The 72,089-nt window shown below is 48.9% G+C and overlaps 2 protein-coding genes and 1 long non-coding RNA gene across 3 annotated transcripts; 2 read left to right on the top strand and 1 right to left on the bottom strand.

Moving 5' to 3' along the window:
- Positions 1-19,408: 19,408 nt before the first annotated feature.
- Positions 19,409-36,876, top strand: LOC135829533 (serine-rich adhesin for platelets-like). Its single transcript, XM_065341930.1, has 4 exons — positions 19,409-19,736; positions 24,040-24,063; positions 26,039-26,062; positions 31,782-36,876. Exons 1-4 carry the CDS (start codon positions 19,719-19,721, stop codon positions 36,294-36,296), a joined length of 4,581 nt encoding a protein of 1,526 aa, XP_065198002.1. The 5' UTR covers positions 19,409-19,718; the 3' UTR covers positions 36,297-36,876.
- Positions 36,877-57,707: 20,831 nt separating this feature from the next.
- On the bottom strand, positions 57,708-61,075 carry LOC135829536 (4-galactosyl-N-acetylglucosaminide 3-alpha-L-fucosyltransferase FUT6-like). The gene has a single exon (XM_065341933.1). The coding sequence runs from the start codon at positions 60,711-60,713 to the stop codon at positions 59,271-59,273; it is 1,443 nt and encodes a 480-aa protein (XP_065198005.1). The 5' UTR covers positions 60,714-61,075; the 3' UTR covers positions 57,708-59,270.
- Positions 61,076-61,182: 107 nt separating this feature from the next.
- LOC135829674 (uncharacterized) lies at positions 61,183-64,085 on the top strand. Its single transcript, XR_010555891.1, has 2 exons — positions 61,183-61,514; positions 63,382-64,085. It is a non-coding gene; the product is annotated as an uncharacterized LOC135829674 (long non-coding RNA).
- Positions 64,086-72,089: the final 8,004 nt, after the last annotated feature.

Genomic DNA, 72,089 nt, shown 5'->3' with positions numbered 1-72,089 from the left:
ACGGCCTGCCGCGCCTTGCCCACCTTGGGGATCTTGGCCAGGTTGTGGGTGCTGCCCGTGCGGCGACGCGTGCAGATACCTAGATCTTCGTCGCCGCCACCTTTCCTGTTGTCCTTGGAGCTCTCGGGCATTGAGCGCGACGTGTGACGGCTACGCGACAGCTGCGACGCCGCCGTGGCTGCCCGCTGCCTGGCGTTGCCGCCGTAGCTGCTGTTGCTGCGGCTTGGCTTGCTGTTGCTCGCGGTGCTGCTCGTGCTGCTGCTGGTGCTCTTGCGCAGCTGCATCGTCTCCATCTTCTCGATGGGCATCTCGCCGGCCAGGCGCAGGCCCTTGTTGTTGATGACGGTCTTGGACGTCGCGTGCACGCGCTGCTGGCCGTAGTGCAAGTCCGGCGAGTCCGCCTCCAGGCACTGGCTGCGGCGCAGCCGGTCGGGACGCGTCGTCGCCTTCTCCTCGGCAATCGGTGACGCCGCGGGGCTCAGCGTGGTGGGGCTTTTGCTGTGCGTGGCCTGATCCACGCTGGCTGAACTCGCCTGCTGCCTGTGCTGCTGCTGCTGGCGATGCTTCCTTGCCGCCGACATGAAGCTCTCCACAACAGAAAAGGTTCCGGAGCGCAAGAAACTCGAAGAGCGAGCTCGTGGTTCACCATCTTTGTCTTTCTTAGTACTACTACTACTAGTGGGACTGCTGGTATCTGCCTCTGCCCGTAATTTACTTTTGTCCACAGTGGATTCCTGCCGTCGGGATAATGACTTGCTCAGGGAACGCGCTCTTGCCATCGCCACGTCCATCTCCGCAGGGGAATAATTCACCACTCCGAGGGGCCAAGAACTAGAAGATAATTCTCCACTCAGAGTTTTCGACAATTTTCATTACTTTCTCGTCTGACAACTTTCAACTTTCCCATCTAGCTTTCGGCATGAGCTGTAGTCATTCCTAATCGACTATATCTCAGGACATTGGGAGTGGGCAGCCTCCTCAAAACACATTTCGGACCTGCTTCGAAAAGAACGATTCTGTTTCGACACATTTGTCACCGCGACTTTCAGTGGTCGTCTGAAACTCCCGATCCCGTCAGATGTTGAAGATAAAAAGTGTAGTGACTTCTTTTCAAGATATCACCATCTGGGCCTCGTACTACTGACATCGATCTGTGCTGCACTATATGTACTGCACTGGTCACCACTGACACCAGATATAGATGCAGATCACGCACGTCACAGATTGCTGGACGCATGCCGCAGACTGCAATGACGTGGCCATCGCCTGGGTACGTACGTACATGTATCCGGGCGCGCAGCTGGGCAGCGGAGTGTGCACAGTCATGTACGTGACTCGTACACATTCACCAGTTCACTCAGTGAGTGCGTTCGATTACACGCGCGAATCGATTCACGAATCGATTCATGAATCGATTCGCGCTATTCACATCACCCCATGTGAATAGAGGGAATGGATTCCGAATCGATTCCAGGGCTCATGACATGAAATCGAACGACTTGAATGCATGCGAATGGATTCATGAATCGATTCAAGTGTGTAATCGAACGCACTCACTGAGTTCGGAACTCGTCATTCGCGCCATTTTATCATTAGGCTGTGTTTACATGAGAAATTTCAACCCGGGTCGAGTTCAGCCCGGGTTGAAAGTCTGTACGATAGACAAAAGAGGTGAGCTTTTACATGAAGTCAGTTGACCCGGGTCAAATACTGATATGCCGCCAAAAGTCCACTCCTACAGTCCTGTATGGTCACGTGAATCCGTTCGCGCGAAATTTGCATCTGCAGTGCCGTTCAAACCTGGCGCGAGATACGCACAGAAGTACGTTTGTACGATTTTCTTGACCCGGGTTGATTTCAACCCTCCCCTTGGGGGGAGGGTTGAAATCAACCCGGGGCGAAATTTCAACCCGGGTCAAGCGCAATGCGTCATGTAAACGCGCAATTCATTTTATGCACATGGCGGGTTGAAATCTGACCCGGGTCGAACTCAACCCGGGTTGAAACGCCTCATGTAAACACCGCCTTAGACACCCTTAGCAAACAACGTTATGTTGTAACGGTAATAGAGAGGTTCTGCTATACGTGAAACGTAGAGTAATCACGTAGAGAGCAGGTGTCTGGGTTAGAGTCTACGGCTTCGCGTGTTTTGGCTCCAGATTAGAGAGGTTCTGCTATACGTGAAACGTAGAGAAATCACGTAGAGAGCAGGTGTCTGGGTTAGAGTCTACGGCTTCGCGTGTTTTGGCTCCAGATTTCTACGCGGAGATCGGGTTCTCTACGTTGTGGCACACGCAGAGAAAATGCGTACGGATTTGCTGGGTATCGATCAACTGCATGCAGAAGACGGCCAAATATGGAAGGGGAAATTCCCAGTACACATTCCACGTGACTTCTCTAGGTGAAACGTAGAGCAGAACAGCATTTCTTTACGTTACGGGAACGCGAAGAAAGTTCGCGTGATTCTTTGCGTCGCGTTCCCAACACGTAGAGCACAGAGCAGAACCTCCCTATTTCTACGCGGAGATCGGGTTCTCTACGTTGGGCACACGCAGAGAAAATGCGTACGGATTTGCTGGGTATCGATCAACTGCATGCAGAAAACGGCCAAATATGGAAGGGGAAATTCCCAGTACACATTCCACGTGACTTCTCTAGGTGAAACGTAGAGCAGAACAGCATTTCTTTACGTTACGGGAACGCGAAGAAAGTTCGCGTGATTCTTTGCGTCGCGTTCCCAACACGTACACGTAGAGCAGAACCTCCCTAGTACCGTTAAGGGTGAAACCGTGATTTGGGCTCGACCTTTAGCAAGATGCACGCTATTTTTAGTACGCTGTTGCCACGAGAATTGCAAGAATAGCTGGGAGTCGTCAAATAAGTATTTGACGACTCCCTGGCTTTTAGTTTGCGCGGTACAACCGGTAACCATTTATGTCACCATATACGCGATACAAGGTGAACTGCGTACTGACTATGCAATATTTGGCCAAAAAAACGTACCGTTGGTCACAACGATAAATCAGCCCCCATAACGTTTTTACGCTGCAGCTTCAACGCTATTTGGGTGATCAAGGTACGAGTACCGTAAACAATAGCGTTACCGTTGTTTGCTAAGGGTGACTAGAGAGGTTCTGCTATACGTGAAACGTAGAGAAATCACGTAGAGAGCAGGTGTCTGGGTTAGAGTCTACGGCTTCGCGTGTTTTGGCTCCAGATTTCTACGCGGAGATGAGGTTCTCTACGTTGTGGCACACGCAGAGAAAATTCGTACGGATTTGCTGGGTATCGATCAACTGCATGCAGAAAACTGCCAAATATGGAAGGGGAAATTCCCAGTACACATTCCACGTGACTTCTCTAGGTGAAACGTAGAGCAGAACAGCATTTCTTTACGTTACGGGAACGCGAAGAAAGTTCGCGTGATTCTTTGCGTCGCGTTCCCAACACGTAGAGCAGAACCTCCCTAGTCTAATGTCCCCGATACCACCCACATTGACTTGGGAATCTTCTGTCCATGTATTCAAGAAAGAGCTGCGCAAAACATTCCTGCTACTCGCTGGCATGTCGCTACCCTGTTCATCGTAGTCCCCCTCTCCCCCTTCCCCAATCTGTACTCTCCATCATCCTTCAAAGCGACTGACCCATCGATAGGCGGTCAGCCTCTCAGTCTGGGTCATCCTAATAAAGTGATTATTATTATATCTGAAGAAGAGGTTGGTGCGACCTACTGCTGTGGTTGGCTTTCACCCTTGTCTCAGTTTTATTGGCCGTCATCATGATGTGCCATGAGATAATGATATAAATACAAATACAAATACTTCAGCGGTAATTGGGGAATTGTGTGTTGCTCCCTACGTGGGAGCTTGCGCTATTCCTGCCGACGTGAATTCTCACTTGACTGACTCCCGACTGCCATCCAGAGCACACGAGAAGTCCATCGAACCTTCCACTCGGCAAACCTGCAAGAAAGCACCACTCTCTGCTCAATACACAGTGTTTCGGGGAATTCACCCCATCATCAGTTGAGCTTGAGTTGGCTGAGGAAGATTTTGCCTAAAGAGCACCACTTGTATAGTGCTCTCCAGGCACAAACATCATCAGGGATACAAACTTACAGAGACGCTCCGTTTCCAACGCGACAAACACCTCGTGAACATCAGATAGCAGCGTGAGTCAGTGTCACTCATGGAGGTGTTGAACAACCCTGAAGACCGTTGGCCATTCACAACGTTGTTGCCTCCCCACCGTCTAATTCACAGGCCCGCGCCGGGGACAACAATGTGAAGAAGAGGTTGGTGCGAGTTCGGCGATAATTGGGGAATTGTGTGTTGCTCCCTACGTGGGAGCTTGCGCTATTCCTGCCGACTTGAATTCTCACTTCACTAACTCACGACTGCCATCCCAGAGCACACGAGATGTCCATCGAACCTTCCACTCGGCAAACCTGCAAGAAAGCACCACTCTCTGCTCAATACACAGTGTTTCGGGGAATTCAGCCCTCAGCAGTTGAGCTTAAGTAGGCTGAGGAAGATTTGGCCTAAAGAATAGGCCTCGACCAAAATGCTTGCGCATATTTCCGCATATTTTTGTGAGACAGTTCATATAAGGCATATTGAGCGACAAAGAGAATATTGGAATGTAGCCAGCATATAATTCAAATATTCTGAAGAAAATGAGGACAAAACAATCATATGAAGTTGAAGACACCACTGCAGCTGTACTTATGGTTGATAAATATGGTGGTAAAGACACACCCGGCAATATGGCGGTAAACACACGCCTGCACACACACGCTCTCTAGGCTGCAAAGTTCTAGCACAGAGCTCTCCTTCTCACCACCGCCACCATCAGTTCGCGCCTGGCCGATGCATGGTTGGCGGTATCCGGCATAGCAGGCTGGTACATCAAATAGCGCATGGCACATAGGAGATGACACAGCAACGACATAGCTCGATTGCGACGTAGACCTACGTTTCGTCCCCGCTGGACTCATCAGGTAATCTTCTTCTTGGATGTCTTCATACGGAGCTTGACTCGGGAGAATGAAGTTGAAGACACCACTGCAGCTGTACTTATGGTTGATAAATATGGTGGTAAAGACACACCCGGCAATATGGCGGTAAACACACGCCTGCCCACACACGCTCTCTAGGCTGCAAAGTTCTAGCACAGAGCTCTCCATATTGCCGGGTGTGTCTTTACCACCATATTTATCAACCATAAGTACAGCTGCAGTGGTGTCTTCAACTTCATTCTCCCGAGTCAAGCTCCGTATGAAAACATCCAAGAAGAAGATTGCCTGATGAGTCCAGCGGGGACGAAACGTAGTCTACGTCGCAATCGAGCTATGTCGTTGCTGTGTTATCTTCTATGTGCCATGCGCTACTTGATGTACCAGCCTGCTATGCCGGATACCGCCAACCATGCATCGACCAGGCGCGAACTGATGGTGGCGGTGGTGAGAAGGAGAGCTCTGTGCTAGAACTTTGCAGCCTAGAGAGCGTGTGTGAGCAGGCGTGTGTTTACCGCCACATTGCCGGGTGTGTCTTTACCACCATATTTATCAACCATAAAAACAATCATATTATGGACAAAATGCGTCCAGAAATGCCTTTTATGGATGAATTTGGAATGGTTGAGGCGTTTGCTACATTTCCCCATGGATGAACACTATCGCTACGGTTGCTGGGGACACACCCCAGCCATACTATTCCGCATGTGTTTTGATTTGCACCATAAGCATGATAGCCGTGAAGCCAATCAATATTCCAAGGTTGTAATTTTACTGAAATGATCTACATGTACATGTACACGTTCTGCTTATGTCGATCATATTTTGGCATATCTTTTTGCATATCTTGCTACGCCTTTGGCATAATATTATGGACGTCTTCCCTGATATGCGACGAGCATAATAATAAATTATGCTCTTTTTTTAGCATATTTGGTGGAGGCCTACTAAAGAGCACAGTGGGTTGGTCAAAGACCATGATTGAGATACGAGAGGTACCTGGTAACAGGTTCAAGTCCTGCCTGGGAGCGGTTTTTCCAGCCGTGCTGCTACCCACAGTCAACTGGGAACTTGTGGCCAGGCGCAAGGGGTACATGGATGCAGCTAAGGCCATGGTAAAAAATAAAGTTGATTCTCAGGTCATGAGCCTGTGAAAATCGGTGCGAGCGAGCGATTTTTTATTTTAATTCCCACAATTTTTTATTTCCAAAGATAGGGTCACACATGTGTACGTCACAGGTTCATAATTAATTTATAATTATTTTATTATTCAGGCCAGGGAGTAGAATAAATACCGGTATTTTACTACTCCCGGATTCATGCCGTTCGCATTGACCGTTTTCATGCACGCATATGCATGCATAGAAATAAAAAAATCGATGCGCGCGTACTTGAGAATCAAAGATATTTTTTACCATGGCCTACAGTCCATTCAGAAAAAGATGGACTTCTAGCTTTTGGCCATAAATGGGTCAAATGTTGAGTTTTTTTAGAATTTTTTTCTGCAATCCCCTATGAAATCCTCTTCCAATTATGTTTCTGAAATCTATTTCTCAAAAAAGCAAGCCATAACAAGAATAGGATTTCGGCCAGGTTTTGCCCCAAGAGCACTGAATTGGGAAAAACCATCAAAATCCAGGCCGTTTGACCCTGCCTGCAACAGTGCATTGTACGGTTCGAACCCCAGTTCAGGTACCCTTTTGGACCCTTTTTCAAATTTCAAATTTCACAGCACTGCACTGTGTACGATAAAATTTGGAAAAATCGCCAAATACGGGAGCTCGCCAGAGCCAGAGCCCATCTTTTTGTGAATGGACTGTAATGGGGTCGTTTTCGGCACTTGTGCCAGTGGTTGTGAGACTTATCCACTCACCCCCACCGTTAGGCGCTGCATCTGCCGCTAGGGTTTACCGGGTGTTACCGGCCGTCGTGAGTTCCCTTCGGGAACGGATACGATAATTTACTTTTTTTACTTTACCAAAGAGCATCACTTACATGTACATGTGTAATAGTGCTCTCCAGGCACAAGCATCACCAGGGATACAAACTTACAGAGACGCTCCGTTTCCAGCGCGACAAACACCTCGTGAACACCAGATAGCAGCGTGAGTCAGTGTCGCTCGTGGAGGTGTTGAACATATTATCATCAAAATAGTGGTTGCGACTTCAGGTGTGGGGAGCAAACATTTTCTTATTATTATTTTCATTAATAATTTTCGTGTTCCGATTTGGTTGGCTATCACTCGGTCACCAATACAGGCATGAACATTTTACTTGCTTCGTGCAAATTGACCACCTTTCACATGCATGGTGCAAAACAGGGAGTAGGTATTTTGCTACTCCATGGCAGAGAAATCGGCAGAATTTGGTACTTTTCTGGTACATGACTGTATGTTTTATGCACGCTTGGTAATGTCAAGAGAACATGTACTGGCAGTACAGTCAACTTCGCTTATAACGACACTCGGCGGGGCATCAGAAAGGTGTCCTTATTCGCGAAGTGTCGTTGTACCCGAAGTCTCATTATACATGTATGTATTACAGTGGGATGGGACTTTGCTCCGGGCATGGAAATTCTGTCGTTATTCGCGAATTGTCGTTATATCCGCAGTCGTTATATCCGCAGTCGTTATTAGCGAAGTTGACTGTACATGTACATACATGTAAGTGGGTATACCCAGGTTTCAACAGTGCTCAACACCACAAGGGCGGAGCGTAACCACAAAGGTCAAAAAGAATGGTTCCACCAATTATAATTATAATTATACATACGTTGTAACGTTTTTTTTTGCGCTGCGTTTCATGCACGTACATGTAGCTAAATGCTAATGTAATCATCAGACAATTAATGCTTTTGTCGCGGGATAGCTTGTTCTTGTGGGGGGGTACGCGTGGGCATGTAGAGGAGGTGTGAGTTATCAATGCAGGGCATGCATGGGAAGAGTGATAAGAATTACATCACTGGATGGGCATGCGCAGTAGGCGCGAACTATGCATGGAGCGTGCAGAGGCGGAGAAACCACCAGGCAGGACAAGGGTAAGCCATGGGGGCACTGGGCAGGGGGTGTGATGTGTGGCGGTGGAAGCACACTGACACTGTGGTGTCCACATTCATCAGCCGCGGCGGTGGCTATGTCACGGCAGAGTAGGTGGAGAGGTAGAACTTGTTTTGGTGTCTGCACTTTTATACCAACTCCGACCTCTTGTTGAGCAGAGTGTGAGGCGTCTTGAAGGTGATGATGCGCAACTTTTCTGCTAAACGCAAGCAGCACCTTTTGGATATGTTGTTGTAGGACTTGGCCCGATCTATGACTGCCCATTTAATACTGTATCCTTCACCGTCCTTGGTCAGCCAGCGCCCATGTGTGCTTGGATAGCTCGGTCTTGGTACGGTACTTTTCATGCCTAGTTCACATTCGACGGGGCGCGACGGGACGCGACGTTAAGCTGTGTTCACAACTGGCGCGTGTACGCGTGAAACCACGCGTTTGTGCGTATTTTTGCTGGCTTTTGGGGCGCCATGCGTACGGAAACGCGCCGAAATGGAACTTCCAACATGTTGGAATTTTCAGCGCGTATTAGGCGCGACTCCGCTCTTCTTCCTCGCTCACCGGAGGAAATGTAGTCTCCTCGCGCAACTGGGGAGCAGTTTTCATTGGCCATTAGTGACGGGACGATGCGACGGGAATCAATGATACGAGTTGATGAACGAACGCTTTACGGAGGAAAAGAAAAATTTGCTGTCGGAATTTTCAATGTGCGGGGCCTCATGTCGGCCGTCAAGAGGAACTGGCTTGTGTCGGTACCTCTCTTTCTACGGCATAGACGTCTGTACCCTTCAAGAAATCAAGTTACCTACAGGGCTTGACGAGCAGCGAAACGGCTAAAGAGGGAGTACGAGTGGAGCGGAGTGTTAGAGCACGTGGACGGCCAGTGTCATTGTGGAGTCGCGACTTGCAGCTGTTCGGCTTGTTGGTCACCCGGAGCTCCGTCAACGCGGGCATGGAGCTAATGCGAGCGCGTGGCCGAGGTTGCACTGACTAGTTGGCGGCGGCTAGCCGAGCTCGACAACTTGTATACGGCCTCAGTAACGGAGCTGCCACCCAACACCTGAAACGCAACGGCTGCAGAATCTTGGAATGTTCGAGTCTGCCTTGTTCGTTCTGCCAATGTGTCATGCAAGTAATGTCTTCTCCCTGAATGTTCGGAACGTTTTTGCAAATTGTCTGTACATGTGAAAATGGGTTGGCCATCTTTTGTAGCTTTCCACTACGTGGTTCGCGGCTGTAGTTTTTATGGTGGGAGATCTGCGCCAAGCCAATGCTGGATTGTTCAATAGTAGACGCTCTGCAGAGCCTGGGAGCCATTGCCCATGACAGACCAGCATGGCGAGATCTATGCATGAGGGTCTGTGCATTGTGATATTCCGACAGATCCTGAAACAGTCAAACTCAGGAAATAGCACTATCATTATCACTCAGGCTGCAATATTCATATTATGGACATATTCATAAATGACATATCTTCAATACCCATGAGCTACATTGAATATAATATATATGATATAAGTATCATAATTATTATTATCATCGTTCTAGCTCATTTTTTCCCCTGTCATAGTCCTGTTTATCATGTTCAGCATAAGCGAAGTTGTGGATCATGCTTACATGGTTGACTCCAACGCGTACATGCAAGTAATAATAATAATTAGGCACGTATCAGCGTACTTGCCAGTCACTTTGACTGGCGGGGTCAACAAATTAGTACTCGAAGGTGTCGCCCGTGCTAAATACGACTCGGATTGCTGTTTTTTGTGAAAGGCTGAGCGCGCGTTTGGGGGCGCATGAACCGCAAGCGTACCGCGTCCAAGCGCCAGTTGTGAACACAGCTTAAGGATCGACGGGAAGCGACGGGACGGTCTGACGGCGTCCAATGTGAACACCAGGAACGGGAACGCAACCGTACTACCGTACAGATCGGGAAGCGACGGGAAGAGTTGGATCCATCCAACTTTTCATACCGTAGACGGCCGTAGACGGGGACGCAAGCGTACAAAACGGCTGTTGTTGTTGTTGTTGTTGTTGTTGTTGTTGTTACTTTATTTTACTTCACCAGAATTACAGGCAGTAGAATGCCTTCTCACTAGACCAGGTCTAGTTCTCACAAATGATGAAGAATGTGAATGAACATGCTAAAGCTAATGAAAAACAAGAAATAGAAAAAGATGAGAAAAACTTGCGTTTTATATTTTATGACGGTATTTGTATGTGAGTGACATGACGACAGTGATTAAATGACAAGGGAAAGAAAAGAAAAAGATAAAAAGAAAAGAGTAAGAAATAAACGAAGCAGATGCTGCAATTCGAGTGTGAACAGGAGACGGCGTCGTGCGCCGACTACTCCCGATTCGTACTTGGATATTTTTAGCATTTCGAACACTGCGCTTCCCATTATAACTCACAGAATGGCTAGCACGACTTCAGTGAATTTTAGCAACATAAGATCTCATGTCACTGATTGTATTTAGGGATAGTTTAGAAGCGTGACAGACGAACTATTCTATCATTCCCTGGGGCTATTATTTGAATGCCACAGGCCGATGTATTGCCTCAGCGTTACAACGTATGTATATACAATTGGTGGAACCATTCTTTTTTACCTTTGTACATGTACATGTATGTTTTTTTTTGTTTTTTTTACAAAATACACAACTCACCGGCAGGCACATGGGGCTAGCATGAGGTGAGATGGTGCTGGTGGGGCTTGCCATGCTCAACCGACCAGAGGTCTCGGCATCTTCACATGGCAGACGCACCAAATTCGGGAGGGAGGCATAAGCCATGAGGGGAAAAAAGCACGGGAGAAGTGCACGGGGGGAAAATGTTCTCTTGGTAATGTGGATAAAGAAAATCGATGGAGCAGAATTCCAGCAAGTGCATGCCATCAGGTCGGTATGGTTCTGCCAATTTATTTGCTTTTCGAGCAGAGTCTGCCAATTGTTCCAGTATTATCCGCCAAGGCCTAAGGGCTACCTGTACCTACATCTACATGTACAGTCAAACAGAGGACAGAAAGGCTATTTTTTATTTTTTTTATTTTAAATACGTGAAAAAGCACATAACCACCAGGAAAGCTGACAAAGAAAAAAGAGTCAGAAAAGACAGATAAAAAGAGAGCTGAGAGAGAGAGAGAGAGTTGGGGTACGGTTAAGGGAGGACGAGACATTGAATGGTGGTCGCCGCAGTCACAGATAGTAGCAGTGCTGCGGTGAGGCTACAGGCTATAAATTATAGTCTATTGATTAAAAGGACCAAAGAACTACCAGTAAGTTACGCTATAACGTCCGCTATAAGGTCCTTGGTCCTTTTTCTTTCAAGTTCTATATCCTTGGCTCTCCATTCGAGTCCATACTGATTTCAAGTTTGTAACTCGGAGTTTCATACATAACTGTGCAGTCATTAGAGATCACAATACTGGTGGAATCCTGATAATTCGAATATGGCTTAATTCGAACCTCGAACTGGATACATGTATGTCCGGTTAATTAGAAGTCCCACAGATTCCACTTGCATAGAAAATGTGTAGGATTTGTGCTGATAATTCGAAGTTAGCAAAGTGCAATTCGAAGTTCACTGTACATTGTACTGGTCAGTTCAGTTTGCACGAGCAGGCTGTGCTGGTCAGTTTAGCATCCTTGAAATCTGTGTCTAAGGCCCATAACGCAACTCTGTTTGACCATGAGAGCATTTTGACATACATATTGTGCTGTGGGTTCATGTTTGGATAATTAGAATGTCCGGATAATTAGACGTTTTTTCCTGGCATTTTGAGGTTCGAATTATCAGGATTCCACCTGTAATATGAACATACATGTACATGTAGTTCTACATGACTTGTAATCTTGCAGATCGCTCACCATGGCCTACAAGACTGACCTGGTTCTCGAAAATGAAAATAGCGAGCATCCGATGATTCAAGTTCATATGCTACGGCTGCGAAGACCAAGTCATGGATGCTATTGGATAGGTTGTCGAAGGAGCCTTGGCACTTTGGCAGCACTAAAAAGGATAATAAATAACAACATGAAGATTATACAATGTACATGTACATGGCTTGTGTGTTTAAAGTACTGGTTTCTATTCAAATGTTCGCTTAGGCATAAAATATACTTCGAAGACTTCAGTAGCCATTTTTGTATACAAATTTGCGTATAGTTCATCATACTTCATAGATTGAAATAGGGCCTTGTACATGTACAAAAATGTAGCTTGCATGTGGGATATTCATTGTGCGGTATGTACATGTACTGGACAGCTGTCATCAGCAGTTGGTAATGATAACTCATCGCAACGTAAACCAAACAAGAACAGGATAAACACACACTGGTATTGCGCTATATCCTGGTCTAGGCTAGAGAAGGTTTCGATGAAATCCGGTATCCTGCACCGCAACAACCAATGACACTGGCGCTAGTGTGTAGTGACGGCGTTGATAGTTCAAGACTTCTTCTTGACGGTCAAGTTAGCTGTCGGATTTCATAAAGGACGACGTACAATGTGTCAACACGGTTTGCACTCACACCGTTTCGGCTCAGCTATTAGAACCCTCTGCACGGTTTCGTCTTGCCCGGGACACTGCAGTTCGATGGTGTGCTGCTCGATTTCAGCAGCCTTGCAGCACCTACACGCTAGAGTGCCAAACTCGCGCACTGACGGAATATAGTGCCTGGCTCGGTGGGCTCCCAGGCGAAAGTGCGACGCACAACCGCCCGCACACGAGACGGCCGTCACCCGGCGCGGCCGGCAGCCGTCGCGCTGGATCGTGACCTGGCGGCGGCGAGTGCTACAGGCACCGCGGTGGCGCCTGCGCCGGGGACGTGCAGCAGCGTGACTGGGTGTGAGCTGTTTCGTCTGGTGGTTGTGGCTAGGGCCGCCCGTATTGTCCGGTCGCCTCGGCCTTTCCTGCTGGGATGCTTGGCTAGCCAGCGGGGGCAGCACTACCTCAACACTAGCGTCTGGACGGACAGTTTGATAGGTGTTGCCTTGATCATCCGGGATAGTGTTACCAACAACAGGAGCTATACGTCCACCGTTTTCCGAAGTAGACGTTCCATTGTTACTGGCATTGCGGTTGCGCGCCACTATCGCTAGGTTAGCTCCCTGCAGTAGATGGCCATCAGTGGAATCACGCCCAACTGCCTGCTGGTCGTGACTGGAGTCCAGGTCGACCGGTCCCGTGCTCTGCTGACTCTGCAGTTCCCTGGAGCTCGGGGAAAGTCCCGCCGGGTCGACGGAGTTCAGGACAGACCACTGCGGTCTTCTGAACACGTCGAGCACCGACGACAGGGAATCCAGCGGCACCGGTCGGTTGTTGGCCGGATGACGTAATGGTGACGACACCCCAGTCTGAACAGGTTGGAGCGAAGACGTAATTTCATGAGAAGGCGAGTCCGAGCCATGATCCGGGAAGGGATGAAGAAAAAGAAGGCTGTTGTCTTGGTGAGTGGGCGTGCCCTGGTTGGACGACGCTAGAGCGAGATGTCCGGCCATCTTGTTCAGGCGTGCCGACGGCGGTAGACCATTGCGAACCAACGTGGTGCTACGTCCACGTGCGCGCCCAGAGCTAATCAGACACGTGACCAGCAGGATTGCAAACCTCAGCATGGCTTCCCTGCTGGAGTGTGAGCTAGAAGATGTTGCTCTCGACATAGTTATGTACTTGAAACTCTCGCTAACTTGGATACCTCACGTTCCCACTATGAACAAGGACACCCACTTATAGTTATACGAAGTTAGAGGCTGATAATCAAAGGCAAGGTCTCTCTACGCAATGCAATGTCCCTCAAGTCACCGAAATCAGTGCTCAATGGAAGACCAATTTTCCAATACTATCACGCAGCGTTGTTATTGTTACGGTTGAAGGAAAGGAGTTGATGATCGTCTAAACCTTTAAAACTCTTTCACGCTCAACTCTCTAGATATGACCGCGAAGACAAGTCGATTTTGTCCCTAGTCACAAGTAGAGACTGATTTGTGGCCAGACCAAGACGACGTTCTTTTTATACGAGTATCTTCGTATGTGTTCAGGTGAGAATAAACGCCACGAACAGCGACCAAAGGCAAAGAACACCACGAACGCCACGAGCAATGACCAGAGAACGTTACGGAGCACTGAATCGACTTTTTTCTCAAAGAATACTTTGGGCAAACAATCCGTTTCTGTCCTCTCTAGTATGAATTGACGAACCGAGTGAAGATGGCAACAACGAATTCTGGCCTCTCTGTTGCTCTCCGTGAGATGGGTTCGGGGTTATTTTCCGTCCGAACCAGCAGCTTGTTTGGGGTCGGGTCCTTGGGACAGAGCGCGGTTGACGCGATACCAGGGCAAGGTCAGCGGCTTGACTGAGTCAGGCTGACCAACCGGGTGACAAGCTGTACGTATGCGTGCTGTGCAGGACAGGACAGAACAGTGCGTGTGAAACGCTACATGTACGGCGTCGCCTCGGCATGCATGCACTTACTGAGCGACTGTTCTTGGTCCCAAGCTCTACTTTACCACTACATGTAGTACTATTATGCACGCACGTACACACGTGTGCGCGTGTATGTGTGTGATCCAGGCCCCGGCCGTATGTAGCACGCCACGCGTTTGTTCCCATGCACACGCAGAGGGTGCATACGGGTAGGCGCGTGTTTACAGTGAGTTCGCATAGGCGTGACTTACTTGTATAATGCAAGACTATAAGAGTGACGTATAAAACTGGAACCCGCGGAAGGAGAGACCCTAGAGTTCAGTTGGGAGTCTCAGCTGCTGGCCGCCAGGACCGGGGCGTCACCTTGAACTGTCCACACGTGTGCTGGAAGAACACTCACAGTGACTGAGCGAGCCAGTATTGACCATTGTCACGAGACGCACGCACATACATGTACATGCACATACACATAGCAACGACAGAAAACACATGTCTGCCTGGACTTGGGGAGTGCTAGTCTCCCTGAGCTTGGAGGGTATGCAAGGCCAGAGCCGCGGCAGTAGAAGACTACGAGAAACGCTTTTTGTTAAACGTTTGTTTGCAGCTGTAGATTGACGCGAGCATCAGCAACTGCGGCAGACACAGCGGTCAGAGGAGTGCACGGGGGCGCTGCTGCCATTGCAGCCGTGACGTCAGAGGGCATTCAGGGGATCTGCTTGGCCGGACTGGTCGAGTAGAGTAGAAAGTACCGCTGGATAGAAGCAACAGCGTGCTGCAGCAGGGTTTGTGTGGCGGTATGAGGTCGTTTCGACACGCCATTGGAGTTCAGCTGCTTGGGATGTGAATACAAGTGCTAGTACTCTATCATAACCACTTGAGGCAATACAATCATAACATGTACATGTACTACAGAACCTGTCCTGAATGATTGTTGTGAGTCCTACATGTGCTGTTCGACACTCATCTCTTAGCAGCCTCTTCCCTCAAGTTCTCTTCACAATCCTCTATTTACGATTAGACTAGAGTCGGTGTATTGTGTGCATGAAACATCGTTACCCTTGAAAGTGTTGACGTCGAGAGCAGACTACATAATCATTGTATGCACTAGTAGGAGGAATCGGCGGATTCTGCCGGCAGAAAAATTGGCAGAATTCGGTAATTTTTCTGGTAAGTTTCATGCATGTTTGGCATGTGGATAAAGAAATGGAGCAGGATTCGAGGTATTGCCCGCCATAAGGTTTGTATGGTTCTGCCAATTTCACTGCTTTTCGAGCAGAATCTGCCGGTCCCTATGCACTAGTGCTGGGAAAGGTTGCCCTGCATGTGTACAAATGGCTCAAAGTAACATTAGCTGTACATATACTTCGAAGTACATGACTTGTACATGTAGCTGAGACTAGTGAAACATGTACAGTCATGTACATCATGGGCTCACAGTCTCCACACTGAACGATCTGACTTAAAGTCTTTATGAAATTGAAGACGAACTGCTTTAGCCTAGGGCAGCTTTCTAAAAGGGTTCTTGTGGTTTACCGTCCTGGGCTCTTTCAATCTCAGGGAACAGTGAAATACTCAATGCTGCTTTAGTATCACACTTCTCTTGTGCCAACTTACACGATATGAAATAACCTGAGAGTGTAATGATTATACAAACCTCTCCGCTACATGTACCCTGCACTAGGAGTTCTGTGCTCTTGATGGTCTAGGTACTCATCGATCATGACGGTATGCTTCAAACAGCGAGAGTTCTGTTCATGTATTCAAGAAAAGTCAAGTTCCCACGTCCCCATTACCACCGGCTATACAATTGTGTAGAGAAACATCACCAGCTTAGGAAGTTTCGCTTGTGCCAGGCCACCATCATGCTTTCATGCATTGCTAATCCTAATTCAATGATGGATTGATTGATTTTTTTTTAATTTTGAGGCTTGACCAAGGCTGCAAGAGTCAATGGAGTCTATCGAGGGGGTTTCCCTCACGTGGAGGGAAACTATGTCATGCACAGTAGCTGTAGTAGTAAGCGCCTGATCATCATGTCAGTGCCGATCGTAAGTACGTGCTGCTGAAAACCCTGGCGGCAGATGTCGAAACGTGCCTGGCACGCGCGTGCCGTGCGAACCAGCCGCTGGCGTGAAGTGGATGATTTCACTTCGTATGAAAGCAAGAGGTGATCCGGAGAAGCAAGACGGACAACAAAGCAGTTGCCTCTCGAGAAAGGAGGGGAGCAAGAAGGCACGGTTCAATCCACCCATACCCAGTCGACTTCCCAGTCCACCTGCCCAATGCCTCAGCAACGCAGAGAGAGAATGCAACCGACAAGTGCACGTTGTCATGACGTTCTCTCAGAACGCCAACTTTCGTGCGCCTTATTTGGTCTGGACCACATCACAATGACATCACAGCACTGCCTGAGATCGAGAGGGGACCCTGGCCTGATCGACCCGAGTCAGCTGGTCATAATAATGTACAGTACTGGGATCCTTCAAAGCAATCAGTGACCAACAGCCACTATACTGTATAGTAGTAAGTTACTTCTCCCTTTCTACACCTGAACTGTACTTTGAAGCACGTGTTGAGTATCCTTCTTCAGTCTCGGAGAGATCACCGCCACAGCCACACTGCATGCGGTGCACCTGCTGTGCACCATTCTGCTGAGAAACGGGTGTCCCCTAGCCCTGTACTGAGTCTGTAGAGTAAAGTGGTTTGGTTTCATATGCATTTGACTTGGAACCAAAAATGGCCGACCTCGCATGTGACATGGTCCATAGCCATAGGTGCACTGGTGCAGCCTCCTAGGAGTTGAGTGGAGTTGGAACCAACATGGCTGTCCTGTATGATCACGTGACAGATGTGTCCTGACTCCTGGGTCCTGGGTGCGCGAATGTCACTCGAATTCACACCTGGCTAGACGATGAAGAGTTTGGCGCACCCGTTGATGTGGATCAAGCTCCAGGGTAGTAGTAGTAGTAGTAGTAGTAGTAGAATTTATTATTTTGATAGGGAAGGCCCTACAGACGTTGCCGTCTTAAAGGGTCGAGGCGAGTAGGGGTTCTCGGACCCAACTGCAGTGCCAGGAGTAGAATCCGACGAGCATGCAGATCCGGGAAGCGTCATACTCGCGTGGCCAAGGCAGGATCTCAGGCCCGTGAATCGTCTATTTTTAACCACGCTGACCTCTTTGTTGCTCGGTTTGACATGCACATCAACATGCAATCGAACTGAATTTGCCAAAGAACAACCTGACCCGGCCAGCACCCACAGCCGAACCAAAACAAAACAAAAACAAAAGCCATGGTAATGAAATTATGAGTGGTCGATGCGCAGCGCCATATACGTACTAGGTCAACTCTGAGAACACTGCACTGGGGAGTCTTGATTGACTCGGGTGATTCATGCATGGCAGGAGCCCCAGTACGCGAGTGGAGACTATACCGGAAGAATTTGAGATTGTCCTCCAAATAGAAGCAGTAGTATTCTATGATAGTATGAGTGATCTTCCAGTGCATCATGACTGTGTGTGTGTGTGTGACTATGTACGCGTAGCTGAATTGTGAAGGTGAAACGCTCGACGCTGGGCACTTAGCCAGCACTTCTGCACCGATTACTAGCTATCTAACATTGAGATTACTTGAACTAGCTCTGCCTTTCGAGCACTCTATTGGCCAGCCTGGAACCTCTCTGTTTTATCAAGATTACGCAGTAGAACAGTGGAGCAAGGCTGGTTCCGACGTCGCAACTCTGAGTTTCATGCACACCGCAATCATCAATCACCAGTCAACTGTACATGTATAGCACTATAGGGATGCTGTTGGCCACGCCAGCAACATGTGCATGGGGGAAAAAAGGAGAAAAGGACATCAAGAAAACGTCAAGAGTAACTAACTTATCAAGGTGCATGTATACAATCTCCGGACAACGAATTGTTTCCAGTCTCATGAAGACCTCAGTGTGACTGGCGCAACGGATCGCAACGCAGTGCAGTGAGCAACACAGCATTTGAGCAAGAAAAGTGGAATGGCCTTCCCTATCAAAAGAATAAATGCTACTACTTCGACTATTCTACATGTACATGTAATATGAAATGGTGGATTGGAGAATCATGATCTCTCGTAAAAAAAAGAGAAAAAAGAGAAGAAGAAAAGAGATCACTGGTTAAGCGAGCTGGCGGGTGGATCATGGGTGGACTCTTGACGTGGAGAACCACTAGAAATAATTATGGCCATTCATATCCTCTACGGGTCGGATGAAGAGCGCTGAGGTGGCCTGCACACCACTCGCATGCATCTCCATTAGCCGCTATATACATATACATGTATCAAGGCAACAACGGGTAGCCCTTGGCGGATTATGCCGGCATAATATTTGGCATAATCTTGGGATTTCGTCAAGAAAGGAAAAAGAAAGCAGAGAAATTCAAATTACTTTATAGTACAGTATGCATGGTACGTACGGAGTACTGTGTAGCTAGCTATTGCATAATTATAATTGTAGTATAGCTTTTTTATTTCTTTTCTTTTTGAATAGTTGTATAGTATAGCTGCATCCGCGCACTGCGGCAATGCAATCAGGGATCCGGAGTCGTACCAAGACTGCATACACAAGAGTATGCAACTGTGGTTATGGGTCAGTGCGCGGCGCGCTGCCTTCATTACGTAACTTGCCTTCATCACGCTCTGAAAGCATGCACTCAAACTCACAATTTCTCGTACGAGCCCATCCGTTTTTGCTCGATTCGTTCGTTCCAGTACCGGGTATACCGTTCCAGTACCTACTGATGGAAAAGGGTCGGCTACCGTATACCACCCGATTTCGACGTTTTAGGAGCATAGGTACGCTAGTTTACCAAAACTGCTCTCAGATCAGAGGCAGAGTTTACCTTGCTTTTTCTTGTGGCTTTCCTCTGCGTAGACAAAAGTATGGTATGCTGTCTGCATGAGCATCATCTCGTGGTTGGACGAAACATTTTTACTGTAGACCAGGTAGACTGTAGTGAAGCAAACAGATTTGCTTGTGGACGACGTTCATTTCGACAATGAAAGCAAGTTCACACGATACAGATCTGAGTGAAGCTGAGAAGACCGTAGAGCGAAGTCATTACTTGTGCTGCTGCTGCCCGGCTTATGAAGATTTAGAACGGCGAACAACGACACTATAATGTGGTCCGGCGGATCTCCTGCTTGAGTTGTCATTGGGGACGAGTTGCCAGTTTCGCCATCCGGTCTCTAGATTACCATGAGTGCCAGCAGCGAGGTGAGCAGCCATTGTGTTTGTAATACGCATAGTAAGCCACGGCCAATGGTGCATGTGTGTCCGGCAAGGCGTACAGTGTTCAGCAAATAAAAATACGTGACCATGTTTGAGCATGTTTAGCAATTATTTCGTAGTGTTTTCGACGTGTTTCCCTTGGCCGTTGGTCGGCATACACAGCACACAGTGATTGGTTGATGGGTGGTCAGCAGTAGCTGTGGCCACGACCAGAGCGAGACTATGAAATCTTGAAATGCTGATCGAGAACGTCGTCGTCGTCGTTCATCCGAAGGATCATCGTGCTCTGTGGGTTATGCAGTGTTGCCCCGTAGGCAGTAGCGTACTAGGTGCAGAGAGCGAGGAGGTAGAGAAGGTCATCAGTCTGGGATTGCTTCGGTCAACATTTCACATCCATGGGCTGTCGAATACGTGTGGGTTGGTTGTCGAATACGTGTGGGTTGGCACACACACGCACGAAGATGGTGAAGTCGTGACCTCAGCATTGGACTGACAAGTCAGAAAACAGCTCTCTACGTACTGAAAAGCACACACTGACACCAGTTGCAAAGCAACTCACAGAGCTCTCTCTCTCAAATCACAGAGTTGCTTTGGCCAGGTTTCCTTGGCCAGGTGACTTGCAGCCAGACCCATGTACTGCCGCGGACATTGAAATCCTTTAGGAAGTCAAGCCACCACGGGGCTCTGGCCTTGCAGCCGCGAGCACTGCTGGTCCATTTTTACAGTGTGCACGTGAGGTACAGTGCATGTGCGCGCTAGACTTGTGAAAGCAATAAGGCCGCCGGCCTGGCCCCGGTCATCCCATCGGATTTCAATGCCCACGACAGTACATGTACCTTGCTATAAGGCCTTTGCAGCACAGTCCCAAGGTGCATTGTTTTCTTGGTAGCCGTTGTAGTGTGTTGTAATTGTAGCAAGTGAAGTGCTGTCGCTTTCAGCTGACGCGAAACTACAAAATCCGTGTCGTGTAGTTTATCGGACGTTGTGCGTGTGTGTGTGTGCTTGTGTGCTTGTGTGTTTGTGTGTGTGTGTGTGTGTGTGTGTGTGTGTGTGTGTGTGTGTGTGTGTGTGTGATGGCTGTGTCTGTGTATGGATGTGTCATTGCTTGTGTGCGGTTGTGTGTGGGTGTGGGTGTGGGTGGATGCGTGTGTGGGTGGATGCGTGTGTGTGTGGGTGTGGGTGTGGGTGGATGTGTGTGTGTGTGGGTGTGGGTGCGTACATATGTGTGCATGTGCGTGTGCGGTTGTGTGTGCGTATGTGTACGTGTACAGGTGTGTGCGTGTGTTGACCAGTGTACCAAGTAGCTAGCATAACTTCTTAACATGTAGTAGTGCGCAAATGATGTTCAAAGAATCCAGTGAAAAGTCTCTGTCAATTGAACAGACCTGTTGTTCAGTTGCTCCCACCAGCACCACCACCACAACTGCCGCCACCAGCACCAAGCACCAGCACCACCACCACAACTGCCGCCACCAGCACCACCACTACCAGCACCAGCACCACCACTACAAGCACCACCAGCACCACCACCACAACTGCCGCCACCAGCACCACCGCCACAACCACCACCACTACCCCCACAACAACTGCCAACAACAACACCACAACCACCACCACCATCACCATCACAACCACCACCACAACCACCATCACCATCACAACCACCACCGCCGTCACCACCGTTGCTGCTGCTACTGCTAAGTGTTCTACCACAAAAGCAAGAACAACAACGGCACTGTCACCACTACGCCAGAACTTCGCTGTCAGCAATGGATGTATCACCACATTCCACCTACCTGCACCACCACTTGCACTATCACCTGCACAACCTCCGTCACTTGCTGCAAACATGCCATGCTGCTGCATGCATATTGTTGATGTTGCAACTTGCTTCCCCCCCCCCCCCCCCTCTCCCACCAGCACCACCATCATCACAACCACCACCACTGTTGTGATCTCGAACTCGTCAGTCACTGAACTGATTTTATTGTAAAGAAGACACGAACTTATAGAGTATAAAGAAGAGTATAGCAAGTTAGAGAGCGGGGGCAGGAGAGCCGCTGGACAGCTGGATAGTGTACCAATAAGCTCACGAGGGGAAGGCTAGACAGTATGTCTCTAGACAACAATAGGTATTGTACGAAAAGCCAGTCAATAGCACTAAGGAGTGAAGTCAACCACAACACAGACAATAGCTTCAGACAGTCATGACAGGCATGATACGGATGATATAACAACCACCACCATCACCACCATCACCAGCACCACCAGCACCACCACTAGCACTACCACTAGCAGCACCACTACCACCACCACCAGCAAAACCATGACCACTACCACCAGCAAAACCACCATCACAGGGGACACGATAAGATTTCGAAATTGCTCTGACACAATGTCCTGCCACTTCTGGAACCGGTCGGACATGGCCGGACACTGTGATTTTTTTTACAAGTCTGGTACTCAGCACTCATAATAAAAAATAATTATTATTATTGGCTACACGACACCACTGCTTATATAATGCACACATGCATGTACCGGTGTACCGGTACATGCTACATCACCCTGTGGTATACCGTATTGCTGGTCACATCAAGGATGATCATCACACTGATCTCCAGTATTGTAACTCTGATTCAAATCGCTGTGCGTTTTTCAGCAAGCATAGTAACTGTGATATGAGTGTGCAGTGTTTCTGCACATTTCGGATTTGACCTGGTTTTTCAGCGGCAGATCAAAGACATTCATTTTTACGCAGTCGACAAAAGACAAAGTGGGCATCCGCTTGCCCATTCTAAGTTCTTGTTGCCAACTCCAAGATCGACAACATGTCACTACTCGAGTTGGCTGAAGGCTCCCATCTTTGCAAACGCGATGTGCTCTTTGAACAGCACGTAGTTTCTACGCGACGTTGAACTTCTGACTTATTTCGCTGCTGCTGCTCCGTCGATCTTGCACAGCGCCTGTGCAACAGGAGCGTACTTGACTGGATTTGCAGAAGACTGCTCCTTTCGATAGAGGCATATCGCAAGCTGGCACACATTTCTGACGCCTTGTTTCCCTGGAACAGGGACGTTTTCAATATTTCGGATTGTACAAGCGCCTCGCGGAATAGTCCCTATTGTAGCGAGAAAGGAAGAAATTTCATTTCAAAACTCCTCGATCGTTTGCTACGCTCAAACTGGAGCTACACTGAAGTGGACAGCTCCCTGTCTTGCTGTAAAACCCTGTTGTCACAGGTTGCTGCTCTGACTTCGTGAGACTTCTTCCCAGGCAGAGCGCCATTGTCCTCAGCCGTTCTCTTTCCCAGCGACGCTATTTTGTGAATTTCGATCGGACAGATTGTCCGTTCAAGAAAAAAAGCACCGGATTCGAATCGAAAATGGTCGGAAAATGTCCGATGTCCGACCGTTATCGTGTGCCCTGCATCACCATCACCGTTGTCTTGTAACCGATGTCGCACTAACGAGGATAGACCTGTATTGGGCATTGGGGAAATGTTCGACCCTGTAGCCCATCTGAAACGGTACAGGCCTTCAGGAGCTAACTCCGGACCTGAAGGGAGAAAGGAGAATGTGAACTTCTCTAACCATTGTGAGCATAAAGTACATTGAAAATGCAGCAGAGCTTGAGGTTTGAATTGCTTTCGCTGTGTCTTATTCTGTACCCATTCGTGCCTGCATTGTGTTTTCATTTTGTCTTTCTCAATCTGTGTGTGTGTGTGTGTGTGTGTGTATGTACCGTATTTCCGCAAATAAAAGGCCGTCCTCGTATACAACGCCTTCCTCGTATACAAGGCCGGGGCAGGGGGCGATTGAAAAAATAAAAGATTGTCTCCGATTAGAAGACCGGGCCTACTAAATGAGTCTTTGTTCTTGTGTTAAAAATAGAAGACCGTGCTCAAACTGTGGGAAAAAATAGAAGACCGTGCTCAAACTGTGGGAAAAAATAGAAGACCGTGCTCAAACTGTGGGAAAAAATAGAAGACCGTCTCAAACTGTGTAGAAGAAAATGGAAGAACGGGGGTAAAACTGTGTGGCGAGAAATAGAAGACCGGGGTCAAACTGGGTTGAAAGAATAAAAGACCGTCCTCGAATACAAGACTGTCCTCGAATACAAGACCGTCCTCGATTATAAGGCCGGGTTAGGACGAGGTTGAAAAAATAGTAGACCGGCCTACTATTTGTGGAAATACGGTATGTATGTCTCACTCTCTCCGCCCGTGTATGTGTTTGTGTGTGCGTTTGTGTGTGTTGTGCTCGGCAATGACCCGGACTATCAACAGAATCAAGCCGGTGGACTGAAAGAGGTGAGCCTTTGAGTTTGACGCGCTGTATGTTTCAACCAAATTAAGGCTACAGATTATAGCACCCTGGCTCTGAACTCCTTATTTGCCATTGAAAAAGACATAGTATATACATCCTCAGCACCTGGGCCTCATTTTTCAATGACGTACATGTATACATACGTCTTTAGCGCTAAATGGGTTAAACCAAACAAGAGTACACTGGTCTGTGTTGAATCTAGGGCTGAAAGGAATATTCGAATTATTCGAATATTCGAAATATGCAAGGTGGAAAAAGAATATTCTTCGTTAACCCTTTCCATGCTGGGCCCCTTTTCTCCAATCGGCCGGCTGTCCAGTGCACTGACTCTCTTGGTGTAGTTTGCGCGCACAGCTCTGAATGGAATTTATTCTCATTTCACTCCACCATGATGGATTTTCATCATCCTGGGCTCGTTGGAAAGATCAGGACCAAGCGAATCCATCATGGTAGATCTCAGCAACATAGACACACCAGGGCCTCTTCCGCCTCCTCTCCGAACTACTACACCGTGCCTCGGAACGGCACAACAACTCAATCTCACGTTCTTGTTCGGCATCTTGCCCAAAATTCAACCGATTTTCACGATTCGAACTGCGCTGCAAAGCTGAGATCCAAGCGCTTCGTTTGATATCCATCACGCATGCGTCGTGCCAAAGGGAAATCCCCTAGCACGCTCCAAAAAACTGCGAAGTCATGAACAAAAACATTTGTGTACGCTCCGGCTCGTGATTTTGGTGTTCATCCTGTCGCCGCTCAGTGATTCTTTATCCCATCGCGACGAATGTTATATCCGCGGAAAGATGAGCTCAAGACCTTTCCAACGGTGTATTGATTGTCGCGATGCGTTTATGTTTCACAGAGTTACGCTATTTTGTACACTGGTCTATGCACTGCAATATAACGTGCGCACTACGAGGACGAGATATCTTGTCCTTGGCCAATCGCGTGGGGGTCTGAGGACGAGGTATCTCGTCCTTGGCACTGAAAGGGTTAAGGGGTCGTCCGCGATTTTCGAAAAATTAAAAAATCCGTCCTCGTGCAAAATTGTCTCTGACCCCCACCCCCATTTTTCCCATTAATTTTTTGATTTTTTACCGATGCCCAGCTCGAAAATAAGAACTCCTGACCCCATGTTTTCTGACTGCACCTATGTCAAGTACTAGTAGCTAAGTACAGTGAGTAGTAGGTCTACCAAAGGCAATGCACGTCCTACAACTACATGTACATGAAAAGTCTGAAAAGTCATGTATATCATAGTACCAAGAGTATTTAACCCCCCAAGAGTGTGCAACTCCTGATACCCTTTCTATGGGGTACGCCGACGGCGAAAACTCACATTACGTGGTGCAGTGTCGCAGTTGTACGTTTCCAGCCCGTTTTTAGCGAGCAGCGGAGTACTAAAAAAAGCACTCTCTGACAGCAACTCACTGCGCGTATGCAAATCCCCAGCATGATCACGGCAGATTTTCTGTTAAAGACATCATTTGAATTCAGCCTGAAATTGGCTTTGGGCCAGCATGTCTGCACATGTGTCTAACCTCTCTCTGTCTCTATCTGTCTGTCTGCCTCTGTATCTCTGTCTCTCTCTCTCTGTCTCTCTCTCTCTCTCTCTCTCTCTCTCCCTCCCTCCCTCCCTCCCTCCCTCCCTCCCTCCCTCCCTCCCTCCCTCCCTCCCTCCCTCTCTCTCTCTCTCTCTCTCTCTCTCTCTCTCTCTCTCTCTATCTCTCGCTCTCTCTCTCTCTCTCTCTCTCTCTCTCTCTCTCTCTCTCTCTCTCTCTCTCTCTCTCTCTCTCTCTCTCTCTCTCTCTCTCTCTCTCTCTCTCTCTCTCTCTCTCTCTCTCTCTCTCTCTCTCTCTCTCTCTCTCTCTCTCTCTCTCTCTCTCTCTCTCTCTCTCTCTCTCTCTCTCTCTCTCTCTCTCTCTCTCTCTCTCTATGTTGCATGTTCACATTCAACAGAGTCAAGCTGGAGGCCTGAAAGATGTAAGTTTTTCTATGCGATATGATAGCGAATATTGCCAGTATAAAGATTCCTGGAGGTGACAGTCAGTTTTTTTCTTCAGAATTTTCCGGTTGCGTCTTTCCCTCAAACCAGTGAATAGAGAGCTTTCTTTGATTTTATAGGTACTTAGACTCCATTCATTGGAAACTGGCACCCTAACTTTTTGGTGTCTCTCTCTCACATAGTTGTAGATATCGTGAAAACAACAGTACATCCTGCATTGTGTGACCCGTGCAATTACTCATTGCCACATTTGAGGCCAGAAAAGTCCAAGAACAGGGAAATAGAAATTCAGCCAGGTTTTACAAAATCAGAACAGGTATGCCATGGCAAAATGTATGGAGACGCAGATCCAAAACCCAGATTTGTGAGATTTAAAGTGGGTTTTTGATCCTCAATTTGGCCCAAATCCGACTTTCGAAAGCCAAAGTTTCCGATGAATGAACCGTAGAGAAGTGCGGGTTTTGTATACCGTATTAGGGAGGTTTAGTTCCCACGTAACGGAAACGCGTACAGGGGTGATCCACGTAAAGTGGATGAAGGGCACCCACGTTGCAATGTTGTGTTTAGTCACACGGAACAAACAAAAGCATGAAGCGAAAGGCCAAAACCTGGTCAAAGACGAAGCTACCCCGGCCTAAGAAGCTCATCCAATATTTTGATTTTGTGCTTCGGAAACTTCTTCAGCGGAGCACCCTCACAGCTCGCACAATGCGCTCCATTCTGATTTTCACCCACGTTCTGGCGGAACGTGGGTGAGCCTCCATACACGGTATGTCGTGAATCAGAAAACGTCTGTACGTGGGTCACTGAGTATCACGTGGTACACACACGTAAAGTACCCACGGATTACGTGGGACTAAACCTCCCTATTCTCAAGAGTACATAACCCCAAGAGTGCAACTGCCTGCACAACCTCTATGCTGCGCTGCGACGGCAGAACTTCACATCACGTGACATGGTTCAAAAGGTTATGCTGGCAAACAGTGCAAAGTGATCACAAGAGAGTTGTACCCAAAGCTGGGCTGCGTACAACCCAGTATCTATCATGCACAGAGTGCAAATAATGTGTACGGGTTCATCATGTGATGTGAAGTTCTGCCGTTGCAGACCCCATAGCTGGAGTTGCACACTCTTGGGGTTATGTACTCTTGGTATTATCCAGAGTGTAAGCTGCATTAAAAAAAAGAAAATTAAATTATCTTGTCCGTTCCCGAAGGGAACTCACGACGGCCGCTAACACCTGATAAACCCTAGCGGCAGATGCAGTGCCTAACGGTGGGGGTGAGTGGATAAGTCTCACAACCACTGGCACAAGTGCCGAAAACGACCCCATAAGCTGCATTTTAACTACAGTAAAACTTGGAATGGCGACCACTCGAACATGGCGACCGCTTTTCCTTGTCACGGACGCATTCACATTCAAAACAGCTCGGACGAGGCGACCACTCGCTCAACGCGACCAACGATCGCGCGCCCGCGCCCGCGTTGCAGCCTGCTAGTGCATATGCATGCACGCATTGCACTGTGCACCACACACGGTAGATCTACACATCAGCGCAGGAAGTGTAGATGTTTTAAAATGGTGTGTGCACGAGACTAGACAGGTCTGAGGCCCCCACCCAGCATATGAGTCGTGATAGTAGCATACAATGACATGTTTTATTATTACCGTATATATTGACCTTTGATAAATACCCACACTCATTTGTGGCCACACCATCAACAGTATCAAATTCAAATAAACTTGCTTGACTCAATAAATACCACTGTACTTTTCCATGCAGCACTGCACTTTTCTCTAAAAAGGAGTGTTTTATAAACAGTATTTATTGGCTTTTGGGCCAATAAATACTGTTTATAAAATACCACGAAGGCCAATAAATGCTGTTTATAAAATACTCCTTTTTAGGGAAAGCGAAGGTCAACATATGTATAATAAATGTAGTAGCCTCAGGATTTATTGCAATTACATACCAGTTATAAAAACCTCGGGCGACCTCGGTTTTTATACTGGTATGTAATTGCAAGAAATCCTTCGGCTCTACATTTATTATATACATAAAAAGTCTTGTATAAAAGCTGCACTTGAATAGAAGCCGCAATTTTGGGCCCATCAAATCACACGTAAGCCTGGTTTTAGTGTTGACATACATAGAAATACCTGTCTTGTATAGAAGCCGGTCTCACATAGAAGCCTGCAAAATTTCACCAAGAAAGTCATAGAAGCCGCGGCTTTTATACAAGGCTTTACGGTATGTACATGTTGTTGTAGGTGTGTGCAGCGTGATGCAGTGATCAAAATGACATATCGCATGTACCCTGAAGTACCGTTGATCCGCCCCCTCTCTAATTCCCGCCCCTGTCGATTTTCTACCTGTGAAGCGACTTCGGCGTATACAACGAAATACGATGTTGAACCGACGCATGCACTGCTGTACACAATACTTGCCAATCCAGGATGAAAAAGTGCACAATTTAGCACATCGAGTCTGATCCTCCACGTCGTTGCACATCGTACTGCACTTGACAGCCTTGATCTAATTCCCGCCCCCTGCCGAAAATCCAGCTGGGAAGCGACATGGCGTGGGGGGCGGATCAACGGTACTTTACGGTACATGTATAGTGAATATGTTCACGTGACCCACTGAACCTGGATAAGAAGACCACCTGGCCAAGGTGACTACTTCTTCTCGTCCCTTGAGTGGTCGCCTTAGACAGGTTTCACTTTACTTCAAGTCCTTGTGACTCACCCAATAACATGCCGACGTGGCTTGCACAACGCTGGTCAAATCAGCCATGAAATGCAGGGTGGATGTCTGTGTTTCGTGACTAGAATCTGGGTGCGGATTACACTCCAGTTCGGCTTGCACTCCGGAAATGTTGGTGCCCTTGGTGCAGAATTGGCTGGGCCTGTACACATTGGATACGCATGTACATATGAGCCAGGGCACGCTAAAATATGACCACAGACCAAAAATTCGTATTTCAGTTTTTTGTTCAAAAATGATCAAACACACCTAATGTTCAATGTATGAAAGTTTTGGATTGATCGGACATGTCTAAGTGTTGCTGCAATGGTATTATATGCAGCACTGTTGAAATGGTGAAATTCTATGTACAGCAATGGGATTGTCATTTTGCACACAGTTGACATGTCCCTTGGTTCATCCTTTCCAGGTCAGTTCCTCTGTCCAGGGTCTTATAGTATGAGGTGACAGGTACTCGGCCACATCCAAAATTCCTATCTCTTTGTCTGTCAAATCCTATAATATATATATATAAGATTTTTCCCAATTTTTGGGAAAGAGTAGATCATACCTTACAACGTAAAGTTCTTTCTTCAAAAACCTGTTGGAGTCTGCATTCCGTGTTTATCAGAGATGATGCCTGCCAAGTTCCACCAGCACAAGGGCTTTACTTTTTCTGTAACAGGCCTTCCCGTGCAAGAGTGTCCAGAATTTTCAAAATCCTATATAATTATAGGATTTGGCCTCTTCAAAAATTGGTTTTGTTCTTCCCAGTTTCCCCTGCCAATAAAAACCATAGTTGGCAATATCCAAGCCTAGATATAGCCCATATGGAGCTAACAAAAACTTTCTATGCATCTATGGCTAAAGAAGAAGCACCTCCTAGGCTAGTACCAAAAGAGTATTCCACAATTAATATGTGTACATACTTGAACACAACTGATTTAGTAAATGCCCCAAACATGTAGTGTCTTTAGTTCATATTGATCTGCGGGCACTTTACAACACTACTTCAATGCTAGGATGGTGCTAATATTCATCTATTCCACTCCTTGTCTATTTCTACCACTTGTAATTGCAATTCATCAGCAATAATTGCACACAGATACCTTTCCTGGGGGTCTTAGCCAGTGAGTAACCTCTATTCATTCATTTTAAATAAGGAGAGGCATTGTGGGAAAGATCAAAATGCATCTTCAATAACATTGCTTCACACATCGACCATTTTCGAGGCGGCAAATGCGTCTTGAAGTCTAATCCTATAATATATGGGATTAACTGGTGACAGACAAAGAGATAGGCAGCTGAGATGGGTGTTCGAAATACCTCCTGGTTGGAGCACCACTGGAGAACCACCAGCAAAAACGCGGTCAACATCTGTAGATAGCCGAAGAAGTTGGCACTCCACGTCCTCTCCATCACACTCCACCTGTACTTTCAGATATACAGTATACACTGCTGCACACAGTCTTCCTCAACATACTGGACGTCACACTCATATTTCCCACACCAAAGCCCATCCGCACACGGTTTTCTCCGCTCGCCAGAGAGTACTGCTTTCGCTGCCTACTGCTCGTGCTAGCGATGTTCCGCATAAGGGTACTCAAATTATCGACTTGAGCAAGTTGAGGGAGCAGCAGAGTCCATTGTTTGTTTTTGCACTTGCAACCAATACCGGCATTGTCCCGGATATGTGCAGCGATGTCCATTCTGATCAAATCATAGGCTGACTCACCTCCCAAGTCAGTGTCGATGCCAATCGCTTGCCAGGTTGTCATCAGAGTAGAATTCCTCGTCACTGCAAGTCGTGGGACTACCAGCATCAATTATTTTATGCTCGCTGAAAGTGTCGCCCTCAAATGACTCGTCGCTGTAGCCATCATCGTCTTCCTTCTGTTTCCGACCCGAATCCTCAAAATATTTCATCCTGCGCATGGAGTGCGAGGATGTCGTCTTCTTCCGCTCCGCAGTACATTACTACTACTAGGCTCTTCCGTCGATACATCGATGACGATCAGTTTTAGGCGATTCAGCGCAACATGGAATACAAACTCAAACAAATAAACTTACTTGCAACAAAGAAATGCATCCGCAACAGTCCAGTCGACCGAGGAGAATAACAACAGCGACTCGCGTTGCACTGCACTTCGTATTTTTTTGCCATGGAATTCAAATCGCGTTTTTCTCGACTTTTTTCCAAAAAAAGCTGTGGTCATGTTTTAGCGCGCTCTGGCTCAATTATTGTATTGTGCACTGCCGGTAATACTATGTAGCATTAAGGATCAGTTATGCCTGATTCGCCAGCTCTCTCGTATATCTATTGGGGGGGGGGGGGGCTTATACCCCAGAAGAGAAACAGCATCTGTTGCGGGGGGGGGGGGGGGGGCACAGCTTATAGATTCACACTGAGCTAGCAAACATATACACAGAAACAATCTCCAGTTAGTGCCACATGTCGGCGACGCAGGCTGCTGTGGTTTGGCCATGTGGTGCGAGAGGGTCCGGAATCCGCCTCGTTCCAAGCACTGGAGCTATCAATCAACACAAACGACATAAAAAAACCCCGTGGCCGTCCGCCATTGCGGTGGATAGATACGATTCGGCACGACCTGAAGGCAGCGGATCTCTCCGTGGAGAGCGCTCTCCAAGCTGCAGGAGATAGACTAACTTGGCTTGACACTGTTGACAGATGCGTCGACTCTGCTCCTGTCTAACGGGTTCAGGGAAGATGCGAGCTGTGTTTATTATTATTATTAGCAAACATCAATTGAGTCTCCCTGTTTGTGTGCCTGTGTGCGTCTCTCTCTCCTAACTCTCTCTCTCACTCTCTCTCTCTCACTCTCTCTCTCTCTCACACACACACACTCATATGCACGCACACACGCACACACACGAGCACGCCCACTCTTTCTCTATTAATCATATCTCTCTCCTGCTTGTGGTGCTGCAGGCTGCTTCCAAGCTGTCACGAAAGGTCTCGAAGCGCGTGGCCAAGATCAAGACTAACTCAACGCAGCTCTTGCACAACCAGCAAGGACCGCCAGACTCCGTAAGCAGTACCGCCTCGGATGTGGCACCTCTTGCTGGGCCTAGCGTGGTCGTTCCCGGCGACAATGCGGCCAACGATGTCGGCAGCCCGTCTAGTACGGGAGGCGGTGGCTTTGCTAAGCGGAAAGGCAACTCTGTGCGTCGCCTGGTGGGCTCAATACGTAACAAGCGCGACTCGACGTTGCAGAGTCCGTCAGAGGGCCGACGGGCCTCGCACGCCTCCACCCTGGGCATGAGCCTGAAGGCGGCTATCACCAGTCCGAGCACGCGACGCTCCTCGTCCGCGTCCACCATGGGCTTCGGCGGTGCGTCAGCGGCGCCCAGCATCGGCCCCTGCTCGTCCTCAACCGCCCTCGTCGCTGAGCTTGGTGGTGGCGACGACGTGTACATGGAGATGGTGGACGGGTGTCCGACTCCGCCGGGCGCATCACTCAGTCGCACCAGCAGCCAGAGCAGCTGCAAGGCCAGCAACTCCGTGCAGTCCTGCTCGCCGTTGCCGTTGACGGCGGTGGTTGCCCCCGCGGCGGCTGCGGTGCCTACGCCCGTTACCGTGACGATGACGGCAGCCGACGAGCCGCTGCCGGCCGTGCCGCGGAGGTCGTCGTCCGTGTCCGCGTGTCGTGTGCCGTCGCTTGGCGTTCGCTCGGCGTCCGAGGAGGTTCACCCACCGGCTCTGGGCCCTACCGAGCCGCCGCCTGCAGCCGCAGTCAATGACAGTGCGGATCAGACGTACTTGTTGGACATGGCCGAGTCTGAAGAGTGCTACATGGAGATGACCGACATCAGTGTGCAGAACAAGCAGACGCCGGAGCCAGAGGACACCGTGCCAGAGCTGCTTAAGAACCCCTCGGTGGATCACGTCGCCGACCAGCCTGTGCTGCCGAAGCCGCCACGTCGCACTTCGTCGGCACGGCGCACCAGAGTCAGCCGCCAGGCGTCGGAGGGGTCCATACCGGCATCGGTGCTTGCCAACATCAACAACTCGGGAGGCAACGACGATGTGGGCTCTCTGTCCTCGTTCCCCGGCCGTGAGGTGGCGCGCTGCTCCCTGGGAGCGATCAGCCTGTCCTCGCTGGAGGAGTTCAAGGCACTGACCGATCCCGATGCCATCTCTCTGGTCAGCATGAGCATGTTCAGTCCGCGCGGCAGCCGCACCGACTCCCTCGACAGCAAGGGCTCGGTGGCGGTGGGGGCGCCCACGTTAGCCCCCACAAACGCGCCGCCATTGCCGCAGTCCGCACGGCCAACGACTGGTGGCAACAGCGGCGGCCAGCAGCAGCCGCAGCTGCCGCCGATGAAGCGTGCCATGGCGCGCGGCGGCCAGGCCAACAGCCTGCCGGATACATTACACGCTGACAGTGGTGCTGCCGCTGCCAATGCGGGTAGTCCTGGCAACGTCAGCGCCAGCAGCCAGGGAAGTACCAGTGGTGGTGGCGGAGGCGGGTATCGAACGGCACGCGGCAGCGTCCGCTCCAAGCTGGCCAGCATGGGCGTGAGCGCCGACGAAACGCTGCTCGCCAAGAAACACGAGATGCTGAGCTCGGTGAAGTCGCTGGCCAGCAACCTGAAGATCAAGACCAGCAAGGGGGGTGATATATCGCGCTCGACCAGCAAGGCGAGCCTCGACTGCTCCGACAACATCTCCATCACCAGCGAGATATCCTTCACGGATCGCACCAGTGGCGTTCTCAAGAACGTCAGCCGCAAGCTCTCCGTGCGCCTGAAGAACTCCATGTCCGAGGCGGAGAGCTCGGCGCGGGAGAGTTTCCAGCGCCTCATGTCCAGCAGCAGCAGTGTGGACGTGAGGGACGCGGCCGTTCCGATACCGCCGGCCTCGTTCATGCAGAGTATGTCGGACTCGATCGACAGCAACCGCGGGCCTCGCATCAGTCACAGTGGCACCGCGTTTGACAGCTCGGTCGACGACGACGACGACGACAACTCGGAGAGCGACAGCACGTGCGACGGGCAGTACAGTCCGCCGACACCGCCGCCGTGTCCCCAGAATCCGCCGCCACATCTCACTGCGCGGGAAGAGGGCCATCACGACCCGTGTAATCCGTACACGGACGACGAGTTCCTGCAGTACGACTTTCCCGGCGAAATCCAGCTCGTTGCCATTCCCATCCGCGCGCACAAGGCCAAGCCGAAACGAAGCAGCACCAGCCGCGTACACAACGCCAAGCCGCCGTCGCTCCACAGCAAGGAGATCAGTTCTGATACGAGTGGTAGTGGTGGTGGTATTGGCAGTGGCAGTGGTGATGTCACTTGTGCAGAATCCGTGTCATCGCTCAACAAGGGCACCAGTACCGATGCCAGTGATGCTGGTGGCGGTGGTAGTAGTGGCGATGTCACCTGCACAGAATCCGCGTCCGAAACGGTCTCCTCTCACGAAACTCCATCCGGTGATATTCGCTGCGCAAAACCCGTACCCGACGCCGTCTCCGCTCAGGAAACTCCATCTAGCGGCTCGGCTGCTGGTGGCGGCGCTGATGATATATACACAAAGTGCACACCCAGCCTAGCAACCTCTGAGCAGGAAGCACCGCCGGCAAGCCCCACCAAGGAAACCAGTCCCGGCACAAGTGGTGGTGGTAGTATTGGTAGTAGTGATGGTGTCGCGTGTACAGAATCCACGTCTGACGCCGTCGCCACTCCGGAAATTCCATGTGGCGGCCCAGCTGCTGGCAGCGACGATGGTGATACTTGCTGTGCAGAATCCGTGTCCAGCACTGCCTCCACTCAGGAAACTCCATCTGGTGACATTCGTTGCACCGAATCCGTGTCTGACGCCGACACCACTCAGGAAACTCCATCTGGTGACATTCGTTGCACCGAATCCGTGTCTGACGCCAACACCACTCAGGAAACTCCATCTGGTGACATTCGTGGCACAGAACTCGTGTCTGACGCCGACACCACTCAGGAAACTCCATCTGGTGATATTCGCTGCACAGAATCCGTGTCTGACGCCGACACCACTCAGGAAACTCCAACTGGTGACATTCGTTGCACCGAATCCGTGTCTGACTCCGACACCACTCATGAAACTCCATCTGGTGACATTCGTTGCACAGAACCCGTGTCTGACGCCGACACCACTCAGGAAACTCCATCTGGTGATATTCGCTGCACCGAATCCATGTCTGACGCCGACACCACTCAGGAAACTCCATCTGGTGACATTCGTTGCACCGAATCCGTGTCTGACGCCGACACCACTCAGGAAACTCCATCTGGTGACATTCGTGGCACAGAACCCGTGTCTGACGCCGACACCACTCAGGAAACTCCATCTGGTGATATTCGCTGCACAGAATCCGTGTCTGACGCCGACACCACTCAGGAAACTCCATCTGGTGTTATTCGCTGCACAGAATCCGTGTCTGACGCCGACGCCACTCAGGAAACTCCAGCTAGCGGCCCAGCTTCTGGCGGCGGCGATGATGATGGTGATATTCGCTGCACCGAACGTGGCACATCCAGCGCAACCGCCCCAACAAGCCTCAGCAGCGTGAACGCGCTCACCTGCAGCGAGTCGAGGTCCGATGCCATGCTGACGCGCAGCTCGTGCACGTCCGTCAACAGCGTCAACATCTCCGCGTGTTCCTCGTCGAGCACGTCGTCGTCCAGCATCGACACCATCGACAGCTCCAAGGACAAGCTGGAGCCGGCGGCGACCGGGTCCAACTCGCAGCCGAACTCCACCATGTGCCCGATGCCGGGCGCGTCGCTGTCCCCGCGTACCAGCGAGGCGCAGATAAACACGGCGTTTGCGCAGCCGGCCGACGGCGACGGCGGCGCGTACCAGCGGCGATCGCGCACCACCTCCATCGTGCGCAAGCAGAGCTTCAGCCCCGGAAAGCGGAGCCAGGAAGCCAAGCTGCCGGCCGCCCCCGCCAACACGGCCGCGTCGCAGCTACCGCGCCGCTCGGCCAGCTTCGCGCCGCACGACTTTAACTACCGCGCCCGCAGCGCCTCGCGGCTGGTGAACGTCCAGGACCTGGCGCCGGACTCGAACGCGGCGCACGTGACGCCCGGCACCGGCCTGCGCAAGAGCCGCAGCATCAAGGGCCAGCAGCCGGACGTCAACATCAAGCGGACGAGCTCGATGCGCCGAAACGTGGCCTCGGGCACGCAGCTGCGACTGGCTGGCGAGCAGCCCATCGAGGAGCTCATGGTGCTGCGCAAGGCCGCGGAGGGCGGCAATGCTGCCGCTACCGCCTCCCCAACACCCAAGTCTCCCGTCAGCCCCTCGTCATCAGTCTCTCACACGGCCGCCGCTAACTCCTCCGCTCGCCGTCGCACCGCCAGCATCAAGGACGCCGGCGGCCTGGCGGCCAAACGCGAGAAGGCGCGGCGATCGGTGCGTCGCCGCCGCCAAGAGTCCGTCGCGTCCAACGACGGAAACCCCTAGTCCATCTCCTCCCGACGGCAACGACAGCGGCTCTGCTGCCAGTAAAACATTGGAGTAGTTCACTACCACCACACTGATCACCACGCACCTGGTGCGATCAAACAATATCCTCTGTAGTGTTGATCACCCCCTTCCCCCACATATCTTTAATAGTACTACAAAACTCATACTAATCCGGTATTTTTGAAAGGATTGGGATCCTTTTAATCCGGTATTATTTATTTTTCTCGCTCCTACCTTCCTTCCTATTTTCGGTACCTTTTTTTCTCGAGAAGATAGAGCCTGCTATATAAAGTAGAGATGATTATTTTCCTCCCCGCCTCGCCGTCAGCTGGTGTTCTCCCCTGAGCACTGGCCAGTCTTACGTCACGTTCGGTCTCTCCCAGTTCGCCATAATATCCACGGGTTCCGGGCCTGTCCTGTGGACGTCTTGTGCATTTCCGTCTGCTCATTCCCGGTGTCTTGTGTTTGTGTGCTCGCTTAAGCTTCTGTATCTGTAACCATCTCATCAATTAGGTCATGAAAGAACAAAGTGTTAAGTTGCAGCTGGCCATGTTACCATGGTTACTATGTGCGTGAAGTGCCTGTCGCCTCTTGTGTGTGTGTGTGTGTGTGTGTGTGTGTGTGTGTGTGTGTGTGTGTGTGTGTGTGTGTGTGTGTGTGTGTGTGTGTGTGTGTGTGTGTGTGTGTGTGTGTGTGCAGAGATGAATTTACTGTCATGTTTTTGCATAGCAGTTTTTGCCATGCAAAATCTAATTTGTGGCGTAAGCTACAAAAAGCATGGATAGCATGTACATGTATGTATGGCAGTTTTCTGCATGTCACTGTGATTTTTGAGTAGCAGTAGATCGATTTTGCGTAGCAAACTGCGATGCGATACAGGATAAATTCATCCCTGGTGTGTGTGTGTGTGTGTGCTAGTTCGGTTGGTGGGTACACGTATGCCTGATAGTGTTGGGTCTGTTGCCAACGGGCTCGGCTGCTTGAAGGTGTAATGTTGTACCTGCCACCTTTGTTGGTTCCAGGGTTCATATACTTTCTATTTGAAGTATACGTACCTGTTAACCATGAACTGCTTCTGGCTAGATTAACTCTTGTGTAATCAATGGTGCTACAGTGCATTTCAAAACTATAGACGCGTAGGGTTTTTGAAATATTTGGAATTTGGCTGGAACATTTTGAGAATAGTTTTCGGAATATTGCTCAGGATCGCTCCACAATTACTCTCATATAGTTTCTAAAGGATTGGATAGCAGACGCCCAATTTGGAAAATTTTATGCACAAAGTGATCACAGATTTTATGTGGTATAGATGCTGGCATAACGGTTTTTGCCTAGGTACGCGTCTATAGTTTTGAAATGGACTGTAGTGAAGCACCTGCTGTCAGTCTGCATGAGTTCTGAGCAAATTTACACTGCAGGGCACCATTATCCTCTGTTCTCTTTTGGCTCAATCCTTGCCCTGTACGTGCGATATGAACGCATTTTGGCTGAGAGCAAGTTCGGCACTTCAAGATATGTGAGATGTGTGAAAAATGATTCTGAACCCAGGTAAGAACACCCTCAACATCACTGCCAAGTTTGGTTTGGATATTCCTAGCTGTTCATGACTTCTGGTCCAAAGAGTGTAGTATACGGAAAAGGGGAACTGCCACCTTAAAAAAGCTCAAAAAGGGCGATATTCCCCAAAAAACGCAATAAAGGGCGAAAGAAACGGGCTTTTCCCAAAAGGGCGAGCACCTTTGGGAAAGGGCTACTCGCCTATCCGGATATCTTTTTTTGCGAAAAACGGGCATGTGCAGTTACGCGATGTCTGACTAGACGGTTACACTGCAGCATGCTAGCAGGCCATACACCAGAGAGTACAATGAGGTATTTCCTGGAATTCGGGTCCGTCTTGTTGTATTACCGCGTTATCTGACATAAGCGCCACATAATTTCAGGGCTTTTTCAAATATTAATTGAGTGACATTTTGCACTACTACAGTCCATTTCAAAACTATCGACGCGTACCTACAGTGCATTTCAAAACTATAGACGTGTAGGGTTTTTGAAATATTTCAAATTTGGCTGGAACTTTTTGAGAATAGTTCTCGGAATATTGCTCAGGATCGCTCCACAATTACTGTATAGTTTTGAAATGGACTGTAGGCAAAAACCGTTATGCCAGCATCTTTACCTCATAAAATCTGTGATCACTTTGTGCATACATTTTTCCAAATTGGGCGTCTGCTATCCAATCGTTTAGAAACTATATGAGAGTAATTGTGGAGCGGACCTGAGCAATATTCCGAAAACTATTCTCAAAAAGTTCCAGCTAAATTTGAAATATTTCAAGAACCCTACGTGTCTATAGTTTTGAAATGGACTGTAACTGTCTACACAAGAGTATTACATAAAGTTTGAACAAGTCCAGAGACTGAGAGCGTGCAGCTTTTAGTACAAACAACGATTATGTAGCACGCTCTAGTGCATGAACAAGAGAACAACGAAGTTTGTACCTTAGCCTTAGTTAGGAGTTCTGCCAAATTACAGCACTGCACAGAGAATGATATACCTTTTCACTGATGGTCCTTTATCACTGTAGCTCCTCATTGGTTTTTTTACCAGGCGTGGGCCATCCCCTGATGTCATAAGTGCCAAATAAAACAAAATTCAGCTTACTGCACAGAGAAACCAACTTCAGAGGCCTGAGGAGACTGGACCGAAGAGAGCGCCCCCCTTCCCACAGCAATCGTGGCATGGATGCGGATCTGCATCCCAGCTTGATCAAGACACAGGACTCAACTGTGTTCGTGACTACTGATCCAGGGTAGAGGAACAACTACAATTGTACATGTAGACCAGAACTAGCAGCCTATATAAATCTTATCTTCTGAAAATTGTAGTCAAGTTGCTGTCTGATGATCGGTTAAAACCGTGAAACTCAGAGTTACAGAAGAAACGCTTTCCGTTCCTCTCAAGTGTGTGTACTAGGCTCTGCACCTTGGTGTATTGAGCACTCTCACGAGCAACCACAACTCCCTCCGAGTAGACCAGAACTATAGACGATACACGGTATCCGTGCTGGCATGCAAAGCACAAATTAATGCTGTTCGACACAAGAGTCGAAATGAGAATCGAGCTACAGTCATGCACATTCTTGAAACCCAAACCTTCACAAAGCCCGGCCACAAAGGACGACCTCCCGTCATAAGGGGAATAGACAGTCCCAAGTCATGCCAACACACACATCAACCAAGCTCACAAGATTTTTGAGGTTAGGAAGTTTTTTTGTTCTAAAATGTAGGATGAAGAATTTACAACACCTAACAGCAATTCTACTGCGCAAGGACAGCAGCCCAAGTTCAAAATTCAAAACAAAGCGAAGCGTTTGCGCCCATAGCTCTGGCCATATTTATTGAGGCTCTGAGTAAAGGATGCTTAAAAATGAATAACTGCTAGATAATTTTCCAAAAGAAAGGTAGGAGGAAAGAGGAGACTATCACAGAGAACGAGGAGAAAGAAGCTAGACGAGAGAGGAAAGGATTATAGAGCTACATACGTTGGCATTATGATGTCTTCTCCTGGGTGATGGTCTCAGCAGTAGGTAGAGTGTTCTTCTCCTGAGTCTCGGCGTGCTTCAGCTTGGTGCGGTCGAAGGAGGCGACTCCGGAGATATCTGGCTTGTCAGACATGATGAGAGAAGATGGTGGTGTGAAAACCAAACGAAGGAAGAGATGGCACAACTGAAAGGACGGCTTGACAGCGAGTTGTGCTGGTCGAATGCCTGAAGCCTCTCTCATACACCACCCGAGAACCGTGGGGGGTCTTCGGCCAGCCAATCAGCGTCGGCTACATGTCTGCTGCATGCAGCACTTTTCCTTTTGCTGCAGGGCGTCGGCGGTCGATCGACGTGGTCATCTTTGCACCAGATACACACACACCGCAAACTGTCGAAGGCACGAAACGCATTATTTGTAGCAGGAGGCAACGCGTGACGCGACGCGTCTCCTGAAACCCGGCACAACTACTTACTTGTACAGTTCTTTGAGCGTCCCACGCACCATATACGGTAGTGCCCCAGAAAGCCAAATGTAGCTGATGCTGCATGACTGATGACCAGTGATGACCAGAGCAGAAATTTTATTTGGTCACATAGTCATTTCCCGATCCCTTCCATTCAGCTCATGAGCTCAGGGAATATTCGAATGTTTATTTATTTTGTTAACTGGTTTGAGGGAAAGAGACAAACGGGATTTATTTATTTTATTCCAAGCAATACATGGCTGGGGTAGCCAATGACCACTTTTCGAATCCGGAAGTTGTCAATATTCATATTATGGTAGTGACGACTGATTCGCTTGTCACGAATCGGACGAATATGTTGTCATTTTGCTTGTCACCGGATCGTGGCATGCTCGAGAACCCTTTGCAACGTGTTGGGGGCGGTCCATAATTATCGATCTTTTACACGAAGAGAAAAAGTTTCGTATATGGGTGGATGGGTCAAGGGGAGTTTCGTTTCGAAAAACACTGACATGTGAGACCAAGAGTGCATAAATCAGCGTCGGCTACATGTCTGCTGCACGTCCGCCTTACAAACGACTACTACATGATTGTAGTACATTGCTTGGTCTGATCTACACCAGGGAGTATTGTACTACTCCCTGAGTATTGTACTACTCCCTGGTCTACACATCGAAAAGACGACAAAGGAAGCAGTGCATGCAGCACTTTTCCTTTTGCTGCAGGGCTTCGGCGGTCGATCGACGGGGTCATCTTTGCACCAGATACACACACACCGCAAACTCACTGTCGACATGTCGAAGGCACGAAACGCATTATTTGTAGCAGGAGGCAACGCGTGATGCGTCTCCTGAAACCCGCGCCCGGTACAACTTACTTGTACAGTTCTTTGTTTGAGCGTCCCACGCACCATATACGGTAGTGCCCCAGAAAGCCAAAAGGATCGAGGGAGCTAGCTGCATGCTGCATGACTGATGACCAGAGCAGAAGTTCTATTTGGTCACATTTCCCGATAGGCCTTGACAGATTATGCTAGCATAATTTTTCGCATAATTCCTACCAAAATCGAGTAATCGCATAATTCGACGCAAATTGCATCAAATTCCATACAGTTGTACAATCACGTACATGTTCTACAAGTACAAGTACAAGTACAAGTACAAGTACAAGTAGATGCACCAGGAAGTCATAGGTTTACGACTCCCTTGATAACTAACTTACTTGTCCAGTCCACTACAATCAGTGACGGCAAGAGTACATAAGTCATAACCCCCTGGGGATTATGTACTCTTGGGCTGTGTTTACATGAAGCGTTTCAACCCGGGTTGAGTTCGACCCGGGTCAGATTTCAACCCGCCATGTGCACAAAGTGAATGGCGCGTTTACATGACGCATTGCGCTTGACCCGGGTTGAAATTTCGCCCCGGGTTGATTTCAACCCTCCCCCCAAGGGGAGGGTTGAAATCAACCCGGGTCAAGAAAATCGTACAAACGTACTTCTGTGCGTAGCTCGCGCCAGGTTTGAACAGCACTGCAGATGCAAATTTCGCGCGAACGGATTCACGTGACCAAACAGGACTGTAGAAGTGGACTTTTGGCGGCATATCAGTATTTGACCCGGGTCAACTGTCTTCATGTAAACGCTCACCTCTTTTGTTTGTCGTACAGACTTTCAACCCGGGCTGAACTCGACCCGGGTTGAAATTTCTCATGTAAACACAGCCTTGGTGACGGTCGTAGCTAGGTCGGACGGTGCGTTGACCCCCATTGAATTACTTTTTTTTTCAGCAATGCGAAAAGCATCATTTCACGAAAATATTAGCATTATCTGTCAAGGCCTATTTCCCGATCCCTTCCATTCATGAATTCAGCTCATGAGCTCAGGGAATATTCGAATATTTGTGGCACACGCAGAGAAAATGTGTACGGATTTGTTGGGTATCGACCAGGGAGTAGTACAATACCGGTATTGTACTACTCCCTGGTATCGACCAACTGCATGTAGAAAACTGCCAAATATGGAAGGGGAAATTCTCAGTACACATTCCACGTGACTTCTCTAGGTGAAACGTAGAGCAGAACAGCATTTCTTTACGTAACGTCGTTACGGGAACGCGAAGAAAGTTCGCGTGATTCTTTGCGTCGCGTTCCCAAAACGTAGAGCAGAACCTCCCTATTGGGTCCTGAAATGCGTCCTGGAAGCTACGGCAAATGTTCTCCTGAGCTAGCTACCTGTGTGCATGTACTGCTGGGTTGAAATTTCTCATGTAAACACAGCCTATGGCTGTGTTTACATGAGAAATTTCAACCCGGGTCGAGTTCAGCCCGGGTTGAAAGTCTGTACGATAGACAAAAGAGGTGAGCGTTTACATGAAGACAGTTGACCCGGGTCAAATACTGATATGCCGCCAAAAGTCCACTTCTACAGTCCTGTATGGTCACGTGAATCCGTTCGCGCGAAATTTGCATCTGCAGTGCCGTTCAAACCTAGCGCGAGATACGCACAGAAGTACGTTTGTACGATTTTCTTGACCCGGGTTGATTTCAACCCTCCCCTTGGGGGGGAGGGTTGAAATCAACCCGGGGCGAAATTTCAACCCGGGTCAAGCGCAATGCGTCATGTAAACGCGCAATTCATTTTATGCACATGCATGTGCATAAAATGAATTGCGCGTTTACATGACGCATTGCGCTTGACCCGGGTTGAAATTTCGCCCCGGGTTGATTTCAACCCTCCCCCCCAAGGGGTACATGGCGGGTTGAAATCTGACCCGGGTCGAACTCAACCCGGGTTGAAACGCCTCATGTAAACACCGCCTATGTGAGTACAATAGCTAGAAGCTCGAAGGTACTCGTAGATTCTACGAGCTTGTACTGTGAGGGAGATCGAGAATAGGAAATACCGTATACGAGCCACGTGGGACACAGACCACACCATATGCATAGCTGTACAGGGCTACAGGCCAGCACTGCAGCTAGCTAGAAGGCCACTAGTGTTTTTTTGTTTTTTGTTTTTTTTTGTTTTTGTGCGCAGGCACTACGTACTAGCAAGAGTAGTTTATCTACTCTTGGTAGTTTATCTACTCTTGGTACTAGCAAGAGTAGGTTTTCATGTACTCTTGTGCCCTGGCTTGGCTTGTGGGATTCGTTGATCTCAGCAAGAAACCTTCACCAAAGGCAAAGGAGCAACCATATGCGCTGTGAGCACTGAACAACCAAGCGATTCTCCATGTGTGGACAACAGGGAGACGTATTGTAATACTCCTTGGGGGCAAGTAAGCAGTGAGCAGGTCAGTGTTGGTACTTACAGGACTCGTAGTAGCAAACGTTTTGGGATTTGGCCCAGATCCGCAATTAATTTATTTTCTGCAAATAATTCGGCGAATTCCTCTCAAGTTCCGCATCTTTCCGCACTTTTCGCCGCATTTGTTGTTGTTTTCTGTGGCAATTTCTTGCACAAGTTTTCGAGAATTAGGGTGCGTTCTTAAAGGGTGCGTTTGGTTGGTACGATCTAGAACAGGATCGAACAGCTGGTGCACATGGAGCAGCCTCATGCCAACCAAACGGTACTCCAGAAACAGAGCACATTTTTGTGGAAAATGTGTGAAACTTGGTGCATTCTTCAAAATGTGTATGGGTCACCATGGTCACTTTGTACGGTACAACGAGTCCAAACCAAAAGCGTATGCACGTGATCATTTGGGACCAAAATCGATGTTCCCGCCAGGTTTCACTGTGAAAAAGTGAAACTGCTCGGTCTGCTCCGGCCTCGAGGCCGGAGCAAGCAGAACATGTTCTGGCCGACCCAGAACAGGTGCAGTCCCAACCAAACGCGCTGTTCTGGTGAATCCTGTTCTAGTTCGTACCAACCAAACGCGCCCATATTCTCTAGCTAGAAGAAGAAGAAAAGAGAAGTCGAAGAAACTGGGATTACTCAAGAACGGGTCTCGCAGAATTCGGAGATATTTTGCACATGTCAAGCAAAATGAAGCGTCAAAGGGGCCCCGATCTTGAGTGACGAATGTATGTGCGTATGCGAAAAGGGAAATGCGTACACTCATGACGAACACGTGGCTTTAGTGGTAGTGCGCACGCGCTGATCCCAAACCGCGGGAATCTCAAAGTTTCAACCACCTCTGAAGCTTGGACTGAGAGCCTCCTAAAAGTCGGAAAGGATATAAGAACAGCTCTCGAACTTTTCGGAGAGTCTCAAACTTTTCCGAGAGGATTTAAGAACGCACCCTTATTCCGCCAATTCCCGCAGTGACAGTCTTAAACGAGAGAGCTTGGAAGCTCAGGGCCCTACGCTGTGCTTTTTTGCCTTGATGACCTAGACAAAAAGAAGCACAGGGATGTTATGAATTCTTATAAATTTCTACTTTTTGTTTTTAGGCATAACCTGGGATTCGAACCCGCACTATCGCCCTGCATGCATCCCCCGATACACTTCGCATACTTGAAGTACCTACTAATTCTTCCAAGTTGCTTCACGTTATGATCTTGTATTTGAAAGCCCTTTTTGAATATGCATTGTGGCCAGCCGTCTTTGATTGTACGGTACGGTACGGGACAGGTACGGTCGAGGGTAATACGACACCATCTACCGCCTTGATGACGGCAAAAAAAGCATAGGGATGTTAAAAAAATTCGATTCTCCTATTTTTTTCAGGCATTACCTGGGATTCGAACTCGCACTATCGCCCTACATATATTCCCACATACACTTCGCATTCATACTCATTCTTCCAAGTTGCATGATCTTGCGTTTGAAAGCCCTATTTGAATAGTGCGGCCAGCTGTATGTGGCCAGCTGTGTTTGATGGTACGGTACGGGACAGATACGGGATAGCGCCAGGCGTGACACAAACACACAAACAAACACCAAACGAGAGAGCTTGGAAGCTCAGGGCCCTACGCTATGCTTTTTTGCCTTGATGACCTAGACAAAAAAGCATAGGGATGTTATAAACTCTTATAAATTTCTACTCTTTGTTTTTAGACATAACCTGGGATTCGAACCCGCACTATCGCCCTGCATGCATCCCCCGATACACTTCGCATACATACTAATTCTTCCAAGTTGGTTCACGTTATGATCTTGTATTTTGAAAGCCCTATTTGAATATGCATTGTGGCCAGCCGTCTTTGGTTGTACGGTACGGTACGGGACAGGTACGGTCAAGGGTAATACGACACCATCAACCACCTTGATGACGGCAACAAAAAGAATAGGGATGTTATAAATTTTTCAATTTTCCTACTTTTTCAGGCATTACCTGGGATTCGAACCCGCACTATCGCCCTACATGCATTCCCCCATACACTTCGCATTCATACTCATTCTTCCAAGTTGCTTCACGTTATGATCTTGAGTTTGAAAGCCCTATCTGAATAGTGCGGCCAGCTGTATGTGGCCAGCTGTGTTTGATGGTACGGTACAGTACGGGACAGATACGGGATAGCGCCAGGCGTGACACAAACACACAAACAAACAAACACCAAATTAAAGCTGTGTGGACCCTGGCTTGCGCCAGACGTTACTGAAGTAACGTCTTCTGCATAGCTACGGGAATTAAAGCTGTGTGGACCCTGGCTAGCGCCAGACCTTACTGAAGTAACGTCTTCTGCATAGCTACGGGAATAATTATAGTCTTTGTGTTTGTGGGTGAATTGGCAAATGATTACTGGGAGCCGCTTTCCTCCAAAGTCCCAGGTTGATCAGAGCAGCCGATCCTGAGTTAAAATCATTATAACGGCTTGAAGTTTCGCTAAATTCGGTGACATCATAATTACATCGGTAACTTGCCCAGAATAGGCCAGATCTGTGACATGAGAGAGGGAGACTTTGCATGGGAGTAGATGGGGAATAACCGATTTCTTTCTTGTTTCTCTGCAAGAACAAACTCCTTGCCAGAAATTTCATCCGGTCAGGATACCAGTAGGGGCCATACCGAAGTTTGAAAGCCACCGACTTATTTGGGACACCGGGGAGCTAAAATACCGCTACAGTCAGACTTCACTTTAATATCCGGTCCTCTTTTATCCGAATCCCTCACCATTCGGAAGAAAACCGTTGGTTACCGATTTACAGCATACATGTATGGCATGCATACATGTGTATGTTCGATTATCCGGTTCCTTCGCCTATCTGGATTTTTTTGTGGAAAACAGAATGTGTGCGGCGATGTCTGACTGTATTGGGACCAGCAGTAGGTTTCCCCAAATCGGCCGGCCGAAAATTTCGCCGAAAATGAAACTCAGTAGGCACCTCTCGAACCACGCGTACGGATACGAAACGAATGCTGATTCGTCACCTGGGTTCGAGGATTCGTCAAAGTCGCCGCGGAGAGCTCGTTTTCACGAATGGAAGCCGCTTCATTCGTGGCACGCTCCGAATCCGTCAGGTACGCATTTTTTGCAAGGTACACATGTTTTGCCAGGTACACATGTTTTCCCTTGATTCCATGATCCATGCACGTGTGCGCGAACACACCCGTACGCCAAGCTACCGGCCATATTCGTAGTTGCCATGCACATTTGCATGACGACTTGCGAAACCTGAATTCTGTTTTCAACGAAACGATTACGAGCCGAATCAAACTTTCGTTTCCGTTTGATTCATAGCAAATGCGAAAGGTCCCTAGTATCGAAAAAATTAATCGCTACGCTTTTCGCCGATTTTCGAGGGCTCCTTTGAGAATTGCCGAAAATGTGCCAAATGTTGCAAAGTGTGTTTGCGAACGAATGATGTTGCTGCAAGTATGACTGCTCGAGCAATCTACTTCAGTACTTGTAGCAGGGTTCTAGCCAAAGGGGGGGGGGGTAGGGGGCGCAGCGCCCCCTACTCTGTTTGCACCCCCCCCCCCTACTCTGTTTGTGTGCTCCCCCTGTGGAAATGTGCCGCCCCCTACTCATTTTCCGATTTCTGTGTTTTCTCTAGCCATTCAATGCAAATGCAGTCGATTGTCAGTACTAGAGGGTTCAAAAAGGCACATTTGCCTAGTATAGGGTGAAGTCGGGTGTTCGCCCTGTACGTTGCATTTCGCATTGGAAGAGAGTTATACTGAAAACGGAAAAAGGGTTACGGGGTAACTGTTTCCCGTCCCCCCTCCCCAACTATTTTGACCTGGCTAGAAGTTAGTTGAACCCTGCTTGTAGTACTAGTGCATTGAGGTCTTGTGACTCGTGTCCTTTGACCTCCTCTCAAACAAACATTAGCCATTAGGAAAATTGTTACCAGTAAAAATCTCAAAATCGGCCGACCGAAAAATTAGCCGAAAACGAGACTTCCCGAAAAGTAGCTAAGCTTTTCGCTGATTTGGGAGGGTTTCTTTGAGAATCGCCGCAAACCTAACAAATCTTCCAATATCACCAATCTTAAAGCCAACATGCCAAAAATTCTTTTAGCCAATTTTCCACTACTTTCCAATTCTGCAGCTGATTTTCGAACAATCAGCTGACCTTGCAGCCGAATCTGATGTATTTTTGAGCCGAGCAAAAAGCCGAATAGGCGAAAAAACGGGCCGATCTGGGGTGAAAGCCTAGTCAGCAGGTCAAGGTGGTAATCCTGAGTTACAAGCAGGGAGTTGTATAGACGTAAACCTGGTTACAAGCAGGGAATTGTGTAGACCCTGGTTACAAGCGCTTAAGCTAAAAGCAGGGAGTTGTATAGACCCTGGTTAAAAGCAGGGAGTTGCATAGACCCTGGTTACAAGCAGGGAGTTGTATTGGCCACGGTTAAAAGCAGGGAGTTGTATAGACCATGGTTACAAGCAGGGAGTTGTTAGACCCTGGTTACAAGCAGGGAGTTGTTAGACCCTGGTTAAAAGCAGGGAGTTGTATAGACCCTGGTTAAAAGCAGGGAGTTGCATAGACCCTGGCTACAAGCAGGGAGTTGTATTGGCCACGGTTACAAGCAGGGAGTTGTATTGGCCACGGTTACAAGCAGGGAGTTGTATAGACCCTGGTTACAAGCAGGGAGTTGTATAGACCCTGGTTAAAAGCAGGGAGTTGTATTGACCCTGGTTACAAGCAGGGAGTTGTATAGACCCTGGTTAAAAGCAGGGAGTTGCATAGACCCTGGTTACAAGCAGGGAGTTGTTAGACCCTGGTTACAAGCAGGGAGTTGTTAGACCCTGGTTAAAAGCAGGGAGTTGTATAGACCCTGGTTAAAAGCAGGGAGTTGCATAGACCCTGGCTACAAGCAGGGAGTTGTATTGGCCACGGTTACAAGCAGGGAGTTGTATTGGCCACGGTTACAAGCAGGGAGTTGTATAGACCCTGGTTACAAGCAGGGAGTTGTATAGACCCTGGTTAAAAGCAGGGAGTTGTTAGACCCTGGTTACAAGCAGGGAGTTGTATAGACCCTGGTTACGAGCAGGGAGTTGTATAGACCCTGGTTACAAGCAGGGAGTTGTATAGACCCTGGTTACAAGCAATAGAGCCTCGCTATCGTGCAGAGCAAAATAATTACTATGGAATCCAGGGTCGAGGCGCACGTCATTTCGGTTAGTAGGGAGGTTCCGGGGTACGATTTTCCGTGCCAAAATCCGTGTGGGCGCTACGGATTTTTTCCAGGCGTGCTCCATACGATTTTTCGGCACAGAGAATCCGTGTGGACTGGCTTTCACACGAACCATGTTTCGTATGGAGATTTTGCGTCATCGGGTGCAGAAAGATTTTTCGCGTACAAATGTGGTACGAGAAACATTGATTTTCCGCGGGAAGTTTTGATTTCGGTACAAATTTTCAAAATGCAAAGGCATAGCGCGGGAATGTGACGTGTTTGCGATCGTAACCTAGGCAATGACGGCAAACACATAAGTTCCGTACTCCGGAACATTTCACTGCTCGAAAACGACGTATAAAAAATCCGTACGATTCCGTAGCGCCTCTACGGATTTTGGCATGAAAAATCGTACTCCGGAACCTCCCTAATATAGTCCCGTGTCGTTTCCCCAGATGGGTATGGCTCCCCGACATGCACACACACACACACACACACACACACACACACACACACACACACACACACACACACACACACACACACACACAGTGACACACACACACGCACACACACACACTGTACTGTACTGCACTTGCTCACTGCCAAAACTGGTCACGTGGGTCTCCCCGGGAGAGGGGAGAGAGACTCAAAAGGAATCTTGGAAAGATGACTCAATTGGCTATTGAACCGCTCAACGGCCGACACCCCCTGAAATCCGCAAACTCTGGGTGGACTTGGAAATGATCCCACTGATGGGCTCACCACATCTCAGTAAGTGGGTGAGGACAAGGTGCAGACAAAGGAAGTGACGGCATCAGGGTACTAGTACTCGTATCCGTCCAGGGATCCAACTGTAGTTACATCTGGCCCCGGTGAAGGTAATACTTGCTGCTAGTGTGGGTGGCTAAATCAGAGTGGATTGAAAGTGTGAACCCTGAAACCAACAAAGGCGGCAGGTACAACATTACACCTTCAAGCAGCCGAGCCTGTTGGCAACATACCCCACACAATCTGGCATAAGTGTACCCACCAACCGAGCTGGCACACACACACACACTTTGGAACTTTGGAAAGCCCATCGCCGAAGGCGATGATAGCTATTAGGCGAGGCAGTAGTTCTTGTGTCGGGATAAATCATTCGGACGGCGAAAGTCGCGGCCGCAGACACAGACGAACACTCTTGGTTGGGGCTGGCTTGGTGGCTTCCGACGGCTACGTTCGCGCCAGTCCCTCCGGTCCTGAGCAAGGTGGTACCATTGCGTCTCCGGGATACCGGTCGCACGCAGGTCTGAAGCTGCCACATCTCTCCAACGACGCTTGGGTCCATGGCGGGGCCGCGTGTTAGTGCCCTCCGCAAACAGGATATGCTTTGGCAACCTGGTGTCGTCCATCCTTGCGAGGTGACCAAGCCATCGCAGGCGATTCGCACGAATGGCCTCCTCCAGCGAGGCTGGCATGCCGCTGCGCTTCGCCAAGTCTTCATTTGACAGGTGTTCCTGCCACTGCTGGTCTCGGGTAACACTCAGGATCGTGCGAACACACTGTCGATGGAACGTGTCCAACCTGCGCAGGAGGGGTGCCTTCAGCGTCCATGTCTCAGAACCATACAGCAGCACTGTAAGGACCACGGCCTGGTAGACCTGACGTCGGATTCCAAGCGACAGACCCGAGTTCCGGAAAATTGGTTGGAGGAGGCTACCAAACGCCCTTGATGCCTTGGCGAGACGAGTTGTGACTTCGGCATCCAGCTCTCCATCGTCGCTGATCGTACTGCCGAGGTAGGTAAAATCGCTGACCACGCCGATCACGTCACCAGCACTCCCAGGCACCACAATATCAGCACGGATGACACTCGGACCAACCGCCAAGAACTTCGTCTTCTGCACACTAACAGTCAGGCCCCAGCCTGACGCACACTGCGTAAATTCCTTCACCATCGTCTCCATGTGCTCGTACGAAGTGGTATACAGGGCAGCATCATCTGCAAATAGCGACTCCGACACGGATAAGTCTGTGAGTCTGTGCTTGGCAGTACGGTCGCCAACCAACTTGCGGCCAATACGATGTTTCATCGGGAAACTAGGCACTGTGGATGTTGAGCGCCAGTGTGCAAGGACGGCAGAGAAGTAGAGGTTGAACAACATCGGAGCCAGGGTGCAACCCTGGCGTAGACCATTCTCCACCCCAAAGCTGTCAGACTGACCACTACCCACGCGAACAGACGCCATCATACCCTCGTGAAGAGACCGGATCACCTGAAGCATGCGCGGAGGCACACCGAGTTTCTGCAGGACCAGCCAAAGCGCTGTTCGGGGGACCGAGTCGTACGCCTTGCGTAGATCCACAAACAAGACGTACAGATCAGATTGATGTTCAATGGCTTTCTCGAGTACTTGGCGGGCAGCAAAGATCATGTCGATGCAGCCCCTACCCTTCCGAAAACCGCACTGAGACTCTGGTAGCCAGTCTTCAGCGAGTGGCTCAAGCCGGTCCTGGAGCATGCGAGCAAACAGTTTGCCCACAACATCGAGCAAGCTGATGCCACGCCAGTTATCGCAGCTATGCCGGTTACCCTTCTTGGGAATGGGGACTATCTCTGCATCACGCCAGTCAGCAGGGACCGATCCAGTTTCCCAAACCCTAACGATGAACTCATGGAGGCGACCCAACAACAGTTCACCACCACAACGTATCAGCTCTGGCAGAATGCCTGATTGACCACTGGCTGTGCCATTCTTCATACGGCGAAGTGCACGTTGGAGCTCCTCGATGCTAGGGACGTCGTCCAGATGTTCACGAACATCCAATGCAGGCATGCTGTCAACAGTGTGTTGGTCAAATTGGCTCTGCGTATTTAACACCATCTCAAAGTGCCGTCCGAAACGAGCACGAACAGCATCCGCATCTTGGATCAAGTTGCCGTTCTCATCCAGCACAGCAGATGTATGCTTTGAAGTTCTGCCCTTCTCAATTTCCTGCAGCTTCCGGATGCACTTCCAGCGAGTGCGCCCATCTTTCTTAGCCTCCTCAGCATCACGCACTACCTCTGATATCCAGTTCTCCTTCGCCATCCGCACAGCCTTTGCCACTGTACGTTGTGCCTGTCGAAAGGCTTTCCGAGTATCAACTGTATCGTTTGACAGCAACGCTTGATGGCAGGTATTCTTGGCATCAATGAGCGGCTCAAGAGTCGAGCTGCTCTCCAAGAACCAGTCTGGTTGAACACGTTTACCAAAACCAATGATGTCAGAGGCAGCAGACGTAACAGCGTCACGGATGCCAGACCACTCTAGATCTATAGACTCCACCGACTCGCTGGGCACTGCAGAATCCCTGGCCAGACGCTCCTGAACACTATCCTGGAAAGCTGTACAAACATCAGTGTTCCGCAGACTCCTCACGTCAAAACGCTTCCGGTTGCCGCTGCCACTTGTACGCCCATTGCGCGGTGGAGCACCACGACTCAGAGCCAAACGTGCACGGACCATGTAGTGATCAGACCAAAATGACGCGCCACGCATGACAGAGACATCCTGACAGTATACGTGCTGATCCTGTCGCATAATGACATAATCAATCAGGTGTGGTTGACGTGTGGCAGGATGAGTCCAGGTTCCACGCTTGCGTAGCTTCTTCCGAAACCAGGTATTCAAAACGCATAGTGAGTTCCTCGCGCAGAACAACAATAAATCCTCACCAGCCTGATTACATTGACCAAGACCAAAGTCACCAATGATCTGATCCCAGGGGGGCCTATCGTCATACCTGTCCCGAAAATCACCAGTTCCGCGTGACCCTACTCTGGCGTTGAAACCAGGTATTCAAAACGCATAGTGAGTTCCTCGCGCAGAACAACAATAAATCCTCACCAGCCTGATTACATTGACCAAGACCAAAGTCACCAATGATCTGATCCCAGGGGGGCCTATCGTCATACCTGTCCCGAAAATCACCAGTTCCGCGTGACCCTACTCTGGCGTTGAAATCGCCCAGGAGTACAAAGATGTCGTTACGGTTGACTCTGTCAACGATCGCCTGCAGGTGTCTATAAAATGTCTCCTTCACGCTGAATGTCGCTTTGTTGGTGGGCGCATAGATGTTGATAACAGACAAGTACTGATCACGGTGACATCGATCTCCGCGGGGTAGTTTGTCCCCCTTCGCGTGAAGTAGGATACGAGCCGTGACGATGCGCGAGCTTACGGGGTCCCACTGTTCTCCGCCACGCCGCCACGCCGCCGACATCTCTGGATTCATCCAAATTCCAACACCCTCGTTCCGTCGGGCTGGTTCTCCCCCTGTTGGGATTGGGCGACCAGAATGAACGAAGGTACAATTGCCGATGGGCCACACATCACTGCCGAACCACTTCGTCTCTTGAATTCCCGCAACTCCGACACGGAATTTTACGAGTTCCGCCGACAAAAAGTCCAGACCTCTGTCCACTCGCGACACTGACTTGTTTTTCCTACATATCCTGGCATCACCTGTGTCCTCTACAAGGGACTGGACATTCCAGCTCGCCATAAAGAGAGTCTCTCGCTCCTTCCTCGACTTCCTCATCGTCCTCATCCTCGTCCACAACTATTCGAAAATTTGAAAAATTTTCAAACAAGAAACACTGCCTCGTCTCGCTTGTGCTTGTGTACCTACTCCCAGCAGAGCGCAAATCCACTGGGACATGCTGCAGCAACCATGGCCTGGTCTACACCACACAGCCATGGCTGCAAACGCAGCTATCCTTCCATTTCGGTCAGCACACACACACACACACACACACACACACACACACACACACACACACACACACACACACACACACACACACACACACACACACACACACACACACACACACACACACACACACACACACACACACACACACACACACACACACACACACACACACACACACACACACACACACACACACACACACACACACACACACACACACACACACACACACACACACACACACACACACACACACACACACACACACACACACACACACACACACACACACACACACACACACACACACACACACACACACACACACACACACACACACACACACACACACACACACACACACACACACACACACACACACACACACACACACACACACACACACACACACACACACACACACACACACACACACACACACACACACACACACACACACACACACACACACACACACACACACACACACACACACACACACACACACACACACACACACACACACACACACACACACACACACACACACACACACACACACACACACACACACACACACACACACACACACACACACACACACACACACACACACACACACACACACACACACACACACACACACACACACACACACACACACACACACACACACACACACACACACACACACACACACACACACACACACACACACACACACACACACACACACACACACACACACACACACACACACACACACACACACACACACACACACACACACACACACACACACACACACACACACACACACACACACACACACACACACACACACACACACACACACACACACACACACACACACACACACACACACACACACACACACACACACACACACACACACACACACACACACACACACACACACACACACACACACACACACACACACACACACACACACACACACACACACACACACACACACACACACACACACACACACACACACACACACACACACACACACACACACACACACACACACACACACACACACACACACACACACACACACACACACACACACACACACACACACACACACACACACACACACACACACACACACACACACACACACACACACACACACACACACACACACACACACACACACACACACACACACACACACACACACACACACACACACACACACACACACACACACACACACACACACACACACACACACACACACACACACACACACACACACACACACACACACACACACACACACACACACACACACACACACACACACACACACACACACACACACACACACACACACACACACACACACACACACACACACACACACACACACACACACACACACACACACACACACACACACACACACACACACACACACACACACACACACACACACACACACACACACACACACACACACACACACACACACACACACACACACACACACACACACACACACACACACACACACACACACACACACACACACACACACACACACACACACACACACACACACACACACACACACACACACACACACACACACACACACACACACACACACACACACACACACACACACACACACACACACACACACACACACACACACACACACACACACACACACACACACACACACACACACACACACACACACACACACACACACACACACACACACACACACACACACACACACACACACACACACACACACACACACACACACACACACACACACACACACACACACACACACACACACACACACACACACACACACACACACACACACACACACACACACACACACACACACACACACACACACACACACACACACACACACACACACACACACACACACACACACACACACACACACACACACACACACACACACACACACACACACACACACACACACACACACACACACACACACACACACACACACACACACACACACACACACACACACACACACACACACACACACACACACACACACACACACACACACACACACACACACACACACACACACACACACACACACACACACACACACACACACACACACACACACACACACACACACACACACACACACACACACACACACACACACACACACACACACACACACACACACACACACACACACACACACACACACACACACACACACACACACACACACACACACACACACACACACACACACACACACACACACACACACACACACACACACACACACACACACACACACACACACACACACACACACACACACACACACACACACACACACACACACACACACACACACACACACACACACACACACACACACACACACACACACACACACACACACACAAGCCGACAAAACAATATGCAGACACACATGTGCACGCGAATACACAGAGGCACATGTCCACACAGATACACAGACGCACATGTACACACAGATACACAGACACACATGTCCACACAGATACACAGACGCACATGTCCACACAGATACACAGACGCACATGTCCACACAGATACACAGACGCACATGTCCACACAGATACACAGACGCACATGTCCACACAGATACACAGACGCACATGTCCACACAGATACACAGACGCACGCACATGTCAGACGCACAGACGCACATGTCCACACAGATACACAGACGCACATGTCCACACAGATACACAGACGCACATGTCCACACAGATACACAGACGCACATGTCCACACAGATACACAGACACACATGTACACACGAATACACAGACGCACATGTCCACACAGACGCACATGTACACACAGATACACAGACGCACATGTCCACACAGATACACAGACGCACATGTCCACACAGATACACAGACACACATGTCCACACAGATACACAGACGCACATGTCCACACAGATACACAGACGCACATGTCCACACAGATACACAGACACACATGTACACACAGATACACAGACGCACACATACTAATACACATATTCGCACATACGCAAATACACAGTCTCACACTGCTCAGAACGAGTTGTGGCAGCTGGAGAGAGTCGCAGCTCGATGCACCTACATGTACGTGCACAGCCTTATACACATAGAGAGAAGAATGAAACAAAGCATTTCGGCTGTAACTCAGTGAGTTCCACGGTTTCACTGCGCCGATCATATCACCACCAGGGAGTCGTAAAATACCGGTATTTTACGACTCCTTGATCACCACTATCGCTGAAACCGTGCGTTCTTAAATCCTCTCGGAAAAGTTGGAGACTCTCCGAAAAGTTCGAGAGCTGTTCTTATATCCTCTCCGAATTTTAGGAGGCTCTCCAAAGCTCTCCAAGCTCTCCAAGCTTCAGAGGTGGTTGAAACTTGGAGATTCCCGCGGTTTGGGATCAGCGCATGCGAACTACGACTAAAAGCCACGTGTTCATCATGAGTGTACGCATTTCCCTTTTCGCATATGCACATACATTCATCACTCAAGATCGCGGCCCCTTTGACGCTTCATTTTGCTTGACATGTGCAAAATATCTCCGTATTCTTCGAGACCCGTTCTTGAGTAATCCCAGTTTCTTCGACTTCTCTTTTCTTCTTCTTCTAGAAGCTAGAGAATATAAGAACGCACCCTCAGAGTTACAGCAGAAATGCTTTGTTTCATTCTTTTCTTTATGTGTACTCAGACACAAATACACAGACAGACAGACAGACACACACACACACACACACACACACACACACACACACACACACACACTGATACAGGGCGTTCACAAACACGCATAGAATATGAAAAGAGAGAGAGAGAGAGAGAGAGAGAGAGAGAGAGAGAGAGAGAGAGAGAGAGAGAGAGAGAGAGAGAGAGAGAGAGAGAGAGAGAGCGGAAATTCGATTATGAGCTGCGTGAAGAGTCCATAATCAAGAGCACACATGTGTCATGTCTTTCCTGAGGGCCAGCTGCGCATATAGCAGGCAGCCTTCAGTGCATCATGCAGCCACATCCACGCAGACACAGACAGTTCAAAAACTCGAATACCACACTTTCGTTAAAACCCCAACTTTTGTGTTGAAATGAAGTTCATCGCAGCACCGAACATTCAGACATGGCATCCATAAGCCGGTAACCGCAACATGAAGGAATCGAGCCAATAAAAAGCAGGTGTGCTTGCACTGGGAGATCGTGGGTTTTTAAGTTAATGACTGCAGGGCCAGATGGTGCCCAGCCAGTACAACGTGCATGCAGTGAATGGCTGCAGGGGCCAGATGGAGCCCAGTCAGCCAGTCAGTGTAACGTGCATGCAACGAAGGCAGCGCACCACACACCGACACGATCATCACAGCTGCATGCATGCACACACACACACACACACACACACACACACACACACACACACACACACACACACACACACACACACACTCTCTCTCTCTCTCTCTCTCGGCCGGCAAAGTTGATCAGAAGGCACGTCCAAAGTTCGCAGCATGCGCACTGCCACGACCAAGTCTCATCTTGTTGGCTATAAAAGTTATGAAGCGGACAGGATCTGGGACCGAGTTCTTAGGTTGCCTTTCAGCACTATCAGTACTCCTAGAGGTTAAAAAAATTGAAGGTAAAAAATTCGGAACGATGCTCCACGCGGCTTCATTGTAAAAAAATGGGGAAAATAACTAAGAAATTTTGGAGATCATGCAGCTGCATTATAGAAAGAAAGGGGGGTTCGTGCGCACAACACAGACAAATAAAATAAAATAAACATACGATATTACTCATCTTTCCAGATGTCTGTGTATTGGTACGTATGAAGAAGGACGAAACTGTTCTTGATCTGGGTTTTTTTTTCTTACTCAATCACTCACTCTGTCTCTTTCTTCTCTCAGACACACGCACACACCCACACACGCACGCACGCACACACACACACACACACAGTTGCACGCACGTGCTAATAATCCATCTCTCCTGCCACTCAAGTCGCAGAAGTCATGTGTTCAAAACACGTCGAATTGTCGAAAACTTACTAGCAAGCCAGGGTAGACTAGACAGGCAGCGGCTGTGTTCACGAGGAGGCATACCAGGTTAGGTGAGTACAACGCCTCCTTGGCACAGTACACGCACCGACAGATACCCGCCAAAACAGAATGGCCATATAGCATGTCGCACCGCTACAGTACAGCAATGTCGGGCCGGGGCAGTCGAAGATGACCGCCTGGTGTAGGCATCGTGTTCGTACGCCTGTCCCCCGGACGGTTGTCAACGTACTAGTAAATAGGCACATTAAGGGCAGTACCTAGAGCCGAATGGGAGCACAGAATGGCCGCAGTGCAGGGCCGAACGTGACGAGACATCCGTTCAGTAGTTAAACCGCCTTAGAAACGACTGCGACGCTGACGCTCTCTCTCCAGTTTTTTCGGCAAGTGGCAAGCGGCCAGGAGAAGAGGCACTAGGGATTGCAGCTATGCCTGTCCCTTGGTTCAAAGAAACATTGACAAGCATGACTCGATAACCGTCCCTTGGTTCACACAATCATTGCCAGGCGTGACTTGATGCGGTATTAGGGTTCTTCCCGAGAGCGTATGGGCAGCGGCACGTCAAGTCACCAAGCCCTAATACGGAATCGTCTCTATGATACCCGCCTGGCTGACGCAATCGTTGATGTCCTCCAGCGTCAGGCGCTGCGCGAGCAGTTTCTTCCGCTCGCCGGCGTCCATCAGCTTCTTGGCCAGCTTGCACCAGCCGCCGAGGTCGTCCGTGGGGCCATAGCGACGCACAAACTCCGCCTGCAGCGTACCGTTACGGCGGAACGAATGATACGCGTGGAACATGTCTGCGTCGTCGGCAACCCGCCCGATGTGGTACGCCAGCTCCCCAACCGTCTTGTAGTCGAAGACGTTCACGTAGGACGCGGCGGTCGGCGCGTGTATCGAGTACAGCGGGAACTCGTCGTTGAGCGAGGCCACGATCGGGATGGTGCCGATGCGGAAGTTGCGGTACCACTTCTCGGTGACGTAGTGCCGGCACAGACGGTTCTCGATGCTGAGCAGGAACTTGTACGGCGTGAACATGTCCTCGCGGCCCTGGTCGGGTAGGATGCGCCGGTTGTGCATGCACCGGCCGTAGCTGTGTACGGGCAGGCGCTCCATGAGCGCGCTCAGCACGTGCTCGCGGCCGCTGTGCGAGTGGCAGTTGCTGACCAGCGCCGCCACGGGCACGTTGAGCCGCTCCTCGAACGGCACCGTCAGCGGCCGCCGCACCTCGCTCACGTAGCAGCCGCCCGTCCGTACGTACTCGTGCGGCAGCGCGGCGTCCGGCCGGTACGACCGCAGCAGGTGAACGCCGCGCTCCAGCAGCAGTCGCATGCGCGGCGTCATCGGGTTCGCCTCCATGGAGAACGCCGCCACCAGCTGGTTGTCGTGCACGTCGGGCAGCTCCACGTCAAAGTCGAGCCGGTTCATGTGCAATTCGACGATGTCGGCCTCGACCAGCAGCCGTCGGTCCTCCGTGTATGTCCAAACCACGCCGTCGCAGCACTGGAAGCGCGCCAGCAGCTTGCCGTGCGGGAACATCGGGTGCCCGAACAGCTTGTTCCACAGCAGCACCAGCAGGACCTTCTTCTCCTGCTTGGGCCGGCAGAGCGTGTCGAGTTCGTGTCCGCAGTTGGAAGGCGTGTTCACCGGCATCGGCCATGCCCACTTGTTGATCGCGCCGGCCCACTCTCGCGTGCCGATGATGCGATCGCGGTCCACCGTTACCGAGGACGACGCCACAGCGGCGCTCGGCGCGGCCGGTTCATTTTTCCCCTCGAGGTAACTTGGTGAGGCCATGACCAGAGGGCGGTGGTTCAGGTCCACAGCCTTCACCTCGCCACTGTACGTGGGCACGGCAGGTCCACGTCTCAGCTGGCCGACGTCATCGTCGCTCATTTCACCTTCAGCACTATCCGTCGTTGTTGCCAGTGGGCTGCCCCTGTACAGCAAGTGTCCAGCGAGACTGGTCACGAGCAGCGCACAGCACAGTACGAGGACACGGCAGACCCATACTCTCGGCATTGGACTGTGGCGGTCTTCACACTGGCAATGACCCAAACGTCCGTCCTGGTGCTGCTGCTGCTAATCCCAGTTCACAGGAAAGCGAGAAAATACTGACAACTGCAACACCGACTCAAAACTGAAACGATCCCCACAAATGTTTCGGCTCGCTGAACATAACGCCAGCCTACATGCACTGTACTGGCCGTTGGAAAGAGTCTTATCCGCAGTTGTCTTTTGCACGTGTTATGGGACTCCAAACCGAACGAGAGCAGTTACTTCGACATGCACTTCACCCGAGCAGGAACTCCACGCCACAAAACAGACAAACCTCAAAATGTGCAACCACCAAAAAAACTCTCTCCAGCTCCTCTGTTCGAAAGTACAAATGCATGCGCGCGTGTGTGTACCAATGAAGTAGTTTGAACGGCAAGCCAGCATGCACGCAGCACGAGGTCGCGTAGTAGGCAAAATACCATGACGTGACCAGTCCGTGCGCCAAGGGGTACTCAAGGGCTGATTTTATTTGCAACCGCGGGAAACGAAGTCACCAAGACGCCTTCATTTGAGGCTTTTGGAATTGGAGAATTTATTGAATTTAGGTATGGCTCTCGTCCCTTCTAGAGAACTAACCAAGACCCTGTGGGGGCAGAAGGAGACTTCTTTGGCTCCGTGAATACACTAGCTATGCGGTGGTCTAGTTAGTTTGAGTGTGTGGTTCGTATTCAAAGTGTTCCAAGCCGCAGTTCACTCGAAGGTCATCGTGGATACGTCTGCACTTGAAAATCAAGGCTGGAAAGGACTGCCTGGTGTGTCCGAACGGTATGTTTTGCACTGAAGGCATTTTTTGTATGAATTGTTGAAAGTGTCTACTTGTTCGAAATGCAAAAGACATGGTCGTAGATCCTTGGCCCACAACACCCCACTAAATAAACTATGACCTGTCGTGAAATTATGTGAAATTGATCAACACAATCATACACAAATTATCCTATGGCAAAGTACTGCAAATGCAAATAATAGCATCCCTTTACCTAGGTCATGTTTGTAGGGCCTTATGCCACATCTTTGCATGATTTCCTCATGCAAATCGTGTGCCTAGCTTCGAAAACACATTGCGCTAAGTGCCGAATATATACCTGTGAATCAGAACAACAGCACTCACTATTGCTTTCATGAGTGGTAATGGTCAGCTGAAAGGAAACTTCTATCCATCAACTCATAAGTAAAGTAATGACTAATCTCCTTGCTGCGCATGTGGTTCCTTCGTATTTACATGTACCGTAAAGTACCGCCAGAGCGCCCCACCATCTCGTCCTTTCGGGGTCGTATTGTGGGGGTGGTCTCCGGTCTGTAGGTTATACGACACGAACTTTGTACACATATTGCACGTTCTGCAGACAATCTGTGCCTTCGAGCGGACACGAGCTCCACACAAAAACCTGCTTAGTGTGACCTTAGTACACTAAGTTGCTCACACCGTACGAACTTCGTTGCACTCTGCCACACGATTTTCCTTTCCCTGGCTGTATTATATAAATCTGTCGCAGCAAAATCAAGGTGGGGCGCTCTCGCGGTACTTTACGGTATGTGCGCCTCTCTGTGTTCGGTGAATGATTTTGAATATTTGCGCACGACTTCAGGATAGTGCACATTGTATGCATGTACCTGCATATGTAATCCTTTCATGATTTAAAAATTAGGAGAGCCGTGCTTCTCATCACCGTGGACAAGTAAATGTCGGCCAATTACGTAGCGTTTGGAGATTTGCACAAGTACAGTTGCGTGTCGATTATGCGGCAACCGTGGAATAAAATGAATATTCTGGACGACTGAAGCTACAAAGCCATCTTGTGTTAACTTAACAGATAAAAAAGACAGTACTTCGAAGTACCTGTATTTATCACTAGTATTACCCTGAGACAGTCGTGCTCATCTCTAGAGACTGGCTTGTATTTAACTCTACGTAATGGCAACTTTCATGATGCTGACTGTCTACATTTACTTGAAGTAGGACTATAAATACTAAATATAAGGTCTATAAGCTGTCAGTGCGGTGCTGTTGGATACCCGACATGCCATGTGACTGACCGCCAGATACTAGTAAACGACATGCGATTGTACCGGTCACAGTGTAGCTGGGTTTTCACGACAATTTGAAACTTATACGATTGTGAGAAAAGTTCAGAAACCACACTTACACATACACACACACACACGCACACACACACACACATGCGCGCACGCGAGCGTGTGCACACACACACACACACACCTGTCCTGTTCTGTTGAGCCACTACCACAACTTAGCACAAGGATCGCATCGGCCCCAAAGGGGCAGTAGAGCGAAAGTGAGAGGTGTTGGCTTCGAGTTCACCTATCTCTACGGTGAACGCAACCTCGATCGAAAGTCATGCCAAACGGATTTATCTACCACACGCGCGCGCGCGTGCGCGTATACAAAACGGAGGAAGGATTACTTACTCTCCCTGTATGATGTTTCTGTTGTATTCGTGAACAATGTCATTGATGTTTTTCCATGCATGTTTTTGAATATGCGAGCATAACTTCCAACATCAAGCACATTCTTGCTTCTCATCAGCATGTACAAGTTTATGTTGGGCAGTTATGTAGCGTTTGTTTTACCGGCTGCGTTTGTTTTACCGGCTGCGTTTGTTGGTGCTTGCAGGTCATTGGCATGCTGTCTGTTTCACAGAAGCTCGTGTAACAGGTTCACCGTACAGCTATGAATGCAATGTAGCGTGTTGAAGCCACTTCGGTATGACGTGATGCCTAATTTCCTGGTTGTACCAAAATTGCGAGTATGCAAGTGATCGTCAAGCCTGCCCCTGTACAGTAGCCGTCTTGCCTTGTTACGCCTGGTTCTGACTCTGCGTTCTCGTTTACTCCATGCAATGTTACAAGGAATACTGCTCCCTTCTCAAGCAATTCATTGGCAACAAAACGCTCGGCTATGCCCTGTAACTTTGCTGTGCGGTTTGTGCTTTGTCAATGTTGTGTACCAGTTCATGATCTGTGCTTGCTGGTCTGTTTGTTTTCTCTCGCACAATTGAGGCGCTGTAGCACAGTGTACAGTGTCGATCATCCTGCCCAGGCTCTGATTTCACGTACCACAGTACGGTTTCTCTTGTTGCTCACTGTAATGTGCATGATACAAGCTCCTTGGTACTCCATCATCACCTGGTGCTGTTGCTGCCATTGTTGGACCCTGCTGATATCCTTCTCGCAATGCCCGAACGTTGTTCCAACAAATGCACAACTCGCTCTTAGTTGTCACATTCGGTTTGGTCTCGTTCCAGTCTTTCGAATTGAGTGAGTGCGTAAACTTGTATGAAGTGGTGGAGCAAAAGCCGTGTGCCGGCAAACATTCAATGTCCGGGTGTAATGACGCACCAAGGTCCCGGGACTTGCGTCCAATTCCTGAGTGATTTTTGTGTGCCTAGCCTCTAGGTATCATACCATATTTGTTTGGTTCAACCGTTTTGGATGCCCACTGCACTACCATTCACTGTATTATGTGTGTATGTTATCCAAGAAATCTCCCATATTTTTGGGTGGACAAACGTCGCCATAAGTCAGTAACCTGGCATTTTGCACTAACAGAACTCCTAGGATATCAGCGCCGTCTCAGTACCTGGGGACAGTTGTAAAGAAAAAGAAAAAATATCCTTGGCCCACAATGCCCCACTAAATAATCCGAAGGGTGTCGCGAAGACGACAATTTCCTTACCTTTCTTTCGTGGACGAAAAAAGACACTTCGCTTCGTCCGTTGCGCATGAAACGAAACATGAGGGTAGTGTTTATCAATTAGAATAGGTATCATGCACGAAGGAATAGCGAAAAGGTACTATGCTCGAGCGCTGGTCGTCGTCTTGTTTGTCAATTTTGAGTCCCATTGAGAATTTTCTTCTCCAGACCTCTCAAATTTCCCGCGGTTGCAAATAAAAGTGCAACTTCTAGACGACTTTTTTGAATTTGGCGCACGGACTGGTGACCGGTGACCTGCATGATGTACAATTACAAGTAACAGTACAACTCGTATGATGACGTATCCCACTGTATCAGTATTCCCAAGATCGCATAAACAGTGTACCGTATATTCTCTATTATAAGCGCGGTGCTTATATTTTTTCAACACCCCTCTACGCCGTGCTTATATTGGAGACCGCGCTTATATTGGAGACCGTGCTTATATTTTTTCAACCAACACATCCATACAGAGCAAGAAGAAATACATGCTGGATATCATGCATGCAGCATTGATTTCCACCAAGACCGTGCTAATAATAGAGACTGTGCTTATAATAGGGAGGTTCTGCTCTACGTTTTGGGAACGCGACGCAAAGAATCACGCGAACTTTCTTCGCGTTCCCGTATAGTCCATCAGCCAGTGGTGCTAAAGTGAGTCCCCTGTTGCACTTACAAATCGAACACCTGGAACTGACATCAATCGACAGCAAAAGCATCACTGAATCCAACCTGCCTACTTTCCCTGGCGAAACTCTTGCACTCCTTTTACAGTGCGCCTTGGAAGTTCGACAAATTTCTTCTTCTTCATCAGCCATTACGAGGTTTTCCATCCGTTTTATCAGGACATCCAATGCGTCTTCAGTGAAAAACGTGGAGTTTTGTCAACGTTTGGTGTGGTTTTCCGTGGCGATCGACCTAAAATCGCGAAATAAATCGCCGTCGATTTGAGCAGAGGTGAGTTGGCTTGGAGCACGTACAGATTCAAAAAATATGTGTACATGCGCACCGGGAAGAAGATGAAGATGCTCACCATTTTCAAATAACTAATTCAAAAAACTACATGACTATTGTCAAGAGTGGACTCTTGCTATTGTACTGCAATTGTTGTAGTTACTTGTTTGCAACTACAATGGTATCAAGTAGATAATCAAGCGAGGTACACAGGGATTGATGGCTGATCAAAGCCCAAGGGACCAGCCCGAGGGCTTTGATCAGTCATCAAGCCCGACTGTACCTCGCTTGAATATGCTTCAGACGATCCCCAACAATTTTTTTGATTTTGAATTCAATCGCCTTATTCTTTGGGTGATCTCGAGTGTGGTAGATAGTACTTCGAAGTAGTACAACTGTAACTGTACTACTACCTGGTTGCAACATGTTCAAAGCAGCCTTGCCTTTATTTCAACTGTTTGCTGTCAGCATCCAGAGCCATGGCGTTTGCTAGTTTATCGTAATGGAGAAGAGAACTGCAGGGCATTCACTCGATGTACAACATCCATCGCCGCAGATTCCTTACTTTTAGCTCTCCACGTTCCTTATTTTTCCAGGGATCAGGACCTTCCCGGGGTGATTCCATTCAGGGTGGAAGCGTAGATCACACTTTTGCCAAACAGTAAAAACTCCGCTTCAAACCTGCTTGACATGACTCGGGGTGCACACTTCGGAAACCCGAAGGTGGATGATGTTCAATACTAGCTCATTGTAATCTTCCTGAAGGTATGTATTCGGATGCTCAATTAAATAGAACAGTGAAAGAGATGTGTAATGGAACAACACTCAACAACTTTAGGCGAACAACAATTTTATTGTAATTTGAATCCAGGCACACGTGTAATACGGAAACTGCAATGGTTTACACTGCAAATCTTCTCGATTTGCAAGATTTTTCCCGTAATTCACAAAAATCTGAAAGTTCATTCCTGAAACGCGCATGGCACTGATTGGAGATTGGGTTTAGGTCACAACAATGGCTGTCGATGAAATGCCAAAAATGGTCACTTTGTCGGCTTCCCCCTGCAGAGCGTGCAAGTCGTTTACTCTTTTTATTTGCGGATTCGGTGTACAGGGTACCTAACCTCCCCATTGAGGCCAAAATCAAGTATTCGATTTCTAAGTGCAACAGGGTGCTTGAATTTGACGACTTCTGAGTTCTTGGCTGATGGACTAGTAACGACACGTAAAGAAATGCTGTTCTGCTCTACGTTTCACCAAGAGTACTTGGTTTCACCTAGAGAAGTCACGTGGAATGTGTACTGGGAATTTCCCCTTCCATATTTGGCAGTTTTCTGCATGCAATTGATCGATACCCAGCAAATCCGTACGCATTTTCTCTGCGTGTGCCACAACGTAGAGAACCCCATCTCCGCGTAGAAATCTGGAGCCAAAACACGCGAAGCCGTAGACTCTAACCCAGACACTTGCTCTCTACGTGATTTCTCTACGTTTCACGTATAGCAGAACCTCCCTAATGTTTCGAAAGGGGCTCACAGTGTGCTAGTATTAGAGACTGTGCTAGTAATGGAGACCTGTTCTTATAATAGAGAATATACGGTATTCTATGAATTTTTTTTTGAACTTTGTTTTACTTCGCAAAATCCAAACGGGAATTTCTTCCCAATGCATGACAAGGTAGCGAAGAATTAAGAGGGAAGAAAAGAGAGAGAGAGAGAGAGAGAGAGAGAGAGAGAGAGAAAGAGAGAGAGAAAAAAGGAAAGAAAGAAGTGTGTATGCACTGGAAATGATAGTCAGCTGGAAATCGGATCCATTGTCAAACATGGCATTTGCTACTGTTCCATGTAGTCAACGAGCAATTGCGTAGGGTACTGCTGCAGCTTTGAAGGTCTCCAGAGTTGTGCTGGAGCGGACGTCTCCAGGTAATCTGTTCCATTTACCTGTAGCGTTGAAGGCGTACCTCGACTTGCCAGCGTTTGTTCTTGCAACTGGAAGACTGAGTCCGTCCTGCTGCTGAAGGCGGGTTTCTCCGGTCATTTGTGGAGTCATTAGTTCTGTGACGGACTGCGATGTCTCACCGTGTAGGCTCTTCCACACAAGAGCTAAGGTGTTCTGGTGGAAGTGCTCTGACACCTGGAAAACTCCCAGCCGGGGCAGCAAAGGTTCAGCTGAGTGTCGCGTGGGCTGGGGGGGGGGGGGGGGATATGATCATGATAATTATTATTATAACGAACCCTGCGGAACCCTGCGGGAGAATATTATTATGGGAACAGTAGTTCTTTATAGCCGACGTTCGTTATAACAGAAATGCACTCACACTATACAAACAACACGTCTCTGTATGTAGCCTGCGTAGGATCTGCATGCACTAAGATGACTTGGTAAGTAAAGGTTATCATGCCGCCGGCCCTACAAGAAATGGTTCGTTGTAAACAGTTCGTAAACAAAAATGGTCACTAGTCTTTTGTATGGGTTCAAAGAGACACAAGCCGGTGACAAGGACACCATTCGCGAAATAATTTAATTGGCTATACAATGAATGCGTTATTGTGGAGTCGACTATACAATGTACCGGCACAGTCAAGCTGAGCTAGATTCGTTAGTGCGGGTCGCGTCGCTGTCTCTTAGTCTTACTGTTCAGTGGTAGATGACTCTGGCTGGTTCTTCACCTCCCCGGCGAGGTACTTTTCCAAGCTACTCAAGACCAAGTGGGCAGAAATATAACAGTAATTGGCAGCAATTACAGCGCCTTGTGGCGGCAAACAATCGGCCACACGGAAACCCAGGTTGTCAGTCAGAGCTCATTCGCCACTTGGTTGCGCCAGCTCACATCCCGGGATCCTACAATACAGTACAGGTACTAGGTGCATACAAATGATACAATCATATCGACGTGATCAGGTGATCGCATTTCCGAGGCTCGGCCTTCATATGTGCTACATATCATGTATGTAGGCCCCAAATCGCTCCGTTTTCATAATAATTCATAGCGTTTTTAAGACAAACACATAATCATTCAACCTCACTTCCCGCCAAAGCCAACCCTTCTCAGAATCTCTTTGGCCTTTTTCTTCGCTCCGTTTGGTGAACGTTTCAATTATTTACTTCTCTCTGATATTCTTGTCACAACCATGGCCTCGTCAGCAACGCCACATTCTCATATCGGAGCAGTGTGCATGCCCTTGCTGAGCGGAAACTCAGTGGCATCGCCGGGGTCGCGACCCGGATTCCGATCACTCGGAGCTGGACGGAAATCCAGTGCATTGGACGATTTGCTCAAGTCAAGAGGAGCTTGAACGGCCGTGGCTGAGCGGAAACTCAACACGGTCCAAGTGCGAGTAGTTGGCGCACGGAAATCCGTCAGTAGAACTAGCCCGATCGTCAGCTGCTAAAGCTGTTTTCGATCCGCAGGCACTTTTTTGGACTTAGTTTTACTTCGCAAAATCCGAACGGAAATGATAGTCAGCTGGAGATCAATAGTACGGCGCGGATTAGGGTCCAGCCAAGAGTCCATAACCCCCCAGAGTGTGCAACTCGTGATCCTTCTCAGCACAGATCAGTGCCGCAACGAAATCCAAACTTCATACGTCATGATTGTAGTGAGTAACGGATGTACCAGATATGCACATGGCCCCATCCGCCCATGCTTGACTATGGACCGGATGACGCAATGTTTGGATTTCGTTGCGCCAGACCCCAGCTAGCCTGGAGTTGCACACTCTGGGGGGTTATGGACTCTTGGTCCAGCGGATAATGCTCCAAAAAAATGCTTATAATAATGCTCCAAAAACTACCTTGTAATGCTGATTAAAATGTTTCAACAAGGGATATAATGCTCTTGGTTTGGAACAAAATTGGAAGAAAGGCTGCACATTGCCGTCAAACTTCCAGGAAAGAGGCAAGGATGCATTTAGTCGATCTGCCTCTGAAGCTGCTACAATATCTCTCATGAGCTCCACCACTTCTTAGCACTATAGGACATGATCGCGTCTCCATTGGCTGCTCTCCATTGCAACTTTGATGCAGGGCTGTGGCTGAATAGTGGGTGTATCACATCTTTTCCCTTGCTTATCCATGTAGTGACTCTGTAGGGACCGGCGGATTCTGCTCGAAAACGTACGGAAAAGGTGGCAGATTCTGCTCGAAAAGCAGTGAAATTGGCAGAACAATACAAACCTTATGGCGGGCAATTCCTCGAATTCTGCTCCATTTTTTATCCATATACCAAACATGCATGAAACTTACCAGAAAAAAGTACCGAATTCTGCCAATTTTTCTGCCGGCAGAATCCGCCGGACCCTAGTAGTGAGAGGTGAACAATTATTGCTGGCGATCATTTGGATGCTGGAAGCTTATCATGGGAAGTGGTATTCCTGCCTGCAGACAAGCTGTCACTGCTTCCGGGAAAAATGTCTTCACCTGAAACAGCTCACTGAAGTTGAGGCCAGTTCCTGAGAGACGATCTCAGATCGAGATCCCTCCCATTTACAGAAATCCTGAAAACACTTGGTCAGAAGTTATTTTGCCGCTCTACATCCTCTGTTTGCGCTGTCTTCTTCTCCTGAGGTTGCGTGGAGACAAATCATAATTTTGGTTGGCCACAATACTCTTCTTTTCTGATAGCACTTGACTGTAGACCTTGCATTACAATCGTCCACGACGAACTATACGCGCTTCACCAGGAAAGTAAGACACGCGCTGCTGAGCACTCAAATCGACTTGGTACTGCGTCCATGAGAAATTTTACAGTGTAGTTCTTTTCGAGCCTGCTAAGCTGGACTCGGGAAAGGCAGTTACCGTATTATCTCTAATAATATAAGCACAGTCTCCAATAATAGCACGTCTCCAATAATAGAACACCTTGGGGCGGCATTCAAAACTTAAAGTGCTCAGTCTCCATTATAAGCACACTGTGTAAATTCATTATCTGTACCGGCGAAAAAAACCCTGAAATGTGTGTGTCATACATGAATTTGGCATGGCAACAGGCCTCTGAAATGAGGTTGAAATAATAATGGAACAGTCTCCAATAAAGGAACGTCTCCATTAATAGCACGGGGTGGAGGTACATTGAAAAAATAAAGGACCGTGCTTATATTAAAGATAATACGGTATTGGGAACACGCTTTTTCTGTTTATAGCCGCTCCTTCATCCAGGTCCAAATTTTTCAATGGATCAATGTTTACTTCAGTATCGCCAGAGATGCTATGGCCAGAGCATATGGCATAACAGGAGAACTCCTCTTCGTCTGTTTGATATTCACTCCGCGTACGCCTAGTCTCCTCCTTGGCTCTCCATGATTTCTAAAAAAAAAAGAACCCGTAAATCATCGTTACGGATTTTGTGTCACAGCCTCATTTGCAATGTTGGGCATGCTACATCACCTGTAGTTGTGGGCTGTACATTTACCTGACTGCACTGTACTTGTACGTTCTACCAAGAGTCCATAACCACGCTTGTGGACTCTTGCCAGTCTTGGTTCTACATAAAGACTTTAGGACTGATTGTAACAATGGCATTACATGTATGTAGCCAGGTGCCGGTACATGCCGTTGCATGCACCTCATCTCATGGCTTTAGCCGATTGTTGCCAAAAACCTGAGATTTCCCGACATCATCCCCTATTAAACTCGTTCTGCCGCTCAAACCTCAGATAATGCTGGTCTTGTTCCTTTCTAATGCTCCATAATGCTCTGATGCTCGGATAGTCTCATAATGCCGAATATAATGCCGGCATTATCCGCTGCCGCTGGACCCTAGCGCGGATCCATTGTCAAACATGGCACTGGCGACTGCCAGTAGTGATAGATTATTATCAAGAGTATTATTATGTTTGAAGAAGGGCTGAGGCTTCCTGCAGCTTCATCTGTGAAAAGAATTCGGGTGGACACACCCATTCCCATAGCGCTGCATATCACATCCGAACCAGTTCCGTTATTTTACAACGTTTCGGCACTTGGCCATCATCAGGTAATAACAATGAATACCGTGGAAGCCACACAAGAGCCACACAAGAGCAGTATATACGCAGAGTGTAGCGCTACACTCTGCGTATATACTGCTCTTGTGTGGCTTCCACGGTATTCATTGTTATTACCTGATGATGGCCAAGTGCCGAAACGTTGTAAAATAACGGAACTGGTTCGGATGTGATATGCAGCGCTATGGGAATGGGTGTGTCCACCCGAATTCTTTTCACAGTATTATTATGTATATATAAAATATTTCTCTAGGGCAGTCCCCACAGACCTATGGTCTCCTTACGGCGTAGATCTACCCTTATAGCAGCCAATCTAGGATTGCGATACGAAATTGACTTGGTGAAGCAGCAAGGCGGACCGATGCCGGAACTGAGTTCCAGCGGTCAGGGGCTATCAAAAGAAAAAGAGAGGAATAACCAAATTGAGAGGAAGCTCGTGGCAGTGCAAATCCAAGCGAGACTTGAGACCTTGTGCAGGTGCGGCTACGTGCCTCAGAATTGGCACGAAGGCAGAAAAGGCACAGAAGTGAACTGGCAGAAGAATAAACGCATCTGAATACAAGAAGATACAATATACATGTACAAGTCGCCAGGGGGTTATAATACTCTTGTTATTTATTATGTATTCCGATCACTCGGAGCTGGACGGAAATCCAGTTACTGAGTTGGATGATTTGGTCAGGAGCAGGGAGT

This window comes from Sycon ciliatum, chromosome 13, assembly GCF_964019385.1.
Source record: "Sycon ciliatum chromosome 13, ocSycCili1.1, whole genome shotgun sequence".
Lineage (NCBI taxonomy): Eukaryota > Metazoa > Porifera > Calcarea > Leucosolenida > Sycettidae > Sycon > Sycon ciliatum.
The sequence above is the reverse complement of the archived record's forward strand: the minus strand, read 5'-3'. Positions and strand labels throughout refer to the sequence as shown.

Bases quoted from the DNA above. Each gene is read 5' to 3' on its own strand.
- LOC135829533 (XM_065341930.1), top strand. The intron at 24,064-26,038 runs GTGAGCCTTTGA...CACATTCAACAG, and splicing joins AAGCCGGTGGACTGAAAGAG to AGTCAAGCTGGAGGCCTGAA. The intron at 26,063-31,781 runs GTAAGTTTTTCT...GTGGTGCTGCAG, and splicing joins AAGCTGGAGGCCTGAAAGAT to GCTGCTTCCAAGCTGTCACG.
- LOC135829536 (XM_065341933.1), bottom strand. From the start codon at position 60,713: ATGCCGAGAGTATGGGTCTGCCGTGTCCTCGTACTGTGCTGTGCGCTG.